Source organism: Sylvia atricapilla, chromosome 7 (assembly GCF_009819655.1).
Source record: "Sylvia atricapilla isolate bSylAtr1 chromosome 7, bSylAtr1.pri, whole genome shotgun sequence".
NCBI lineage: Eukaryota > Metazoa > Chordata > Aves > Passeriformes > Sylviidae > Sylvia > Sylvia atricapilla.
The window spans coordinates 6,260,814-6,332,902 of record NC_089146.1 but is presented as its reverse complement, the minus strand read 5'-3'; positions in this window follow the sequence as shown (position 1 = coordinate 6,332,902).

The window sequence follows — 72,089 nt, the reverse complement described above, 5'->3', positions numbered from 1 at the left end:
GGGTTTTGACTTGTATGCTATTAGTAGCAGGAATTGACTTTAGCTAAATAAAATTAGCTGTTTTAGCAAAATCAAATTAGCTTTTTTGGGGGGGGGGGGGGGAAACCAAGACTGGCAGTGATGAAAACTGGTAAAGTGAAGAAAAAAGTGTAATTATTCTGGCTTAAAAAAAGAGGATTTGTGGTCAGAGGGAACAATGAAATAACTTTGACTTTTTCCTTTTGAAAAGTGCCTTTTTCGTTACCAGTGCAATTGCTTTACCTTGAGATGTGACCTTTGCGGTGAGCAGTTTTCTGAAACATCTTTCATGTGATGTGCCCAGTGGCACTGGCAATGAAAATGCAGTGTATTTTTAAATACTCTTAAAATAGGAATTGCTAAACTACTTCTCTGAAAGCATCTTACCTTCAGTTCACCAGAAATTACCAATTTGAGCAGCCGCTTGTACTGCATTGCTGTTTCTGCTTAGTGTTTTTAGTTCTCAGAACTGGAACACCGTTTGAAGGGATTGCGTGTTGCTCAGTCATGTCAGTGTTGTTGAAATGTGTTTATCTCTGGGTAGAAAGCAAAAAATGTCTGAACTGTAGATAAGTGGTCTAATGGGCAGCAGAAGATCGACCACCCCAACTCAGTATGCCGCTTTCATGTATTTGGCTTGTTTTTGTTCCTCTTGTGCAGCCGCTGCATTAAGTTGTGTCAGGCTGCTGTGGTCAACTCCTTTTTTTTGTTTAAGGTTCACCTGGTTACCTGACATCAAAGCAATTTCACCCTAGGATGCTGGCTGTTGGATTTTTAGCTATGTGGAATGTCAGGCTCTGCATGAGCTGCAGAAGTGAGCTGCTTTGGAGCAGATGTGTGAGTTGCACTCACAATTTCAGCTCCTTAGGTTCAGAAACGTTGATTCTGTGGAAATTTCTGCCCAGTATTCTGATATTTAGAGTGTCTATGTGGAGAACTCTAAGGAGCCCTGGTCTTGGAATGACTTATTCAGTTTTCATTTAGGTATTGGTGGAGTGCTACTTGCAGAACTGGCAGTGTTAGATATTACAGTCTGTTAGAAAGTAACAGCACAAAAGTGATCCATAACACAAGTAACCCTCTGAGATAATGTGATAAAGGGAAATACTGAATCTGTGTGCTCAAGATCATTCAATTGTAGAGCTTAGTGGAGCTCTCACATCTGCAGTGCTGATTTATAGACATCGTCTGTGGCGAAAGGCAAAGTCATCACGGACGTTAAGTGCAGCATATGGTTCTGTATAATAAAATTCATCTCGTGCTCTCCCCTTTAGCCTCTACCATATGGTTTTGACTTAATTTGTAGCCATTTGTTATGCCTGATAAGTTTAAGAAAAAGTTACACAGTGATCTATTATTTGAAGTGCAAGAAAACTTCCATGTTTCCCATGCTGTCATTGATGAACTTTGATCAATTATTGCTGATGCAGTCTACAGAAAATAGTTGTTTGGGTTTATCTATTAAACAGTTAAATAGCTATTAAGCAGATCTGTTAAAGATGATAATAGTGCAAATAAGCATATAGTTTAGCTAGTCAGAGAGAAATCTGATATAGAAAACTCTGTATATGATTCTTGTGACAGGATGAAAGAGTAACTTGGAGTTTGTTTGGCAGTAAATGTGCTTAATTTTTACGATAGCTATGTGAAGGATGAGTGTGTAAATGCTTATACATGTCTACTGTGAGAAATGAGGGGTCAGACCTGTCTCTCCAGGGCTTTGAACGTGATTCAAGTAATAGTTCTGTGTTTTACCCCATCTTAATTTGAATGCATAAGTCAAAGTGAATCTTTCCATTCTGTAATGTAAATGGCGACATTTGACTGTTTTTCTTAACTATCATGCATGAAAATATAATATGGAAGAAGTAAGAGTTGCCTCATTAAGCAGGTTGAAATATGGAAGTCCATTGGTCTAGCAAAACTTCTGTGCTTATGAAATACAGGAAATGTATTTTTATTTTTCTCCTGCTAGCAAACGATTCTGTTAGTGATCCCTTCATGGATCTTTAGGGGAGTGCATGTAGTCCTGACTTCTCTGCTTTCTGACAAATTAACTTGGTGTGCAAGGTAAAGTGGAAAATAGTCTGGTATACTGGATTTTCCTTGGAGACAACTTGTGACTTAGTAATTTGGAACAAATGCTTTCTATGTGGAAATAGGCTGTAAAGAGCTCCTTCTGTAACTGTGAGTAGGTAGTGAAGGTGTGCTTGTCACCTGATGCTTTGTTCCTTTATGTATTGTGCATTTAGGGTATTTTATGTTATGTGTAAGTATTCACAGAAATGCTTTTAGACCAACAAGTTTGTGTTTATATGAGCCTGAAAGAGAAGTCCTGATCTGGTGTGAATTTGATGTTTGTTGGTGGCTTTAAGGTAACACAGCTAGATGTGGTACAATACAGGACAAACATGCTTTCACAGATGCTGGTTAGATTCTGCTTATTTCATTTAGAATCTTCCTGACTGACAAGACAGGATTTATTCATTATGGCTTTTTATTTATCACTCAATTAATTACGTGTTGACTGGCACTTTTCACTTAAAACAGCAGTGTTAGCTGGCCCCTTGTAACTGGATGAGCATCTCAAATGTGAGGAGTTGAATCCAGTGCTTTGAACAGAGTGCCAGAGATGGTGCTAATGTGGGCAGCGACTTCCTGTGTGCCTGAAGCCAGATTTTATCTTTATCCTTTGCATTGGGATTTATAAAATGTGATTGAGCAGTGTTTTGCTGGATCTGATGCGTTTGGAAGGTAGTTTTTCTTATGAGCACGTCCACGTGTGTTGTTTCTGGAATTTTAAGATGCCTGTCCTGGCAGGAAGACAGTAATAAGCATAATCAGGAAAAAACCCAATCCTGTTCTTCAAATTAATTCACATGCCCACTGGAACTCCTTGAGTTTGATGGAAAAGTGACATTAGTCAACAAAAACGACATTCTAGTCTCACAGCTCATGTATTTTTTGGCACACTGCCATGTGCATCCTGCCTGCTGCACAGCAATATTGGGAACATCTGGAAATAAATTCGTGGGTAAAAGTGAGAATTAATTATGTGCCTAACTCATCTCCACATGCAGTAAATGATGATATGGAAGTATTCTCTGCTAGGCAGGTATTGGATTTGGTGAAGACAAAATTTAAGGAAATGAAATGTTTTGGTTAGTACCAAGGAGCTCGAGCTCAAAGACTTGCCAGTCTTGGGAGAGAATAAACGTCAGCAGTGGGGCTGCTCCAGTCCATAAGGGCTTACCAGGAGTAGAAATACTGAAAACTGTACTTGGAGCCTTGAAAGGGAATAATATCAAACCTGATGCAAGTTCTCTTCTTTGTTTATAGATTAATATGCCTGAGTAGTCCAAGGGGTAATTAAAATTGGATGATTGAAGGATGGAGTTGCATGAGGGAGCCGTTGGAATAACATTCAAATGCTGTGGTTAGCTCTGTCTTGTGTTTAGCTGTATTTTCTTCCTTCACTACCTTGAAATATCAAATATTCCCTGTGGTCTAATGAAATGCTTCTGTCCTAACTTCCCTATGTTTGCTGTAGAGTAATGTTTTCATTCTCATCATTTCAACACAGACAGACGTAGAGGCAGAAAAAGGCCCTCAAAATGAAAACACGAGCTTTCTTTATATTAAGTTCATGTTGAGCACTTAATATTATTCATTCTGTACGCTCCAACTGTGCTTGTAGTATTGTATGATAGTGAAGTATGAGCTTCATACAAATGAACATGAGACTATTGCAGTGTGAGAGCACAAGCTCTCCTGAGACCAGAGCAGGGTGTGGAGTTTCTGGTGGCTTTTTGTTTGGAGTTGTTTTTTTTAATATGTGGAATTTCAGAGAAGTTTTCAGTGACTTTTTTGAGCTCTGGCAGAAGAGGGAATATCTGGCTTTACTTCCCAAGACAAAGCAATAAGCTCAAAATGTGTATGTGTACTTTATTAACAATAGCTGTAGAAATTTCCCAACTGCTTTGATTGAACATCACGTGTAGCAAACCACAGAAACAGAATGATTCATTACTTTTATTGCTTTTGACTAAAAAGGGGAGATAGCAAAGGGTATATTTTATTCAGTAGTCATTGAGAATTATATTGGCATGGGTAGAACAATTTTTAATCTTTTGTCTCTGTTCCTTTATTTGGCAACAGCTGCAGTCATTTGAAGTAAATTGTCCATTAAAGCACTCTTTTGGCTTTTGACAAATTGCATCAAACTGCCTCCTTCGGGGAGACACAGCCCTGAGTAGTTGTGCAAGTTTATTCTTCCTGTCAGAGGCATAAATTGCTGAATTTCAGGACTTGCATGCACAGAGGGCAGCAGAAATAAGCAAAGGGAAGCTGTATTTCTGGTCAAGTGCAAGTAGAGACATAAGAAGCCTGTCATTGTTTGGTTTGATGGCACAGAATTGCATTTTCACCTATATTTGTTTCAAATACTTGTCAATCTGTACTAATTTGAGTAACTGTTAGAACTATAGAAATATTCTTGGATGACTATCAATCCCATGCTTGTTTCATGCCTGGGATAGTCCCCCTTAGCTGGAAAACGAGGGACTCAAAAAGGGGCAGCACTGGGAGGAATGTTGAGATGAGATGGCTGAGAAATTTAGTCAGTTCTTTAAGCTTATAGTTATCAAAAGTCACTGCTGACTTTAAAGTCTGCATCTTGGACACCTACTGTAGAGTACATGTAAGATATTCATGCTGTTCAAGCAATTAATTTACTATAAAATGGATATGTCTTATAAGCTCAGAATGTAACCTTAATTAGCACAGGAAATTTAGTCATAATATTCTGTTCTTATGAAAATTTCATTGCCTGATCTCATTAGTGTGTTTTGTCTCATTTATATGCTCATTTAATGGATTGGAAGCCTGTGTTTGCCCTAAATATGCTTTTAAGAGAAGCAATATCAGTTCAGCTCTTGTCCTTCCTACAGTTTGTGCATGGACAGGGACATTGTCCAGGGCGTCTCCGCTTTGCCAGAATGATTGAGCAGAAATTTTGTGAGTGTTGATAAGGAGTCCATGTACAAGAGGTTAACTGTGATTAGGGCTGTGAGGAAAAGATTCAGAGGGGAGGAAAGACAGCTCGAACATGTGGCATAGGTAGAGTTTGAGTTGAGAGCAGACTGCCAAATGAACGAGGCAGAATGAGTAAAATGGTAGGTTTTGGAGGAGAGCAGATTGATGTCTGCACCCTGTGCAGTTTGCCAGTCATTGCTGGTAGCAGGATCTTGGCTGACATAGAACAATGAGTATATTCTTTCAAGAAAAGTATCTTTCTTTGATACTGAAATTTTTTTTGTGCTTGAGGAAGAAGGTTGCTGCACCTTTTGCAGGTAGTATCTTGTGTGCAGGTGTGTGACCAAAGCAATAAGAACAACCTGAGTAACCCTTTTAGGAGGCAGAGATGCAAACAGAGCTTGACAGAGTTATGTGCCTCAGGCTTTCTTAGCAAAGAAAATCTCCCTCAGGGGGCCCTAGGAACAAGTAACAGGAAAAAAAAAACCCACCCAAACCCAACAAAATTTAAACGAAAAGACCCAGATGTAATTCTTTCTCACGACAAATATTTACAAAATACTTAGCCTCAAAAAGGTCTTCGGACAGTGGAATGCTTTCTTATTTATGTGTACTAAATTACGTGCAGAAGAGAAAAAACATTATTGGCCCATAATAGACTTCCTTAAGAAATATTTGATCATGTTCAGTTTGAAGATCCGCCGTGTGAGACAAGATGTGACAGTCTGGTTTTTGTTAGATTTCTGTGAAAAACCAGAAAAATCCCTGGGTTTTTTTGAGTGGACTGTATTGAAAAAGCGTGCCCTTGTCCACAGTGTGTGTCCAAAAGCTAAAGGCAGCTGCATGGTGGGGGTGGTTGTGATTGGAAGGCACTTCTGGAGGTGGCTGAGTCCAACTGCTCTGCTTGGAGCAAGTTAACTGGAGCAGGTTGCTCAATGCTGTGTCCGGTTGGGTTTTGAATATATACATATTTTGAATACAGCAGCAAGTTTTGGGATTTGACAGTCGTCCTGATGCTTAAAGAAGTTCTTTCTCTGGTACAGCCTGTCTGACCACTTCTCCAGCCTGGAAGGAAGGGTCTCTTTCAAAGTCAGCACCACCAGCTGTTCTATGAACCAGTCTTCCTAGTTTGGTATCTCCAAAGTGGTGAAGGCCTACGTGATCCCATCATCAAGGTGGTTAGTGGAGGACAGCAATATTTACCCCAGTATTTGCCCCTTGGCTCTACAACTGCTGGCCTTTGTGCTGCTGGCAGCAAGCCTTTGAAAGCAGCAGCTCAGCCAGTTTCCAGTCCAACTTACCCAGTCTGAACTTCAGCAATTGGTTTGTCCTCTTTGCCCATTTTACCTTGGCAGCAGGGATTTTTGTTGTGTAACTTCACTGTCAGCATCAAATTATAGAGGTTGAAATGCATCCTCTACTTTTAGCAAGTTTAGGGGTAGGTGCCATTGTATAACAGGATTTCTTCAGCCCCTCTGGAAAGGAATTTTAATTAATGCTTTAGGTGATATTTAAGGAGTGTGAACTTTGGCAACTTCTTGAACATTTTCGAGTGGTTTAAACACATCCATACTGACTTGTGTTTTCAGAGCTCACACTTGAAATGTACTAAAATATAACAGCCTGAGAAGCACAAGTTGAGGATCAATAGTGATGAAATAATTTTAATAGGCAGGAGTATTTATTTAGCAGCAAACCTAGGGGCTCAGCAGTTACACTAATGTGTAGTGAAAAACCTCCGTTCCTAAAATATCAGATGATGTTCAGAAGTTGACTGTCCTGAAATCATTTCTGGAGAGCAGAAGCACAGAGCTGTTGAATATTCTCTTGTTCATGTAGAAGATACAGTCTTTAAAGTTTGCAGTAATTACAAACAGTGTGTTAAATGATTTTTCTTAATACTTTTTAATAAATATTGTCTTAAATGACTTGAAACTGCAGCTGAATTGCAAAAGCCTTGTAGTGGGAAATTAGGCGGCTGGGAAATAGAGGCTCACTTTTTCAAGTGTCTATTTTTTTTGTTTCTTTCAGTCAATTTTTAAGCATTAGTCAATAGCTCCATAACCGTTTTACACAATGAAATGCATAATCTCCCCATTTATTGTAGCAGCAGTAGTTTTTAGGCCAAGGAGCAAGTTAAATAAAGATGAAATTCTCAGCTAGAGGGCTTGAGCTGGGCAGCTGAAAGCTCTTGGAAAGGTTGGTGGTTTGTTCATCTACTGGAACAGAAAACGGATTAAGGAAGGGCTGATGATGCAGTGCGTTGAGTGAAGGAGCAAAGGTAGGGAAGATCTAAAACAGGGACAATTATGCACAGGAAGGAAGGGGATAAATCAAGGTAGTTTAATTGCTGCTTCAGCATTGGTTGCTCTCTGTTAGCAGAAGCAGGGGTGGATTTTCCAGCTGAGTTGCTTTGATTGACTGCGAGCCACTTGCACTGTGGAGAAGTGACTCCACTGATTAAAGGTGGGTCTGCAGTTCCTGAAGGAGTGAGGAGAGTTGCACTTGAGTCAATGTTGTCACTTACCTATAACTCATTTTTAAATGTTATTGCTGGTAGTAAAGAGCAAAAATGGGAAACACAAGACTGGTGAGGTATTTTCACGAAATTCAAGTGCTCAGTCTGACACAGACAGTAATTGATTTGGTCTCTGTCCTTTTACTTTGGGCTGTTGCTTTTGGGTTTTGTTTTACTTCTCCTCTGATCAAGTGAAAAAGAATCCCATCTCTGCTAGTAAACACTTTTCCACATCTCCATTAAACTTCGTGTAAAGTGATTTCCAAACTGCTGTGCTGTATTTCAGTCTCCTCACTTAAAAGTTAAGATTATTATCATAGAAATATTTTATTCCTCATGGGTTCTGGAGTTAAGGTTTTTTTTGCAAAACTCTTCTCTTTAGTAAGTGTTGATAATGACATGATATTTTATGAAATTGATAGCGATAATGATTGGTAATGTAAAACTGGCCAGGTATTGTTTCATGTGGTATATTTTTGTATATCAGTATATTTTTGTAACCCTTAACTGTTATGATTGGCATAAAAGCACCTCCACCTTTCTCTTTCTGCCAAGTGCACTCTGGCAAAGGTTTATTATCAGAGAGACTGCAGTGCTTAAGAACACAAGGAAAAATTTAGGATTTCTGGAAGAAACAGCCTATTAGCAATTCACATTTTTGAACAAAGTGAGGTAAATATGAAGATCAGTTTTTGAAGTCTTTCAAATTATAATGATTAGTCGGATAACATCATCTTTCTTGTGCTCTTGGATATATTCTTACACTGGGTAGAATTCAAATCATATTCTTAATTTGGCAAAGGCAGGCATGGCAGAGACAGCAACTGGCTGCTGGAATAGTAGAGAGAATACATACAGTAGAAGTGCTGTTTCTCTGACTAGAGGGTTGCTTTATTAAACCATTTCTTAAATATCTCCTTTAATTAAAATTGTTCTAGCAGAGTGTTTACTTAGATTTGGTACCTAATTATGCTGTAATTGTTCATTTATATGAAAATTTTGAAAACGTATGTTTAAATCCGACCAAATAAAACACATGTAATTATTCTTACACAAGCATCAGCTAATGATGATCTTAATTTCCAAAGATGGAATCATAAGCCTAATGTGCTGCAGTTTGTTTGCTTCCATCTATGACTCCTTTTGTGTAGAACACTAGGGCCTGGGAAAAAGATTAAAGACATGGAAATAACTCCGTGAAGTTGTACTTTGCTGAATGTAGTGATGTGCTGCTTATTCATAGAGTGGAAAGTCAAGACAGGTGTGTCTATCTCAATTGGTGGTTTGTGCAAATAACTAGAATGGCATTTGTTGAAGTGCCACCATCAAGGTTCAGAGAAATCCTGTACTTGAAATAAGCCATTTATTTGGTCTCTTAATACCTGGCTTGAAAAACCCATAGTAATATTTAGCATAAAATCTTCAAGTTCTATATGTGATAACTTGAAAACCATCTGCCATTTATATACAGCTGGGACAAAAAACTTTAATGTTTCTTTTTCATGGTCATAGTTACAAACCAGGTAGAGAATGCACAGTCACTGCCCTTTTTGGTAAAGAATGTTAATTTCAGGGTCATTGATGTATTCTGTGACAGCTTTGAGAAAATTATCTTTAGAAAGGCAGTTACTGCCAAGTAAATGGTGAATATTCAGTTACCAGTGTGCTCCTTCATTTATACTGCTTTCATTAAGCACTATGGTCAAAATAGTTTCATTTGTTTTCATCCTCAGTTTGAGAAATTGTTCAATTGCCCAAATTTCTGGGGGGCTGAAGTATATATTGCAGTGAGAGGTGCTTTCTGAAAGTTGCAAAATGTATGAGAAGCTGGATATTTTGGGCATGGAGTATGAAACCAAAGACTTGGGGCATCTGCCTTTCCCTTTATTTAGTGTTGGCAAGGCTTTTGAGGGGTATTAGTTTCAGGGCAGGAGGCTGCAGCTGACTGTGAGTAGCACAAACCCAGGCAAAGAGCATCAGAACAGTGTTACAGCTGAGCGTGTTCTATCCATGAAATAACAGAATATTTCTGTCTATCCACAGAAATAACAAAGTGTGCGTGTTTTGTATTAGAGAACCAGGTTCCTGTGAGGACTGATAAATCATACTAGTTTTAATTTTGAGCTTTTGCAAGATTAATTTGTTCATTTATGTCCTCTGTGAGTACCAGTAGCATTGAGCTGGGGTCGTACAGACAGCGCTGATGGCTCTGGTCCTCATTAGTCCTTAGCCTGTGAGGTCAAAGCAATGAAGCTTGGCAGCAGTTTTGCAAGAGAAGTTTGAGATGAAAGAGTTGTTTTCAGCTTTGTGCAGGAAGAGCTGGTCCTGTGCTCTTGCATCCCTCTGATGCTCACTGTGAAAGTAAACATGGTGCAGGGGAAGACAGCTTTTTTTCAGCGTGCTTAGTGCAGTTGGAAATACTTCTGAAAGATGCTTCCTGAGCTAAGAGTTGAAGCAGGGTTTTTGTTATTTGAACACACATTAGTGCTCAGTTAAATCATCACAAAATAGAGAGTGATGATGCCCTGCAGGCCAGAGCTCTTCCCAACTGTGCTGTGTCCATGCTGCAGGTGCCTGGGCTTGGGCTGCTTTGATAGGAGTAGTATTAACAGGAAATGTGTTGTGAATTTCTGAATATGAAAATCTCTTTTGTGTGACATGATTCTGTATTTACAGGTACTAGTGCTGAATCTGAAACAAACACAGTAACCAAACGAACCAAAAAATCAACCAAAGTTCCTAAAACAACCAAACAAACCAACAACAAAAAATCGCCCAAACCAACCAACCAAAACCCAACAACAACAAAAATCCCTCAAACTAACCAAGCAAATAAATAACAGCAACAAAAAATTCCCCCAAATCAACCAAAAAAAAAAAAATCCCTCAAACTAACCAACCAACAAAACAACAAAAAACCAAAGAAACAAAAAAATAATCCCCCAAACCAACCAAATGAAAAAACCACCACAAAAAATCCCCAAATCAACCAAAAAAAAACCCCAACAAAACAATTCCTGCAACCAACCATAAAACCAAGAAACCAAATAAAACCCACCAACCTAAAAAACCCCCAACTAAAATCCTCAAAACAACCAAATGAATAACCCCCCAATAAAAATCCCAAAGCAGCTAAACAAAATCCCAACCATACAAAAAGCCAACCAAACACCCAGAAAACAAAAGAGATGAAAATTTCCAATGAAGAAATTACCTTAAGGTAATTCCGTTAGCTCATCGTCCTTTATGTAATGTTCCTCAAATAGATGATTTGTCATGAAGTAGAAAGGTGGTGCTTGACCCTCCCTTTTTTGATTGAGTTGAGAATATCCAGGCATTTACATTTTTCTTCATTAGAACTATATCAGAAATAAGGCACTTCACTCCTTGATGAGAAATTCATGTTGAGAGTCAACATTAGGTGACACACTAGTGGTGAAACTGAGTGTTATCATGTGTTTATGCTTTCAGCCTGGGTATCTGGAGATAGAATCCTGCTTTTTCTAGTTTGTGAAGGCTGGTACCCTGACAAGGCTTTCAAGAAAGGAGCAGTTTTACTTATAAAATGCCTAATGAATTAAAGCCTCAAGGCCTTATGGCAATTTACACATAGAGAGGAACAAATTTTACTTTGATGGAAATGATAGTGCTAATGAACAGTAAGCCATGAATTCAGCAAAGATTGGTCCCTTTTATGCAACCAGATAAACATTGGGATTGGGCACTCCCAGACTCAGTTTAAAGATGAGTGGCTCTCCTATATCTTGCTGTCATCTTACTTAAAAAGGCATTTTGTAGCTTGCAGGGAAGATGGATTTGAGGATTCGTGTCTATTGTTTATTGCAAACATAATCTGTATGCATGACCCATTGTACTTAATGCTGGTGCATGATGCCCTGTGGTTATTCCCTAGTGGATTCCTCTGCTGAGACTAAGGTTTAAAAAGAATATTCCAGCAATTTTGTGGTCCCCTGCCAGTTTATTCGTTTAAGGAGTGAGCTTACTGAGCTCATTGTAGGAGAGGAGTTGTCTTACTCCTTCCAAAACTAACCAAATAGCTATCTGCCTATTGGTCTATTTGTGTCTTTGGCAGCTCAGTTTTTTAATTGCAGGCATTTCTTCAGCTCTTAAATAAAACGATCTTCTGGAGTGAGGTGATTGTTCAGCTAACTTCATCATACTGTGGATGAAGACTTTGCCACACAGTTGCCTCAGTCTGAGAACAGATAAAACCTTCTCAATAATGAGGAGAAATAACAAGGCACAGTATGCTGGGGTGCCTCACATCAACAGCAGCTGATGTATTATTAAACAATTTACCTTCTGTAATGTCCCTGGAGGGCCATGCTGTGCTGTGACTGACAAGTGGGAAGCCCTCTTGGTAAAGCTTTCAAAGAATGCCCTGGATGGTGTAGCACTTTTGTCTCCTGTGCAGAGAAACCCAGTAAGAGAAATGATTTATTTATTCCAGTGGAAGTATCATCTTCCCTCTGACCTCAGTGCATTTTGCATTGAACAGGATGATTTTTCTAGGGGAGCTGGAGCTGATTGCTTTATATGAGGTTTGGAATGAACATTTGCCAGCACTGTGTAGCTTGTTACAGCTGCATCTGTGACCTTGGAAAGGCTGGGGAAGAAGGGAAAGGGAGAGAAGTGATTTTGAGTATATAAAATGAGTGTTTTATTGTTTTTCTAAGAAAGAATCATGAAGTTGTTAGTGAATCATTGTTAAAGCACTTGTACAGTGTGATTTCCCTGACATGCTGTGTTTTCTGTAGCAGAATAACAGGAGTCCTAAGTATATTCAATGGCAAAATTACATTCATTATCAAGAAAACACTGTAAATTATGTTCTGCAGCCCTAGAGCAAAAAAAACCCAAAACAACAAAAAACAAACAACTAAGCATGAACAAGGATGTTATTCAAAAAGGCTGCTAAATAGAGAGATGAGAGTAATTAAATAGTTAAGTATTAAACATACAGGTATTTAAATAAATACTTCGCTGTTTTACTTAGAGAAGCAAACAAAAAACATGAGGAACTCTAAAAACTGAGGTGGAGGAAACATCCAAGACACAAAGATCCTTGAAAATTTTGAACAGAGTTTGGTAAACAGCACAAGTTGTGTATAAACAGTAAGAGGAAATCAAAAGGTCACGTATAGCCATGGCTTTCAACTTCATTCATGGTTAAACTTGGCTAATTTTATGCAGTTAGTAAAGCAGGAGTGGAATGACAGACTGCAGAAATAGCCTGGGAGATCAGAGTGGGCAACCACCCTAAACTGATACCATGTGGAAAGAAACACCTGGATTTTCTGTTTAGATCAGTCAGAAACAATTCTGTTTCATGTCAACGTTGATGGAGGAGGTGAAGAATCTGGTTCTGGTCCTCTGGACTGACACTAAATGAATTTTTGATTTACTTTTCCTAACTTTCAATGTTAATGTAAGGTTTTTGAATATTTATGAGCTACTTATCAAGTTTGTGTTATGGAAGATGCTCTAAAAACTCTATTATTGTTTTGTCAAACCATTAAACTATTTGCAGGTGATGGTGAGGATTAACTGAATGATTGACTGACTTATCCCTGTTTTACAGACACAGCAGCTAATATTTACTTGATTTTTTTTTTTTCTTAAGTCAAGAACCAAAATACAAGGGGAGATAGGAGAAGAAAAATAATCCCTGCTTGATCCTTTGCAGTCAGTAATTACATGTTCATTTTCCAGCTCTGATTTCTTTCCCCCCACCCCATTATTTAGTTCATTGTTTCAATGTATCCTATTTTCTTATATTTTCTCCTCGATGCAAACTGACAGGCTGAAATAATAACTAGGCAAGTAGATTACATTGAAAAAATATTCTCATTATGAGATCTTGGTTAACTCCCAACCACAGTTCACCTCACGGAAACATCACCAATAACAGAAATTAATTCAGCCTCTGGAACAAGCCATCATGTAAAGTGCCGGGGGCTTTTCTCAGCCCACAAAGTAAAGCAGAAAGAATGCAGAGACAGAAATGATTTGTCTGGAGGGTTTAGAATGATGGAAACAGCTCAAACAGCTATGAGGGTGTGGTTGTTCTCCAATTTGTTGGTCACCTTTTCCTCACACTTACCACATGTAATTTTGGTTCTTGTCCACTAAAGACGGTGCATGGTTTGGTGTTCTGAGTTCTGGGATATGTGCATGGACTGAAACTAAAGGTTTGTGGGGCTTGTCTGCCTTTGCTCTGTCTGGGGGATAGTTTATATGGCTTTTCTAGCCAAATTTCCTGTCTCTGGAATGTTTTATTTTATGTATTTGTTAATAATACTTGACCACAGGTATTTGACCATGTAAGTGGCACTATCAGGGCTGGCAAAAGCAAATTGGATCTAGGGCACAAATAACCTGATTTTCATTTGGGTACTCTCTGTGTAAAAATACTTCTCTTGTCCCCAGCTTCCCTTTCACATGTTATGTTCAAAGCACTTTGTACCTCCTTGGACCAAAAGGGTATTTTACCAGCGCCTCCCATGTCAGTGTTGTTGTGCTTCAAGTCCTGTGCAAGTGTGAATCTGTATTTTCAATATAAATTTAAATATATATATTTAAATATATGTATATTTTAGTAGAGGTGGGGAGAGAGGCAAGGGGAGCAGCAGTTGTAGCAAAAGCTAGTGTCCTCCTGGTATTTTGAGGAGGAAGCTGGGGAATAATGTGATGTAATAGAGCTTGGGCACAAAATATTTGGTAGTTCACATGTGGAGGGTCTTGGGTGTTGCCATGCTTTTCACTTTTCACTGTGGCTCTTTTAAAGTTTGACTTAGCTAAACTGAATTTAGGATTGGGAAAAAAACACCTCCATTCCAAAAAAGACATCTTTTCCCAGCTGAGAACTAAACTGTAAAAGTTCTTCATCTGTGTATCAGAATTGCATTTGTTGTCACACTTAACAGAATTTATAATCATGGCCCTTGCTTTCAAGGGTGCACTGGTGTATGTGCAGGTGGGGAAATTATTAATTGGAAATATCAGAGGGAATCTAGGAAAATTTGAACCTCTAAGCATAAAGAATTTTAAAAGTCTTTTTTTCCCCTTGTAGATATGAAGAAAAATGGTTTTCAGTTCAGTGGAAATATTGAGTTTTGTGGAGTTTGGGACTCAGAGAGATTCTTGGTTCACTTCATTTTCATTACATTTGGTGTTTGTGTTAGCAGCTACACTTGTGATGTTAGGAATAAGACATAATTTTTATTATGCACTGGAAATTTCTTTGAAATATATCTGTAGTGAAAATTGTTGCTGAAATCAAGAATGAATAAGCAACTTATTGCATCTGTCTGAAATTAATTCTTGGCTGTTGTAATTATGCAGATTAATAGATATGTTTGAGAGTATTATGAGAACATAATGAACCTAAGATCCCAGTAGTAATAAAACAGTAGTTCTGTTTAAAGAATAATTTTATAGTTTATAGAGATAGCCTGCTAATTTGAAAGATTGCATTTAGCTGTGTTCATTTCCCTGCTGGCTGAATCCAAACTGTGAGCATTAATTAGTCATCAATGTTTTGAAAGGGAAGAGTAATACTTAGTTTATTACTAAATGCTTTTGAATATAGAATTAAATCTTCAAGCAGAGTGCCAAATTTTCAATCTAATGTGAAGTTATTACTTATAAAATCATGCTTTGAAATAAGCTTGAGGAGCTTTTTGACTGTCACAGACTTCACCAGAGCACCAGGTTTTCCTGACTGAAACTTATTAAAGGGCTGAGGATATCTCTGTAGGAGTCAGAGATCTGATCAATTTTTCCATGTCCATCTTAATGTGTCTGTGAACCATTCCCTCACTGCACTGGTTTGGGAAACTGGAGAATATACATGGTAGTAGAGTGTTGAAGGTGAATGAAATTAAATTTTAATAACTGCACTGAAAATCCTTTCCTTTTAGTAACCAGTGTGTTGACTGGCTTTGCATGGTGAAAAAAGATTTTTCATCTTCTGCTCATAGATATTTTTTCATGTCCCTAAGTACCCTGCCCACAAGCATCTAGACTAATATTCAATTACTGCTGTACTTATCTGGTGCTGCAATATTCAGTGTTCTGTAGCCTACAGGAAAATGTCACAGAGAACCAAAAAACCACAGAATTAACTTAAAAATAACATGATGACTCATTAAATAGATTAGAGCTGTTTATATTCACAATTGTGGAGTTTCAAAATAAAATAGGAATGGTTGAGATAACTAGAGTGTAGACGGGCCAAATTAGGATGAAATCATTTCTTTTATTGATTTAAAAAAAGCAGTTTTGTACCTGACAACTGGAAGCAGGTTAAATACCTGTGGTTTCAGCATGTTAAGTGATAGCCTACAAATATTGGGAAGGTATTTCCAAAGATTTTGAAATACTTCTCATTCCTGCTTTTAAAACATTGAAGAAAACTTGTGTGGCCTCAGGATTGGTCTCCCATGTCAGTGCCAGCAGATGTTTTCATGCTCACACGACCCATCAGAGTCTCAGGTGTCTATAAAACAGGCTTGAAACAACCCTAGTGTGTCAGGTGGCCCTGAGCCCTTCCTGAGACAGGGAGAGCTTTGCTTCAGAAGAAAATGTGGTTGGCTGAAGGGGACACTGGTTCTGTGTTTGCTTATGAGTGCCGAAGTGTGTCGTAATGAAATTAATGGTCATGTGGGTATTAATGTACCTAGTACATGTAATCAGTTTCTCACTTAAAGAATGTGAAATGACAGCCATGGGTTGGAAATTTATTTTCTGATGCATAATGACATTTCCAGCATGTAAGCCTTAGCAGGACAAGATTGAACAAAATTTGATTTTTCTTTTCCATAAGACCAGTGTGTGAGGATTTTCAGGGTCTCTCTTGGTCCTGCTCAGTGTGACATTGGTGTGGTGTGACTTTGATGTGGTGACCAACTGGACAGATGATTTGTGCTGGCCTCTGGCCTCTGCTTTGATGCATTAGGCTGAAGGTGACATAGTTAACTGAGTGCCAGAGGTTTATTTTGCATTTCTGATAAAAAAGTTTTTTGAAATTTAGCGAAATCACCTGGACTTGGATTGTATCAGTAATTTTAGATTTAAGTATAGGTAACTTACAGTTATTGGGACCAAGTGCTGTTTCCTGTCTGCAGCAATTTTCCTTTAATTACACTTTCATACACTGTCTAAATAGAACCATAGAACCTATCTTCCTTCTAATCCCTATTTGATTTAAGGCTTATATGATGAAAGGGTGTTTGACATAAAATACTGATGTATGAAAATACCAAAACACAATTAATGCCTGTCTTCCTATGCCAAGAAACCCCCAAAGTCTAGCACGTGAATGTTAAATTCAAAAGTTCATTGGAGTCTTATCTGATAATACGTTACTAAGTATTGTATTTACATATATTTTGTTAAAGCTAGTGCTGGATATGTGATATGCATGGGCTTTCCCATGGGCCTTTTCTAAATGTTTAGGTTTTGCAATGGCTTTTCAAAGCTTTATTCCTGTTGCAGTATCATTAATTACATACTGTTGGTGGTGAAAAACAGTAAGGATCCAAATGTAGGGGGGAAAATATGGAAGCTGCGGCTACAAAAAGATTTCTGCATCCGACAGTTAACGTGATTACAGTGTTATACCCGGGCTTGTGCTTCACTTGCCACATACAGCTGTCTGCCTTTGAAAGGGAAATGTTCTGTCAGGTTTTCCCTTTATGGTGAGTTAAGCTACTCTGCGATCTTCTCTGCACAAAACAATTTTCCTATGAACCCTACTGAAAAGTCCAGTAAATCAGGCCTGTTACTTGATATCTCTTTTTCCTCTTGTTCTGCTAATTCCCCCTGTGAGCCATTATAGGGTTCTTAATGCCTATGGAACAATTTCTTACTTAATGGTGGCTATCATCTTGTAACTGGCACCCTTTTAACTTGATCTGACTTTGATGTTTTTATTGTTGAAGCATTTTGCTGCAGCTCTGCAGTGCCTGTTGCTTGGAGCCAGTGATGTGGCTTGTGATGGTTGTACAAAGGGGCCAGTGGGAGGGACATAGATGTTTCTCTAAAGGAAGAGGCAGTATTCTGCATATGTTGGAGCAACGGAGATTTTCTAGTTTGTAAGGAACTGTTAATAATGTTTTCCACCATGAAAAAGGCAGTCAAGGTCTTTTTCTTGATAACCCTGATGTCACAAGCCATGTCAGTCATGCCTTAGGTGCAGAGACAGCAGTATGATACCTCTGCTCTAGTTTGGCTAATCTGTCTTCAGCTAGAATCTGCTAGAAATGTCATCTGCATAATGTCACTCAGGTCAAATATTGAAAATTGCAGTAGTGGCACCTGGGCTCTGAATCCAGCTCTGATATTGTACAAAGCACTTGTGAGGAGCTGCTCTGAATGGAACTGTGTCCCTTGGTGCTGCAAATTGCAATTCCTTTAGCTCTTCTGAGAAGTCTTTTCCCCCCCTGTAACAGGAGATTTCTCTGCATTTATAACTGATTTTAAGTAGCTAACTGGAGTGTTGGGATTCTCCTGATGTGAATGTCTACTTCTGTCTTTAACTGTTTTATAAATTACATTGGCTCCCAATTTTATTCAGGCTGAATGATGCCTAAATTGATAAGCCAGCTTAAGAGCCCGGGGGCAGTGGTATGTAACGTGTTAATAAAGTCTCCAATCATTTTTCTCCTGAAGTCCATTAAAAACATGGCAGAAGCATACCCTGTGTCAGTCAAATGTGGTGATAATGGCCTAGAGGATACCCCATGGAAGAGGAAAAGCGTGGCAGTCAGGGTGCTAGGAGAATGGGTGTGGAGGTTTAGGAATGATTAGTGACTTCTGTCCTGACAGGGATCAAGCAGTCCAAGGAGAAATATGGTGATGTTGGTGTGATGCTGCATTTGTCCACCTTGTAGATCCATCTTGCTGGGCATGTTAGCCCAGGGGTCTGCTGGCCTGATTGGGGAGGGTTTGTTCTGTTTTGGGAATTAACCAACTGAAATTATGACCAAAAAGTCACAGTTACAAGGACACGTTAACTGATGGGGAATGCTTGCTTTCTGTGTCATTTAGACTTAAATGCGTTTTAAAAATACTTTGTAAATACGTTTAGAATACCTTTAGTTCTTTGTTTTAGTTACTAAAATGCTGGAAAACTGTTTCTGTAGCGAAGTGTTGGAACTAAAAAAACGTTGACTTGTTTGTAGAATCTAAATGAATTCAGTGCAGGAGGCTCTTGTGAACAGGAGGCTGGAAAAGCCCTCAGTGATAAAACCGTGTCACAATACCACAAGTGCAGTAGCTCATCAGGTCTGCAGTCAGGCAGTAGGCTGGCTTTTCAAGTCAGCTGTGTGAAACCAGGGCTGCTCTGCAAAAACCCTGCATTTTGTAGCCTCACTTAGTGCTTTTTCAACAGCAGTTCCAGTTCTCTGATTGATATGGTCTGTATCTGGCCGCTCATGTTCCTCTAGCTGCCCAAATCAGTGCCATCATGCTGCTGCTGTGTGTGCAGTGTGGTGCTCTGGCTCCGTCTCTGAGGTGTGTGATGCACGCAGCTGGCAGTGCTGACTGCCAGCTGGAGTCAGCAGAGGCATGGGTTAGTTCCTCTCCGTTCCATTGCAAAGGAATTCCTCTGCTGCAGCCAGGTGTCGGAGGCAATAACTGTCCTGTGCTGCTGATGCACTGCCTTCTCCAGGTTATTTAGTGATCTGTCAAAAAAAATTATCATTTCACTGATCTGAAAAGCAACACGCTGAACAGATCGTTCAAGGTAGGAGGCTATTTCGCATTTGGGAGAATAAATGTTCTTTCAATGTTGCGGTTCTGAGGAAACTAAATATAAACATGTTTTCTTCTAGCTAGAAGGAATGTCACTCTCTATTTTCATATAGTTGATAATAGGTTGGAAAATAATTTAGTCTCCTAACGTTCAAGGAATGCCAGAAATGTGGCAGGATTTTCTGTGGCTTTTCATGCCCATTTCTATCGTAACTTGAACGTGTTCTAAAATTACATGTTGGTGGAACATTCGGGCCAACATTATTGATATGACTGGATTGTGTTGGTGGGTCCATGTGTAGGTTTTCCACATATTTACATACACCCTTTTGAAGAAGGGAGTTGTATTTCGCATTTACAAATACCTTCTAAAAGAAGGGAGTTGTATTTTCTGTGTCTCTCTGCAAAAATTCATAAATCTGGAGGCTCTGTAGGGCTTAAAGGACAGTCTGGGGAGCAAAGCTCCCTGAACCCTGTGTCTTAGACTAAATTGGCCGTTAATCCTTCTGGTGTCCATGTCTTAGAGCCATATCCGCTGCTTGCTGCAGGTTTGTCACTGCTCTGTGGGGTCATGGTGGCCTCCATGATCTGAGTGCTGCTGTATTGCTCATGCCCTGCTTACCTCTGCTCAGAGAGGTTCAGTATTTACTAGTTCAACTCTTATGCAGAGATTCACTAAAAATTAGTGTTTTCACCTTCTGATGGGGTTAAATGGAACTATGAGCTTTACATTCCTAATGAAGACTAATATTTGTTATCAATATCTTAAATGTTAGTTTTGTTTCTTTCGTGTTGGCTGTTGGTTTTGTGGGTTTTCTGTTGCTTAAATGGCTTCTGCCTTTCAACATTATCAAGGTACATTAAGGTGTTTTCAAAATTTGTTCTGCTCATTCTTGTTTCTGTATCTTTGATATATGTATGTATATATATACGCACATTATTAAAACACTACGTAGTTCCTTAAAAATGCAGCTGTTAATTTCCCATTTTTCCCTAAGCAACTGTTAAGATTTCCTGAATATATTTGTGAAGTCTACTTTACGTTAATAATTCCAATTTTTCTTTTTCTTGCTGTATTTTCATTTTCATTTGTTTGCTTTGTCCTCTAATTTACAAGAGCGTTCACATTCAATGTCCATAATTTTCATGCCAGTTTTGTGTTTGTTAAATTGCACAGTTAACCTAAGAGAGAGAGAAAAATATTGCATGTATGCCTGGCAGGCTAAATTTTTGTTGTACATTTGTCTCCCCATGTTTGCCATAGGGTGTTTTTTTTTTTTTTTGGGGGGGGGTGTTTTTTTTGGGTTTTTTTTTTTTTTTTTTTTCATTTAAAATTTTCTGTCTGTGCATTTAAACATTCTTTTAATGTGAGTTTAAAGGGATTGAATAGATGGACTAAACTGAGATCACGACACGATTTTGATGCTGAAAATAGTCCTTTTTAGTCTAAATAATATGAGTGTGTAATATAAATTATACTTTCTTAGGAAGTTGTGGAAAAAAGCAGATAAAGAATTCCTTTTAATGATGGAGTTCTTAAAAGCAGAATCAGAAATACTGCTTACTGCGTGCTTTCCTTAAACTCTCTTTACATGAGGTAGCAGGAATAGGCATCAAGACTCCAAGCTTCTGGAATGTAAATTTATTGAGTGTGTTTTGAAATACTTTATGGAGTGGGTTTCCATTGTCTTGCATGTATTTGGGAGCATGTGAGAGTTCATACACCCTTGCTAACAGAAGGTAAAAAATAAAGGGCAGTTTTTTAGTGGCCCATCTCCATGGTGTTGTCATGAGGTGCAGCAGTCTGTACCTTAGCAATGTGCTGAGGAACAAAAATGTTATATTTGAGTGCATACAGTCATTTAAATGCTCTTCTCTCTGAATTATCTCCTCAGCTGGTTAAGGTGATGTTGGATGCTGTTGGGAGGTGTTATTTTCGTTGTTGTACCCAAACAGGAGCTTTGTATAGATCACTTCTGTTACCAAAACCACGTCTAACTGAAGGAATGTGTGCAGCTCTATTCTCCAGCAAGCAGGAAAAATGAGCATTTGCTTTTCTCTTGGAACTGATGAGCAAAAAGAGTACGTGAAAAGGACTGGGGAGGATGGTATTTATTTGGTTCGGGTTTCTTCAGTATGACATTAGGGGACACTTGCCAGCCTTGGGATCTATATTTGTAATTTATTGCACTTCATTAGTTTTGTCCATGAGAAGAGTTGGCATCAGTTGAAGAGTTTTACATCTGAATACCAGTAGCTTTGTAGCTGATCTGATCCTAACATTGACTCTGGGGAGAAGTGCAGTCTAGGAAAAGCATTTCTGTATTTTGGATACTGTGCTTTGAAAGTTTGGGCATGTAATCTAACAAAATAATAGAGAAAGAACGTCAGAAAGTCTGCACTGCACAAGCCATTTAAATGTACTCTTAAATGTCAGTTAGGTGGTGAAATTCTCTGCTCTGTTTGGTATTTGTCCGAGGCTACCTATGTCCTGTGCTACCAAGTTGTACTGAGGGGGCTTCCTCACAAGAATTTTGGGTATTAGTGGTTTATATCCATTGTGGTAATGGCTGATGTGCTTTCCAGCTCAGCCACTGGAAGGTGTGAAAATTGCAGACTGATGAGCACAGAGGGTCTGACAGTTTCTCCTGCAGAAGGCAGTGATACATCTGTCCCCAAGGAAATGCTGCACAATCCATACAGTTCATTAGTGAATCATGCCTGGAGCTGGGGAATTTCACAGGAGCTGAGCTGTCCAGGGGTCTGACATGACCATACAGTGTTTTGAGAGAGTATCTCTGCATCTCAGCAACCCCATCTGTGCTTGCCCAGCCTCCTCCTTCCTCCAAAGCAGGGAAGAGAGCTCTGAACCCGTTGCTGCAGGAATTTCCCCAGTTTGATTGATGATGGAAGCAAGGCTCGGGTCTGTCAGGAGACATACTTTCATCCCTAAAGCGTGGGAGCGAGGGGATTGTGATTAGGAACATTACCTGCCCTCAGGCAAAACTAATTGTGTCTAATGTTTGCTAATAGTTAATGGTGATGTTCAGCAGTCAACCTTGAGTGAGTTGATGATTGCTTAATGTACTTTGTGTAGAAAAGCTGTCAGTGGCCAGCGCAGGAGAGGGGAATTACATGGTCAAGGACTTGTACAGCTGGAATAGAACAGACTTTCCAGTTCTTAAAATCTTCTGAGCAGGAGGTGTGATGGTGCACTTTCACTAAATTGTGGTCAATTCTTTCTCGTAAGAGCTTATGGCATCTTCAGATTCTACTGGCTGTGTTGGGAATATCTTTTCAAGAGTTTAAAAAGGAAAGTTTCTTTTGAGGATCCTCATTTTCCTGTGTGATACTTAGATATCAGTCAACACATAGATGGCAAGCGTACACTACTATGGGAAACTGCTTAGAAAATAAAGTATCAGGCACTGGAGTAATTCTGTCAACAAGGAGGATAAGAGTAACCTTTCCAAGGAGCAAATATTGGTGTCACTTTCAGTTACATGACAGGGAAAATGGTAAAATAAACGTGTGTGACCCAGAATTCCCACAGCCATGAGGATGTGTGAGTACCAGTTTGGCTGAAATGACTGTTGCTTGCCATTCCCCAGTGAGAGTTTTGAGGGGTCATCACAGGCTTTTTTTATGTATGAATATCAGTGCGTACAAATGAGGTGGAGGCATATATATTTTCACAGACTTTTGATTTTTCCATTGGGCAGCAAGTAATCTCAGAGCAGCAGTGGCTGTGCTGAAGCAATATAAATAGTAATCTCTGGGTTTTTTCCAAAAGATGTTTGATTGCCAGGTGATATCCTCAGCAAAGTTAGTCAGACCCTCTCAGTCCTGCTCCTTGTAGCTGCTGAGCCCTGATATTGTGAAGGCCTAACTGAAGCTGACAGAAGTAATTTTCATTGCCTTCAGTGACTTTTAAATCAGGCTGAAAGTACTGGTTGGTCTCAAAAGGGTCTCAAAAATACCTTGTGAGCTTTGATCTAATGAGTGGAGACCAGTGGTAAACCAAAATGGAAGGAAGAGCTCTGTGGGCAAAATGCAATAAAGGTTCATTTGCTTTTTCAAATGCCAACTTATTTGAATTTTACATCAGAAGTTGTGGAGGTTTAAATCCCTACTACCACCTTAAGATACATCTCCCTCATCTTTGCTAAAGACAGTGACTGAATGCACATAGTTTAATTTAAAGTTGATTGCATTTAACAACAGATCTTTTTAAAGCCTTTAGTAATCCAATAATGATAGATAGCACTTAATTTAGTCAAGAATGACCCGATACAGTTATCTGTAATTTACATTAGCAATGTTGAACTGACAGTAAATTCAATTAATTCTTCAATTCTATGCTCTTAACATTTAAAAACCTAAATTCACTTTAAAATCAGTTTGCATTATTTTGAGGATGGGATTCTTAATGTTAAACCCCTATTAAATCCACATTTTCTCTACCATAAGGTTGCTTTAAATGTTTTTGTGATGTTTTTGTGGAATGTTGGTCAATAAGCAGTTTTGGTGGGTTTGTCTGTGACTTAAGGATCTCTCTATTGGAACTGATCTATGCAGTTGAATAGAGCACTGGAAAAATGTAATTTATAACAAGTGTTCTCATAGTGCAGACCAGGAGGTTGGGTTGGTGTTTCCTTTTCCATCAAGGAACACCCATGGCTGTGGGCAATAATTTATAACAACAGTGTTCCATTGACTGGTTTTAGTTACTCTGGGGTTGTTTTTAGGAATGATAAGTATGTATTTATCCCATCTTTGAAGGAATACAAAGCACATGTGATTCTTTGGATTAATTAGCATGGTTTTATATCACAGTTGATGGAAAGCTGAAAGGAAAAGCCAAGAATAAAGGAATAAGGGAGGCAAACCAAATAACTGAGGGTGATGACTGAGGTTAAAATCCCAGCTGAATTCTGAGTACTCTAGCACAGGTTTTCTGTGATTCCCTCTGTGAAGCTGCATTATCATTTTGCTACATATATTCCTATATAAGAAAGTCCTCTCAGACCCTAGAGGGAACACTCCCAGTGAGTAATTTCAGTCTCACTGCCACAACTAGGCTGCTGAGAAAACTAGCCCAGCCTTTTTTTCTTTTGGTGTTTCTGATGGTTTGAGTTGCAAGCTCTTTCAGTCGAGCTGCTCTGTGCTCCAGCTCAGTTTCTTTAGTGATGCTGCAATACCTGCTGCTTGGCAACTCAATTGGAAAACAAAGAAGCTGATGATACAGACAGAAGATCTGTTCCCAAAGCAGGGTGAAATTCTGGTGGAAGGGCTTCTGCTGCTTGAATTTTAAACACTGTGTTGCTAAACCTCTCATGTCATCTGTGGGTTAGTGGTTGTATCAACCAACTGGGATAGTCCAGATAGGCCCTGTGGATGCAAACATGCTTTTCACTGGTTCTGTTCCCTGTAATTTTGGAGGATATGTGAAAACAAGGTGAGAGCAGGTATGGAGAAGTTTAATTTTTTCTCATATTTACCCTGCTTGCCTGCTGTTTTAATTTTAAAGCAGGGTGTCAAATAGAATCTATCTAATCGCAGTGGTGTAAAAAGCACTCCTTCAGTTCTAAACTGAAACCCTTTGCAATCAGCAGATGTCCCACCTCAAGGAAAATGGATTGCAAGCCCAAAGCATTCACTTTTACTGCCTCATTTCCTGTCATCTTACCAAGGAAATAGCAAGGTTTGGATTGTGCTTACTCTGAGCAATGAAGAAGTCGTTAATGCTGCGTTTTCACAGTCTCGTTGCTGTTGTAGTCCAAATGTCTGTTCTGTGGAATGGGCAGGATCAGGCTGTTTAAGACAAGGCCACTCCATGTTTACAGTGCCTGTAAGGTCCATAGTAAGAGCCCTAAGTAGAAGTATCATTTTCAAGATGCCTTATTTTTTAAAAGCAGCCAAACAGAAAATGAAAGCCTGGGTTGAATTGTAGTCCTCCTGAAGGAACTGTCAAACCCTCTCAAGGGAGCTTGACCCAGCTTTGTACCTGTTGTTCAGTGAAATAAACTTCAATTGTTAATAATCCAAATACTATTAATTTATCCAATACTAATACTTTACTGAAAAAAAAAAAGCTATGAATACTGGGCAATCCCCTGATTTTCAGCTGATGTAAGTCAGCTGTTGTCACTTAACAACAGAAGAACCAGGGAAATGGCATAAAAAGGATTTTAGGATTATCATCAGAGGAAACAGAGTAGAGAAAAACATGTAAAGTTGGGCATTGCTTCTGTGAAAAGAAAAGTTATGTTGTACATCCGTGTCCATGGCAGTTGATATAAGGAAAAGCATTAGTATTCAAGCTGAATGATGTCATGAAAAAATTGGTTTGTTTTTTTTTTAAGCTTGCAAAAGTTCTGTCAGTTGAAAGGGGATAAGGATAACATGTTAATGTATTTCCCTCCTTACCTGTTGTTTTGTGAAGTGGTGAAGATTGCTGGCATTTTCCATCTGGAATTTTATGCCAGTGGCAGCCCCTGACTGTGATGGTAGAAGGGCAGGGACCTCATCCAAATGCATCAACTGGAATAGTGTTTCACTGTGAAACTGCCAAGTATTTCAGACAGGTGCCTAATAATGCAAAAGCTTGTTCTGACTATGTGTAAAGTGTAATTTATCTAATATAATTATGAGATGTTTAGAGCCAGTAATTTGAAATAGACTGCACTCTGTTAACTTTTGACATAGGAAGGACTGTAATCATCTTGCAAACTTATCAGCCCTTGGATTAAAAATTTAAACTTACAGTGAGCTTCAAACTGCTTTGCATTTACCCTTAGAAGAGAAGGGAGGTTGAATAATTTTTGTCATGTTGATTTATCTTAGGAAACTGGATTGCAAGGTTCTGAATTACAGTCATTATTGTAAGCATGTAAAGTGTTATAGACTACAAGATTCATCTGGTGTGGTGTGGACAGATTAGTGCACGTGCAAAGACCAATTTGAGAACATTTCAATTTTTGCCACGTTTGCTAGGGCTGGCTACATCCAGTTATAATAGAGATTGGCTCTGAAATGGCAGTGGTTTACAGGTCCTGAGTGTTAAGACTTTGGTTAAAGCAAAAGGAACAAAATAATCCTTTTTATTTTAGCTTGCCATGCAGTTTGTGCTAAGGCTTTCAGTAATACTTTATCGTGACAGCTCATTTTCCTTTTCATTTGATGCCCTCATATACACCTTGTTACTCCATTAAACTAGAAAGATTTAGTTTCTTAAAGAGCCTTCAATGAAGCTGTTATAAAGCCTTTTCACAAAACAACAAGTAAAATATGGAGCCTGAACACATGAGATTACATTGGTTTAGTTTATGTTGCTTTTTTTAGGAAATAAAAATGAGTGAGCAAGAGTTTATTGCTTAATAAGTATCAACTATTATCATAAAAAGGGTTCATAATTTTGAGTTTCGTTTTTATTTTGACCAAAACACTTTTAGATAATAAATGTTGCAATTGAATCTTGTCTTTTATAGAAAGCTGTTAAAACAAGCTAAATGCTTTCCATTTGTGGATAACAAACCGATGCTCCACGTTTAGGAATTACTGTGCCAAAAATTTAGTATTTCTTTGATTTCCTTGTAAGCTGTGAAATGGATTGTTTCTGGTTATTCTGGGACCTTTGAATTAGGGGTGTTACCTCAGGTGGAATGTCAAAAGAATATGTAGATTGTGATGCCGTTTTCTCTCCATGATTAAGAACAGTTTTTGATCTGAGCAAGTTCTGATTTAGACAATGCCACTAGATTTCTACTTGAGAATCTGCCTTTTGTGGCCTGTTTTATGGGTATTTTCACTTTTCTTCATTGCGAGTTTTTAGGACTTTCCAAGTGTGTGTTTATAAAAAAAGCAACACCCAAATTAATTGGATCTTATGAGTACATAAGAACTACTTTATGGCATTTTAAACTGCAAACGCAATGATAACGTGTGTGGAAATGAAATTTAACTCACTTGGTGGACTTGAAATATATCCCTAAGCAGTTATTGCAACATCTTACCAAATTCTCGAGCAGGAAACAAAGCTTTTTTTAAATGGAATTTTTATGAACTGTTTTAAGGACTGTTTACTGGAAAGCTGCCTAATCGCTGCATTCCCTGGGTGATGGCTGGGATATGTGTGCTGCATTAGTAGCAGGAAGATGCTCAACTAATGCTTTTGCTAATGCATGTAAATCACAGAAAAAATTCTGAATATGGAGAAAATTTTTTATGAATAGCCCCATTTAATTGTATCCTTCATTTGAACCGTGCCTTGCTTCAAGTGATTTTCAAGGAAATTATTGAGACTATTTTTTTAAAGCAGCGTAAGTAATAATTAAAGCCCATCCATTAAAAAGGTTTGGGAATGCGTTTAATTTATAGAAAGATTAGGTACATCAGGGAAAAATCCACTTTGCTGGCATTCTTCTGTTTGGGTTTTGGCAAAGGAACTGAGATGGGTTAAGAGGAAATTGCTTGTTCCACAGTGTGCTGTGTGTGGCTTCCTGGGGATTTTACCTTTATGGTGAGTGTTCCTCTGAACACAATGAAGCTGCAGGCGCGTGCTAAATCCAGTTAAGGAGATTTCCAGTCTAGTCTTTTGGCTCTGGAAGAGTCCCTAACTGTTCACCTGGGACGTAAGATTGTCCCAAAGTGTCCCCATTGCACATTGTGAGGAATCTTGGTCTTCGTTCTGCTGGTTTAGTTTGATGTTTCCATATTCTTCTGAAAAAGGATAATTGCTTTCTGTTCACCAGAGCTGTGCAGTACCTGCATTCACAGCTGCCTGCTTCTTACCTTTCCTTCAGCTGCCTCTTCTCCACACTGAAGTGCCCTTGTCTTCTTAACTCTTTCTTTTATGGCGGCTGTTCAATAGCTGGAGTTAAACTTTTTATCCTGCTCTGAATTTCCAATATCCTGTTTGAGGATGAGGCAATCACCGCTGACTTCCCAGAGGGCACTCCTTTGCTTAGTTAGACAGCTCTTAGCAGGTTTGAAAGGGACAGAGAAATGGGAGTGAACAGCTTTGCTTCATAAGTATTTTTGCATTAATAACAATTACAATTTAGATCAATGACTGTAGTGTACAGTAGACAACCGATAATGCTTTATAGCCTCTTTAGAAACTAAGGTTATGTGAAATAATTAAAAATAACCTCCCTAGAGTGGTTGTTCTGTGAGCAGCAGTAGCTCTGTTTTAAGGCTGGCGTGGTGTCAGGAGGTCCCTGGGCATGGCAGGAGTTTCAGGTCACTCACTCTTCTATTATTTTTGCCCATCTTTGAGTGTTTCCATTCTACATTCAGTCTTCCTGAAAATATTTGTCTCTTCCTTCATTTGGACATTGCAAAGTGTCCAAAAAAGCTGTTGTAGGAGGCTTTTCACCCTTTCCCAGTTTTGTACCTTTTGTTTCTTTTGGATGTAAATCCAAACCAGTTGCAAATTTTTTATTTCTTATTGGGACTGAGCAGTGTTCACGAAAAAATGTGTTTTATTGTTATCAAAAGCATTTCCAGGAGTGGGAATGAGGGATGGGAATCCAAGGCACAGGGATGGTGGATCCCAGTTTATCTCTGCAGTATTTTACAGTGTGTTTCAGTGTATCCCTGAACCTCTTTTGCAAATATGTTAAAAAGGCAGCGCTTCCCAAAGCAAGACGTGAACCCAGGAAAAAAAAATCTCAGTCTTATCATAACATGTTTTTTCCTTCTTAACCAACATAAACAAAACAGAAACAAACAAACCCCCCAAAACCAACCAACCACAACAACAACAAAAAACCCAACAAAAAAAACCCCCAAAAACCCCAAGAAACAAAACTAAAAAACCCCAAGCTTCTACCCAATAAATAAGAGTTCTTTTAATTTTAAAGATGTATAAATACAGAAGATGTCTTGATCACAGCTGAAAGAGGTTCGTAGTTATGCATGGCAGGCTTGTGAATTCCTTAGCAAACCTATTCTTGTTTTCTTCTTTTATGAAGTATGTCTGTGAAATGTTTTGGGGTTTTCTAGTGGGAAATATTTTTCTGCAAAAACTCCCACTGTTTAGTGGAAATAAAAAAACCCACTGGCTGGTATAAAGATGGAATCATGTCTTCAGGTATATATACTGGAATAATCTTGAGTCTTGAAGAAAGTTGAATGTGGGAGAAGAGTGGAGGTTTTGAAAATCTGAGAGGGCTTTTGCTCCCACCAGTTGTGTTTTTATGCTGTAATATAGTTCATGCTGTGCTGCAAAACTTTTGAGTGCCTTCTGCATGTTGAATAAGAAGCTGTAGTTTTATAAAATAGCATTTATTTTGTTGTGGACGTGTTATGGACCTACATACAAGGACTTGTAATCACATACATTGTGTCTCCTGTGAAGCAAGAACTTAGGAGAACTCCGTGGAGTTCAGTGAGCCCCTTTCTAGCTGTGTTCACAGCAGATTTCTCCCCACATAAGCATATTCAGCCTTTTTAAAGGCTTTTCCAGACTCCAGCTCTTTTGAAGCAGGCACTTAATGAGCTTCTGTGTATTTAGCAACCGTCATCAGATGCCTTTACACCAACTTGTGCAGGCTGCCTTTGGGGTCGTGTGAAAAACCAGGCACAGGTTATCAAATGTCAGAATACTTTTTTTTTTTTCCTCTGTGGGTGCTTGAGGAATCTTGTGCTCTTTTAACACGGTTTTTAGTTCTTCCAGGTTGAGGAGCTCTGGTGGCAGGGAAAATCGATAGAATGTTGCCATTACCTCCGTGTCTGTCAAATTACAGCCTGATTCATGTGGTCACGTAGGATTGTAAATTTGTGCCAACCTCTCAGTCACAGATGTTCCAGCTGTGCAGACATGTGGCACTGTTTATTCTACTCTTTTTTCATAAAGGCCACAGGGGGGAAAACATTGTCCCTACCCAGAGACTGCAGCCGTTCTTCTGAAAGCACCTTTCCATCTTCCTCTCCACGCTGTGAGGATGGCATTAGGTCTTTTTAGCCCTCACATGTTGGTTTCAAACTCCCACAGCTCACAAAATTAATTTCTGCCGGGAACACAATGCCGTGATGAGGCAGGTTATTCTGGCTGGGCTTTTCCTTTATCTGCTGTACAAAGCAACTGATTCACTTTCTATTAATTACCACCAGCTATGGAGACTGCCTGGTGTTTTTCCTTTGGAGCTTTCAGCCTTTTGAGCTCCTTCTCAGGTTTGCTGTTTGGAGAAGCAGAAGTGACAGGAGGGGGAAGGAAGGATGGAGTAGAAAGAGGCTGACTTACCCCAAAGCTTAAAGCACATCTAAGCTGGGAATGGTTTTTGTGTGTGGAGCACTATATTTTACTTAAATACAACACAATATTACTTGTCTCAACTTTTTTTTTTTCCCTTCCCCCAAACCCTATGAAAGGAAATTCTAAAAAAATTGCTTTTTAACTAATTATAAGAAATCCAATAACACTAGCAGCTTATTTCTTTCTAACTAAATATAATGAGATTGGAGCATTGCTTCATCAGGAGAATGACCTAATATAATAGCTTATTGAACCATGAAAGATTCATTAAAACTACCTTGCAAGGGGGTTTTTTTTGGGCAATTTTTTTTTCATGTGGTGGACTTTTTTTCCTTTTAAAAATAACTCTAAAGTCTAAAGCAGTTAGTGCATGTAGTTGTAATCAATTTTGTAACACTAGGCAACATAACTTGTTTTTAATTACCTATTATGTTATAAAGATGTTACAGAAAAATCCTCACAGCTGAGCTGTACTTGGTTTGTTGGAGGTGCGGGTTTGCAGCCAGGTGACTTTGCAAAATACCCAGGTGTCACACACTGGGGTTTTGCACAAAACTTCAGGAGTTGGTGATAATTTTCAGATTTCCAGAGAATTTCCATTTCCTGCTGACCTAAATGAAAAAATCTGTCCCTTCCCTGAGATGCGAGTGGCAGTGTGTCTGTACAGCTTTTACAGACTCGGTTTCTCACAAAGGACTTAAGGCCACCAGCTTGTGTCACCTTCATCCTATCCACTCTCTTTCAAAGCTCCCAAAACAGAGTTTTTGTGCAGAAAACACAAGAAGTGTTCTGTCCCCTGCAAGCCATAGTGACAAGGCAAATACTGCTCTTTCCAGCAGTTGTGGGTTTTTTGTTCAAGAAGCTTCCTTTTCCTAAACCTGACTGTCATAACAAGAACTCAACAAAGGTAGAGTAAACCAGTGAGTTTCATTCTTTCCTCTTGTATACATCTTGCAGGATGGGGATTGAGAGAATTACCTTGACTTATAGTCAAGTTCTGTCCCTGGAACAACTCTGAGAGTTTAAGTCAGAACTTTTTAAGGCAGTTGAGTTTCCCCCTTGAAGAGCTTTCTTTCCTTAGCAGCCTGATGAGGAATCACTCCTAGAAAGCAGGGGTCAAAGGGGGTGAAGTGGTGCTGCCTCCCATGTAAATTCTGTGTTGTAACGTGCCTCCCACGTACATTCCTTCTGTTTTTCAGGATTTTTTCAGATGTATCTCAGGAGGAAAGAGCATTTACCTCTCACCTGTGGAGGCAGCCTGGGTTTGTGCACACTGCCAGGACTAGTCAAACATGCCCACAGGCTTTGGTGCCTGCTGCTTAAACACATGCTCTGGACATTTTCCTAGCTGGCAGCAGAAAGGATGATGGGGGCACTTACATCAATTGAACTGAATTGCAGAATTTCACATCTAGTTTTTTAGTTTGTATTTTTATGCATTTGCAAACCATTGTTTACCTTGTTGTTCTGTGCTCCTTCTCTTACTGTTATTGGGTAGTGTATTGTTGGGTGTAATGTTAGAAAAAAAAATAAAATTAACAGCTTGAGGTTTCCTTATACCTTAATTATAGAGATTATAAGTCAGTCCTATTTTTTTCTGACAAACAGAGGCCTCATTTTTATACCTCAAGCTTAGTGTATTGAAGTCTCAAACCCCACAGTTATCATGGATACAAAGAACAGATTAAAATGCATCCATTTAGTTGAAGAGTAATGGATACAAAGCTGAGGGGTAAATGGACATCATGTACCCTTTAGGATCATACTTGGCTTTGATAAGTAAACTCATTTAGAATTGTTTACAAGGCAAACAGATAAAGCTCTTGTCTAATAATAAATGTATATCCATGCTCTTTAAATTACTAGAAAATGCCCTATTTTTATTGAGCCAGAAGACCCCTTTTTTATTGCTGCTGATAATACTTGGCCTGAGTGCAGGCATTATTTGACAGGGTATTGACATTGCAGGCATTATTTGACTTGTGCTATACAATGTGTCTGTACTATAGTGCTGCACAGGTGTGATTTTACATGTTTTTATGTTGAGGTATTCAATAACCATTTTAATCAGCTCTCCCAGATATCTAGATTGACAGCAGTAATGGGAAAGCTGACTATGAGAGTCTGGCTGAAGATATTAGATTAAAAAAAAAAAGAAAAGTGAATTTGTCATTTGTTGCCAGTGAGTTATCTCCAGTGGAGATGGAATAATCACCTAGGAACTGCACAAGTGTTTAGCTAAAATTAAAATCTATTCCTGTTTTTTTTGGTTGGTTGGGTTGCTTTTAGTTGGAGCAGTGGCTTTCTCTGTGCTTTATGTCTGAGCCCTGACAAAGGGCCGTGAGTTGGAAGTGGTGCATTTATCTGTTCTTGGACTACATCCCCCCATGCCAATGTCAGTTTGCCTGGATATTCAGTGCTTTTCTCCATTTACTCCCATCCTTTGTGCAGGGTCTACAAATATTAGGAGGAGAATACCTGGTTTGGAGAAGCAATTATTCTGCAGCCATAGATAAGATGCTTTGGTACAGCTCTTTATTTTAACAATCACTTCAGCCACTATTGTGTTTTACAGCTCAGTTCTGCCAGCTGATTTTCTTGGTTTGCAAATACTCTTTAAGCCAGAGGTTTAATTTAAAATGCTTTCAGCTGAAAAAGTCATAATAAACAGTCCCCCTTTTGGTTTTTTTTTTATGTGCTTTTACTGTTTACATATTCAAAATTATGAGAAACTGACCTAAAAAGGTAAAGTTTGAATGAATGGGATTTCAAAATGAGGTTGAACACAGCTTTATGTGTTGTGGCTGGCACTTGGATGTCATCTCAGTTTTCTGAACTGACTTCATTAAAAAAAACCATTTAGAGAAACTCCAAAGAAACACCCTGACCCCTAACAAACATACCCACCTGTAAAATCTCTCTTTAGATCTGCTGATGTTCCATTGGCTTTGTTCTTACTTTGCTCCAAAGCCTGAACATGTTTCAGAATAATTAAGTTTTCAAGCTTCAAGAAATACTTCATCTGTTTTTTTAGCTTTTTTTTTTCAATTGAAATCAAGCTTAAACCCCCCTCTTTTTTACTTAATTTGAACAAAAATTGCTAACTAGTTACTTGTTTATGCCACCAAAGATGGAAATACCTGCTTTAAATTGTAAATTAATTCTGTTCTTATAGTCTTTATGTGCTTCATATTCCACTGCTGATTACTTTGCCTGACAAATATAATTTTAAATCTGCTTTTTTGTTACTCGAGGCACCGAGACATTATTTAATTCTCCTTCAATTTTATGGCACTCTGAGTTGTGATACGTAGGAATTCTTTGTGAAATGTCCTGGCTAGCCTAGTGTAAAATTGATATTTTTGTATGTTTTGTTTTGTTCCAAATTGTATTATAGCACTTATTGTCATAACTGTCGCATAATGATGTTATGCCTGTCCAAAATTTTAACACTTGGGTAAGAAAAGCTTTGGAACTTTGCCAAAAGGCCTGTGGAATGGTTGGATTTCTTTTTTTTTCTTAAGATCTCCTTGAGTTGTCGTTCTGGATAGACTTCTGAAGAGCATAAATTTCAAATACTGAACTAGGTCAGGTTACTCTAATAACAACTCTACTTTGCAAGGAATCCCGGTGAAAGGACAGCTGGACTCAAAATACGCCAAGCCCAGTCTGATCTAGGGAAATAGGAAATTTGTGATATAATTTTAACACGTTTAGGAACAGGAATTGTTAATTTTTCTGCTATATTTTTGTTTCTCCTCTTTTGCTTCACCTGTATTCAGAACTGTGCTTACATCTTACATGGAAATAAGACAAACTTCCAAACAGCGGCTTCTGTGTCTAGCTGAAATTACTAGATTCTGACCATGGCTATTTAGGACTGAGCGAAAATAGGGGATGTTTTATCACCATTGAAGTATAATTTTACAAAATCCAGAGTCACGGTGTCCCTCAAGTACAAAGCTGTCATGTATATCTACCTATAGATATAGTATAAAGAAGTATATCTGTCTCTAAAATATGGTAATAAATGATAAAGATAAAATGTTCTCTATATTTTATGTATGTGTATGGTGACAAGTGTTAGAGAAAACCTTGACAGCTAGAAAACTTGAAATGCTTTTTATTGATTTGGAAGTGACATTGAATTGTGTGCTCTTGCTGTCTTCTGATACTGCTGGCAATTTGTTTCCTTCCGAGCCAAAAATCAGACCATGTCCATGACATCGTCTTAAAAAGAAATTTCATCATCTTTTTAAAAAAATCCTGGTGAATGCAAGTGCACACACTTACAGGGTGTCTTGCAGGGTTTTCCAGGGGCCTGCTGTGCAGTGGTCCAGATTTGATATTTTTTGTTTGCTTCCTGAGCAGGCAGATGCACAAAGTCATGATTGTGATAATCACAGCTCGGTTGTTGCCAAATATACTTCCTGCAACTAGCCTACTAACCCTTGGTGGATTAAATGCATGAAAGAAATCCATCAAGAGGAAATCTAAGAGCTGTCCTCAGTGTGAGCCTGACTTAGGGAAAAAAGTGTTTTTCCTGCTTAGGCAAGAAAAATGGTATTTACTTCTAAGAGTTCTGGAAATAATTCCCAATATAAATGGGACGGGGTAGAATTAAATATAAACAAGTGTGAGGATTTGCCTCTCATGGTAACTTCAGTTATCAGAAATGTCTTCCTTGTGAAAGAGAAGGTAACTGAAATCTTTCCTTCCACGCTGACTTTTCTGGTTGTAGGAGGCTCTAGACCTATTAGCTTCTGACATTTACTTTTTAGTCTTCTCTACTGAGCTCTCATTAGGGAGTCATTCTCTCTTCCAGTTATTTCCACAAATTTAATGTTGATTGTAGAGATTTATTATAAGTTTATTGCGAATTAATATAAACAAATCAGAAGAGTGGTGTTGTTTTACAGCTGGAATCTCTATGTATTCTCCCCTGGCCTCTCATTGTGAATTCTTCAGTGGTTAGATTCAGTAGCATCGTTACGTCCTTAAGTTAATAAAAGAGACTGCAAAGTTAAATTGCTGTTAAATAATAAATTATATTACAGCAGTTGAAAGTCTAATCCCGCAGTATAAGAGAATGGCTTGAATTGCCTGAATTTTCACAGGGCACATGAGTTAGAACTGCTTGATTCTTAGCTGTGAAGAATCCTACAACTATTTCGTGTAGGAATCACGGCTCCTTGACAGGAACCTGCCTGGCATCTCAGCTTCAGGCCACCTCTAGGTCTTTGACATTCTTTCTGCATAACCATCCTTATGACATCCCCTGACCCATTGATTCATATAATTGACACTCCCAGCCAGAATCCCATCATTTCTTAACTCCAGAGTTGTGCCTTTGGCAAATTCCTGCTTTCCTGCTCGTCCCTGGTGGGATTGCTGCTGCGAGGGTGACTTTCCAAACCAGTCATTTTATCTACATCAGCTGCAATTCAGCTTCCTGGTTTTCAACTTTCAAACTTTGCTGCTCTCTATTTTATAAGCCCGCAGCTGCTGTGCGATGCTTTGCATACCTGAGAGGCCACTGCTCCTGTTAACTGTGCCAGTGATAACTCCCTTTCTTGGAAGGTGCAGGAGCTTTGCAAAATATCTGAAAACCTACTCTCTTACTTCTTTTAAAAATTACTTTTAACTTACCAGGAAGATGTCCAGATTCCTGTGTTGATACTCTCTTCTAGGCCAAGAGATCATAATTTTTGTTTTGCTTTGTTATTCTTTGGTTGTTATTTTTTGTTGTTGCTTGTTTGGGGTGTTTTTTTGTTTTGATTTGTTTTGTTTTTGGTTTTTGGTTTTTTTGGGGGGAGGGTTGGGGTTTTTTTGGGTTTTTATTTTCCTCTATTCTGGTTATAATGTCTGAAGTCTTCTGTCTTCTACAACAAAATTATATGATCATGTGTAAGGACTTGCATGTATGGCAATTCTCTGTTTGCTCTGCTTTTGGCCTGCTTTTCTGCAGTTTGCCCTTACTGGGGTCATTGTCTGGGAACTCTTCTGCAGTGACCAAGGTTCAACACCTGTGCATTTGCTAAAAGCATCTTGAGGGGCTTATGGGTGAAGGACAGTCCTGATCTTGATTGATTTCTGGCTGAAGCACTGGGTATTGTTCACAGGGTTGCGTGAAAGCAAAAATTCTTTTTATTTTTATTTTCTAAGTGTTGCTTAGGATTTCCCATGAGCAGGCTGAACTCTCTATACTATGAAATATTGCTGTTATGTCTTTAGGATCCAGCCAGTTTTCCTGGGTTTCCTTGGCCGGCTATTTTCTGATTGATTCTCAAGCTCAGACTTCTAAGGAGGTCTCTGTAGCCCAGTACAGATCCTTGTTTTGGTCATGTGCAGTCTTGAGCAGCAGTGAATGAGCAGTGATGATTTAAAGGGCTTTATTCAGAGTACACCAAACATAACCTTTTGATCCCAGTGAAATAAAGCAGGGAAGCTGGTTTGCATTGCCCTAAGTCTGACTGCTAAATGCCTCATGTTTTGTTCATCACTTCAGATAAGAGCCGAGTAACTGTAGCACTAATTGTTGTAGCTATGCAAATCTCTTTGCCTAAGATTTGCACATAAGAAGTCTGATTGTTCTTAATGAGGTGACTTATGTGACTGAGGAGGAAAAAAAGTTTGAGTAAATCCAGTGGGTTTTTTTTTTTAATTTGTGCTTTCAGATCAAGAAAAACACTAGAGAATTTTACGTGTTTCTTTTTACTAGCTTTGCAAAGAATCAGCCTTTTTTTGATGTTAATATCACACTATTTTGACAGGAAAAAAGACAGATGATCCAAGAGTTTTTCCTCTTAGTTTTTCCTCTTATATCCTAGCATGACATGCAGTTGAGATGGGGAAACTTCACGCTATGTTAGATGGCTTGAATGTAAATGTAGAGTGTATTGGGACTGATGTTACACACTCCTGCAAACAGGCACAAAATGAAACTGGAGCTTGCCTAGGCCTACTGCAACTTGTGATTTAACTCTTTCAAAGTAAGTGGGTTTTTTTCAGAAAAAAAACACAGAAAATTATTTTTTTTTTGAAGAGTGCTCTGTTCTGGTTTAGTTTAGCTTTTTCCAAAGTGGGAAGTTGCTGCAGTGATTAGGAATAAGTCAGTGTAAATCATGTGTGTCCACTCTTTAGATTATTGGAAAAGCAGTTTGCTCAATTTTTGGGGTTTTTTTTTGCCATTCTTCTTTAATCTAAATTAAATTTTTAAAGCCACGTGGTATTTTTTTATAGGTATTGTAAAAATAGAAAACTCCATTCTTGCTTTTATAAAGTGAAAAGACTGGCACTTTGAGGAAAGTGAGCAGACTTGAACTGATTCGATTCTCTCCTATTAGCAGAAGGTTTTTAACATCCTGTCAAGCCGAAGTGTTATCAGCTCCCAATGTATTTATCACTAGGCCAAGGCTGGTGTGGATGTTGACAAGTCCCTGGGGACTGAACCTTTTGTGTGAGCAGTGCAGCCCCAGTGAAACTGCTGGGGTGAGAGACCTTGGCAGTAATGGATTTGCTCTGCATCTCCAGGGCACGTGAAACTGCCAAAACAGAGTGCAGGCATGTCACAGCCCACTGAACATCAGCCAGCCTTTTTGCTGCTTCCACAGCCCCACTCATCCAGGTGACTCTGTCTCACTGTGGTTTAACTGCTCTCTGTGTGTTTGGCTTTTAAGGACCCCCAAAAGACCTTAAAATGGTGATGTGGGAAGTCCCTTTCAAGCCAGGTATCCTAATCTTTATCATCACTCCTTTTTTTTTTTGCTAGTGCCCATATTCTGACTGCTTTTAAGGAAATAGGACCATGCCTTTAACTGATACAAAATCTTTAAAATTTCTGCGCTGCTCTTAAGAAATACCTGGTGACAGCTGAAACTTTTCACTTATTCAAGATTAGAAGCTGAACTGTGTTTTAAGGTCAAACACGACGAAAGGGTGGCTTTGTAGGTCCATAGGTGGTGCTCTTGTCACTAGAGAGAGAATTCAGCCTTGGGGAGCTGCTGCTGTTAAAGCTGGGTTTTTTTATTGCTAATATTTTTCAACCAATCAGTCTCGTCGTCAAGATTAGATTGTTACTTCTCATCTGGTTTTTTTTTTTTTTTCCGTGTGAGGAAAATGAGACAATATACACCATAGTTCTAAAATACATGGTTTGGCTGCAGCATCTTCTCCAATTACTTTAGCAAGCCAGATTTTGGGACAGGTATTAGGCATGCAGAGATTTTAAGTAATATACCTTGCACATCATGGGAAGATTTCTGCAACATAAACATCCAGGCTGGTGCTTTTGTAGGGCTTAAAGGATTGCCACGGCAATTTTTAGACAAGCAGCCTCCTTTTAGACAGGCAGTGCTCCAGTACTGTGTGGTTGCAGATCAGTAGGAAGGACTGGCACTCACATAGGTGCAGACACATCCATTTCACACATTTCTATTTATTTTTGCTGTTTTGCCAACTTGATACTTCACTGGAGTGTAGTGGATTTTACAGTGATCATGGAAATGGGTTGGAAACTTTTGTGTATGTGCACAAGCAATATGTACAATACATAACCAAAAGTGCACGAGAAATGCATTTTTCAAAGGAAACCTTGTGGGTATTATTCCTTCCACCAGCTCTTACCCTGGGCTTTTGCAGGAGATGGCATGAAAATGAGAAAGATGTGGTGAATATGTAAATACAGGCTATTTTGGTATATTATGGATCTTATGTTACTAAATAGGCAGATTTTCTTTTTTTGTGCTTTTTTTCTTTTTTTTTTGAGCATGCATCTGGGGTTTTTCTGGGGGTTATTGTGCTATTTCCTTGTATAATAAATTGTTTTTCCTTTATATAAATTGTTTTTCATTTATATTTCCTGTTCCCTTTATATTGCTATTTCCTTGATGTAAATTGTTTTGGCTTTGATGACTATAGCAAAAAAAACCCACTAGAAACATCTGTTTCTAGACAAGTGTAGGACAGTTTTACTGACTAAGAAGTTAATGTTGTGCTTGGATTGTGGCAATCCCTGGACTGTAAGAATGTCTGCAAGTCTGCAGTTAGTGAACAGTTCTGGAAAACTGGTGCTGACCTAAAGGTGTGCTGACTGTTGGCTAAAAATGTTCTGTGTTTTCTCTAATTAATGCACAAATGTTCGTTTGGTACCAAATCCCAGAGCATCCCTGTGTGACATGACCTGTTGCAGTATTCTGATATCAGTGCCCTGATTCTGGGTGTTATTTTAGCTGTGAAACTTAGACAAGAGGAAAACATTATACTTTTTCTGAAGGGAGGGTAAAAGCAAACTCTTGTATTCCTAAGCCGTTTGTGAATCCAGTATTTCTTCAGTTATTAGGTCTGTGAGGAGCAAATAGAAACTATTTGTTCACCATTTAGAAACTGCAGTAAATAATATGACTTTCATGAGACTTCTCAAGATCATTGCTAGGTTGAAGTGTGAGATGCTCCATCCTTAAACAATATAAAAGCAGGTTGTCTTTAAGAAAGGCTAAGTAATTATACCCATTAACTATTGCTTTATGGAGTAAGGGAAAAACCAATATTCACAGTGATATCAATCTTTTTGGATGGTTGTATGATTTAGGTGTTGACTATTATACATACAAATATATATATATAGTTTAACTTCTACCAACACAAGTAGGAGAAAACTAAACTTTGGATTTTAATCACTGGTAATCTGAGTAGAATCTATTTTTGTTAATTGCTAATCTAGGAACTGTTAAAAAAAAAACCAAACAAAAAGCCCAACCATCCCCTGAAAAAAATGAGCCAAACCAAAATCCCTTGAAACAAAACAAAAAAAAGGCAACCAAAAAATCCCCCCAAAATCCCAAACAAACTAAAAAATGGAAATAAAAATAAAACAAAAAAACCTTCAAACCCCCAAGGAAATAAAAACTAATCAAAATTTCCCCAGAATCCCCCCCCAAAACCCTCTGAAAGCGAAAACCCCAACAAAACAAAAAAATCCCAAAAGAAACAAAACCAAAACAAAATTTGAAACAAAATTTAAAAATAAAAGAAGAAAAACAAAGCAAAAAATTGGAAACAAAACAAAAACACCAAGCAAAACTTAAAAATTCTAAAAATAAAACAGAAAAGCAGAACAAAAAATCCCAGAAGAAACAAAACAAAGAAAAAAACCCCAAACCAATAAAAACAAACAAAAAAGCCCAACAAAGAACCCCCCCCAAAAAGACAAAAAACTCCCAGTAAAATGAACTAAAAACATTAAAAAAAAAAAACCACCCACAAAACCGCACAATCAACAAAACAGAAAAACTCAAAAACAATACAAGAGTTTAAGTCCAGCTGAGGATTAGTTGGAAAAAACAATCTAAAATTCCATTTAAGCATAGTTATATAATTATAAAAGAATCGTGGTAGCCCTTTCAGCTTGATCTGCTCCGTTGGTACTCTCTTGGACACATTCTGCAATTTCCCACTGGTATCTGAGGAATGTTAGTGGGCCTGTGCACTGAGAGGTGATACAGTTTTAAAAGGGTTTTGGAAAGAAATCAATACCCATGAAAACAGCAGTGACTGCTCTTAGTCCATCAGTGGAGCAAGTCCTTGGCCTCTGTTAAGGGACCTGAAGGTTGGCTTTTGTCCCTTCACTGTTCCAATGACAAAAGAAAAAGAGGGAACCCAAAGATGAAAATCTAAACTATTGAAGATTTTTCTGTATTAGACTGACTGATGCTTAGTAAAATGCTGATGTTGAGCAGGAATTGGTAAAGCAAAGAGAAGCATGATACAAATACGCTTATTTTTGTTTATTTCTTTTGCGGTTAGGTTTTTTCTGTTCTAGTAGACCCTTGTTGTTGGGCTGCACAGTGGCCACTGGTTTCTCCTTGGTGTTTGGTGCAGCCAGTTGGAAATGGCCCTTGGTGGAGCATCTGTGGAGTTCAGATGTGGGGTTTTAGGGCAGAAATGTTCCTGTACAGCAGCAACGTCCAGTTCATAGTGAATTTTCAGTGAGACGGTTTTACCCTAACTTTTCCATGGGAATTTTGCAGTTTCCACTGTGTAGGACTTGAGAAACATGTGAATTACAATCTTAAAAAACCCCCAACCAAACAAACAACCAAGAGAGGGAAGGGCAGAGGGAGAGCGTACAGCTATTCTGCCAGTCTCAGAAACTACCTCGACAGATTTCCCAGGTTAGAGTGAGTAGTCGCCCCCAGGATTGAAAGAGAGCTCTCTAAGCTGAGCTTTCTAACTGAAGTAAACCTCCAGTCTTGTGGGCTTCAAAATTCGTGGTTCTAAAAGGTTTGAGCCAATCAGGCTCCTCTGGAGCAATTTCAAACCGCACGATGCTCTCACTTTAATAGTGCATTGCCTTGAGGTCAAAGGGCTTTGGTTCAGATACGTGGATAGGCAGGAACAGGACAGAAGAAAACATCCCTGCAGAGAAAACTTAGTTTACTTTGGTTTTTGTTTTTGTCTGTGACTTAGGAGGTTTTTTCTGGATGAATAACATCCATTATCTGTTTAACCCTTTTGGCAGCCAGCCCTCTGGGGCTCTGTGCAACCCAGCAGGCCAACCTTCCACACACCAAAGGATGGGAAATTTACACAACACCTGGTGACTTCAGGGATGACTTCTGATGTGTTTTAAAGTTGCTTTGTGGCTTCTGTATGCCAGTGTAAAAAAATGGGGTAGGAGTGAGAGGGGGGTCTTAATTTATAGATTTTGCTTTTATTGGTGAATTTTAACTTGCACTGAAGCATGAACTTCATGTCATGTTATTGGCATTTTAGCTAGTACTTAATTCCAGTTTCCATAATTGAAATAACCAAAGTTTTCTAACTTACCTTGGCTAGAATTCTGAAGCAGAATTCCAGAAAAATAGCGTAGTAAATCCTTTAAGGACTAACTTAGTTTTTATGCTTCAAATTAATCCATAAGTAATTCAACAATTTCATTTCTAAACTACCTTGATAAAGCATAAATTGTAACATTTCAACTGGCTGTCCTGCAGTAGCTGTTGTGTATTTTTTTAGTTTTAAACTGATTGCTCAAGTCTAATTTGAAAGGGAAATGCAGCATTGTACTTCCCTCCGTGATATTTATACAGAGTGGCAAAGAGTCAGCTCAGACATGCACATGTTTTATACTTTGAAATTATCAAAAGACCTGACCCAGAAAGTGATTGAGCACAAAGGCAGTAAAATGTCCAGAGAAGCAAAGCATCCTACTTAGATATTTTCTGTTGGGAATGTGGAGGTAGAAGAGACAAAACAAGCTCTTGCTACTTAAGCTTTTGTGTGTTGCCTGGAAGAAGTCACCAAGTATCAGGCTCAGTAAGCAGAAGCCTGCAGTTGTGGAGGAACTTGGAACCAGGAGCGTATTACATAAATCATCATTAGGTAATAGAAAAAAATTAAGAAATTTCTTCTTTTTTTTTTTTTTTTAGAAAATGAAGGTCACAAAGAGGTGTCTGATTCAATGATTTAAAATGCTTTCTAAGTGATAAGCTTGATAAATGTGACATCTTGCTATATCTGTAAAAATGGCCTGAATCAGAGGAGTGGCCTGTCTACAGAATTTGGAAAGAATGCTTTTTCCCCATTCCAACATTTCTTGATTAAGCTCTACCATAGATCATATCTGAAAAATTACACCTCCAGAACCTTTTGCCCTTGGTAACCTACTTTCTAATTAACCTTCAAGTGGAATGAAACATAATAAGTCTTTGTGTAGATGTAGAGGTGCCTCTGATGATGAGGACAAGAAATTGGTTATTCCCTGTTCAATGTTTGAAATTATTCCTTGACATCTCCTTGGGGACTTCTCATTAGCACTCTTATTAGTAGCACTAAGTTATTTAAGCAGTTCTAATACATTTTCAGCAGAAATTTAGAAGCTTAATGTTTTTAACATTGTTGTATGCTTAACATCCATATTGGAAAAAACAGTCCTCTTGCAGGTGAGATGGTTCATTAATTTGGGTCATATAAAATAAAAATTTGAAGATTTTATATGAAGTTGCATTAATTTATTAGGAAAGAAAGCTGCTCAAAGGCATGTCTAATTTCTTTGTATAAGGCAGGTTAAGGAAAGGCCATGCCCCGTGTTCTGGTTTTCTTTTCCTTATTTTGTGGCTTTATGCAATACCAGATGTGAAAAATCTATGATCCTTCTGTATTGGAATCTGTTACATCACTCATGACTGAATAGCATAAGAGCATATGTTAATGAAAGACTGGGCTACACCTCATTTTACAACAACTGCAGAAGCTTCTTTCTAGACTGGGTTTGCATTTGCTGGTAATTCTGAAGGAGTGACAGTATTTTTACAGTTCAAACAGACCCAAGTAATGGGGTATTTATGCAAGTAAGATCCAGAGGCTTGTTTGGCTTAAATGGAACATACAAGCCAATGATTCTTGGGTAATTTTCTTTTTTTCTGCTGTGTTTGGGATAGATCTACACACCTCTTGTGCCATGATACTGTATTAGGAACCCTGGGCACACTGGGGATGGAGAGTTGAGAATTTGTGCTTTGAGTTGAACATACATCTTCATGGAGACCTGAGATGTCAAAGGTGCAGTCACCCCTGTGTCTACAATAAACCTTTCCTCTAGCAGCTTCTTCAGATCTCCCCACCCTGATCCCTATGCATTTATAGCAAATAATTTGTCACCATGGTGCTCCTGAAGGGCTCTTGATAGAAAATGGGAAGAAGTTAATTCATGCATCTTTTACTGAATTCTGACATACCTAATTCCAAACTCCAGCATCACAGGCTTTCATTTCATTAGTGTTAATTGCTCAGAATTAATGAATATTTAGATTCTCATGAGCAAGAGAGAATATTGCTAGTAATTAAGATGCAGTAGGTTATCTCATTTGATTTTATTTCTACATTTACTTGATAACTTGCCTAAAAGTAATTGGCTTGTATATTTTAGCTGTATTTGATGATTTCAATTTGAGGAGTCAACTATTACAGCCAGCTTGGAAACAGATTACATCCAAGCTGCCACTCACTGTTGGTTGGTAAGAATGTAGAAGTTTTAGAAACCATGTTTTGAAAAACAGGTACTCATAAACATCGTTGTATAAAAAGAAATAATTTAAAATCTTGAAAAAATTGAGGGGAAAAAGAAAAAAAACCAATCCCCCAAAAGCCAAGCAAAAAAACACTAAAACAAAACTCCTCCTCCAAAAAACCCCAACAAAAGCAAACCAAACAAACAAACCAAAAAACCAAAACCAAACCAACCAGACAAAAAACCAACCAACCAAAAAAAAAAAAAACCAAAAATCACAAAACCCCCCCACCAAACCCAGAAGCTTTTGCAAAGTGAAAACAAAAATTCTGGCAAAACAAAGCAATCTCTCTGTTAATGAATGACAAAAGAATAGGCATTCCCAGGGCTGTGTCTAAGTGCTGTCATGTATTCTGCAGCTTTCCTTGGTCACAGAGGGTGGTAGGATGCCTGGAATTTTATTCTGCTTGCCAATGGAAATCAATGTGATATGTTTGTGCTGACCTCTCTTCAAAGCTCTTTAATGTCTTATTTCAAATAGCTCACACTTATATCATGCCACCTTCTTCTAGCTAGATCCGCTTGTGTGTTTACAGTGAGATGGATAATGTGGGAATTTAGTGATGTGTTGAGATGCAGATAAAGGTTGAAATTTGTGCTTTAGTAGAAGCCATGTATATCACCCTGAAGACACTGAGCTTCATGACAGGGCTAAGTGTAAAGTAAATAAAATGTGAGCTGTGCCTCACATTAGGAAACTAATCTCTGCTGGCTTTGTGGGTTTTGATGTTTTGGGTTTTTTTTCCATCGTGATGCATTTATTTTAGGAGTTTCCTTACCCCATGGTTTTGGTCTTTGTGTTAGATTTGTAAGTATATTAAGAAGGTGATGGAAAGTGCACTTGAGAGACAGAGAAGCATTACAGTACTTTGGAAACCTTTTTAAAGCTTTCTATCTTAACCAATACGTTGTCATTAATGGAGTGTCATTTCAGAGTGCCAGGTCCAGAATGATTCCTCTGCATTGGGTGCTTTCTGATCCAGCTGGGAAAACACCTTCAAAGTTAGCACAAGAAGCAAATGGAACGAGTGTGGACTCTTTCATCTTCCTTTTACCAAATAAATATGTATATAAAATAACATCATTGATGGATTTTCAAATGGTTATTTTTTTTCTGCTGTACTGTATAATTATTATGGGGAATTAATAGTTGCAGTTGTTTTTGTGGATACCATACCTGGGTAGTGATATGTTTGAGAACAGAGGAAAATGTGGGGTCAGTGTGGGACAACAGCAAAAAAACAAACAAACAAAAAAAAACAACCCAACCTTCATCAGCAAAAAGCAGTGACTTATATCAGCAAGTTTTAATTCTTGGAAAAGTTGTTTTTTTGTTTTCTCAGACAAAAATTCTGTGCTTCAGAGCGAGGTGCAGCATTTGTGCCAGTTGTGAGTGCGTGGAGCTAAGTTTGTTTATCTGAGCATCTGGAAACATCTTGCCCATACCAGACACGTATAGACATTTAATATGGCTCATTTCACCCTCCAAGCATCAGATTAGAAATTACTGAAGAGAATCAATTCGGAGCAAGAATGTGAAGGCGCATTTTCTAACGTAATGATTTTCTTGATATTACATAATATTAGAACAGACTCGAAAATGTAAAATGGAGCATCAGGAATTCTGCTTGTTGAAGCCAAACTTTTCTATATTTCTAAACAAATAGTAATATGTTTTATAGAATAGAGTACACCAGATCCCAATTTGATAGGGGTGGTGGCATTACTGCTGTGGACATCCCCACCCCCTCACTCCATTTCCCCCAGTGTTATTTTTGGCCCTCACAGAGAGCTTTACCTTGCTGTGACCCAGAACAGCAGCCAAAGGGACCCATGTCTTGGTTTGGAAAGACAGGTGTCTGCTCAGGAAGGCAGGAGCCTCCCTTGGAATGGAGAATGTAAGCCCCCTCTGTCCAAATTATTATGATTTTGCAATTAAGAGACTCTCAGGCAAAGATATGGGAATAGGAATCTTAGTTCTTTACTAGGAAATTTAAAATAAAAATGCAGTAGTACCAAAAAAACCCTACAACCAAACAAGAAAAACCCAAAAAAACCACATACAGAGTCAGAGTACAACCTTGACACCCTGTTGATCAGTCCAATTAAATCATGGCTGCAGTCCTCCTGCAGTGACAGATGTGGTTCTGTTGGAGCAATGATCCTCTAGAAGGGTGTAGTTTTCCTCTGAAGGTCCACTGATGGTGAGATGAGTCTGGTCTCCCTCAGGCTGTGCTGGTGTTCTGAATCCCAGGTTTTATCCAGATAGGAATGTTTGGCTCCTCCCCCAGGGTGGAGCATCTCCCAGTGGGATGATGTAACTGTCTCAGTCGTGCTGTGAGCCTCAATGGCCTGTTAACAGCAGATATCCCCTGGAGGGAGATGGGTCCTGGAAGAGATAAGGAAATGCTGCCCCAGCTGGTTTGAACAGCTGGCAATAGAATAAATACTGCTGGTTACATCTTGCATTGCAACCCAAGACAACCCAGAAGTCTCCCTACATCTGAGCAGCCCCAGAAAAGGGAATATGACTCCAGGGGGGCTAATGGGAGAGAGCAATATCTTTACATAGCTGCTTCCCTGTCACTATTGCTCAACAGCTTCTCAAACTCTACTCCTCTTCCTTTTTCCATGAGTCTGGGTTAATTGAATGGTGTGATTCTAACGAAGCTGTAGACCTTGCAATGAGATATATCAGGAAATGTATAGGTTTGGATTTGCTTCCTGTTGTAGCACGTAGAAAAGGAACTCAGATTTGTCATAGGAGAGTAGCATATGTGGTAAATCTGGACTGCTCAAGTTTATTTTTAAAATGTTTCATGAGAATCACTGTTGAAGCGTGAAAAATGGGTTGAATTTGAGGAATGCAAAAGTAAAGATTGGAGTTGTATTGTGAAATGTAAATAGATGGGGTGTGTCTCCTTTTCATTCCTAGGCAGTGATTGTCTGTATTATTATTCATTAATACACATAATTAATTATACATAAAATTAAAATTGTTCAACTGCAGACATTTCCTCAGTCAAGAAAAACCTGTTCCTACCACATTTATTGTGTGTTTTCAGTAGCTGTCATGTGCATAGCATTTTATGGAAACTTGGAGAGCATCCATCAACATAAAAGTTATACACCAAACAATTGTATTAGAGCTACCTTTTTTATATTGTCACATGCCAAATGTTTGGGGTTTTAAAATGTAGATACTTGCGGAACTCAAGTGAAATAGTCAAGTTATGTGGCCAGTTAGCTTGCTGGCAACTCCCATCAACCATATCCTAAACCACATTTTGGGAGAGGTTAGGGATTAATGTTTTCAATTGAGTAAAATATTCAATATGATTTTAAAAAGTAATCAAATGCTACGCATCAAAAACACAACAAGAGTATGCAAACCTTTATCTTCCATTGCTAAGCAGTGTTTCTGTATCCCTTCAAGTCAAATTCTCTGAAATACCAGTTTTCCCTGCACCTTTTTTTCTTCTGCCTTGTATGGTTTGCTATGCCTTGGTCAGATTTTCCTTTCCTTGCTTCGTTTTCCACAGGTCTCTTAGCAGTCAGTATTTCTTCTGACTGCTGATGGTTGATTACTTCTGATGATGATTCCTTCAGACTGATTTCTGGTGTTCAGCACGTGCTCCCACGTGACTCCTTTAATTCTCTCTGCTGCTTTGGGCATCTTTGCTTTGAGTTCCTAAAAAAAAAAACCACCAGGGAGTGCAAGTCCTTCACCTGAGGAGAGAAGATCTCTGAGAAATCACCTGCTCTTGCCATTTGAGTCAGGAGCTGGTGTGAGTACTCAAGAGGGAGCCGTGTTGACAAATGAGAAATTTTCCCTCTTGTTTGGAAAACTCAGCAAGTCTGTGCTAATATGCAGCAATTTATCCTGAAGGAGAGCCAGCCAAGACCTAAAAGGGCCTGGTAAAGTGCTGACTATTAATTTGTTGGAGGAGTAAGTAAATATGCATTATGTCTGTGTAAGTGTGTATTCAGCAGGTGCTTTTCCAATAAAAGGAAACATACAAATCACACTAATGTTTCCTTAGATACATGGGCCAAACAATCGGCTGTGTCTGTGGCTTTTTTCCTTCCTTAGAGGGTCAATCAGTAATGGTAACAAATGACTGTGCTAATTGTAGAAAAGTAAGATGCAGGACAAATGCATCGTGTATTATCTCTGCTCTAATGATTTGGATCTCTTAAGTGCTGCAAGACAGATAACAGCAGACAGCTTTGAAGGGTCCAAAATTGCCATAAGCAATTTATATTTCCTACCTGTTTCGCTTTTCCCAAACTGTTGTTGTGATAATTGTTTTGAAAGATTAATCAATAGTAAGTCACTGTTGACTGCTGCACTGGGTCCCAAAGGGAACCAAGTGGCTGAAGCTGATGTTTCCTCTTGGGTGGGTTTATTTATTTCCAAGCAGGATAGGACTGGATGCACATAGCTATTGATCCTCTAATTTTAATTGTTACTCATTAAATGGCTGTCTGGTTTTGTCCTACATCAGGCACATTGAATCAGTAGCTTTTGTGGCAAAACAGTGAAAAAAGGTGAGGCAACATCACAAACTTGGGAACCTGTAGTAAATGATTAGCTGGAATTTCCCTCTGTACCAGAGGTGTGGTGAATTTCTGAGGTGGGTCACAATCCGGACTGACTCCTGGCTGGTTTATCTCCGTCTCTCCTGGATTTTTAGGTATCCTAATTAAAAACATTCTGAACGTACCTTTGTTTATAGGGTTGTTTAACCAGCTGGCAACAGAGGGAATTTCCCTCAGTACCTCTTGCTGCAGGTCTGTTTGATTCTATCGTGCTCAGTCACTTTAAATGTGAATGCTTGGAAATCTGAGGACACTTTGTCAGGGTGAAATTCCTTCCATATGGGGGTGTAAATTCTGTTGTTAGTGCCTATTTTTAAAATGGCTTAAGACTGGCTTAAACCTAGATTTTTTTAAGTGACTGAAACTTATCCTTTTTTTAGCTAATTTGGGGTTTGTCTGTGGAGGATTTTGTGGGTATTTTATTGAAAGTGATCTTATTAGAAAACTATAAATTAATCTCAAAAATTCAGAAAATACTATGGATTTGACCATAACATGAGTGTACCATATATCCATTAAATGTTCTATTTTCCCTGGTATTCCACTTTTCTTCCTAATGAGTTCTTTATTTTTAGTTTTAATATAAAATTGTCAAGTCTGGTTTATACTCCACAATACTGTTTGCTCTTATCCGAATGGTTTTGCTGCTGGTAAGGCACCAGCATACTAAAAAGCACAGGATGCTCGCAGCAAATTGGCATTGCTGACACCACCTCCTTCTTTCCTCTTAAAATGATTTCTTAAAACGTGGTATATACTTTTATTAAGTCACCTATATTTGCTAGTGCATCACTTCCAGAGATGACACCTTTTGTTTCCCAAGTTGTCAAACCTACTTTCTCCTCTCACAATATCATCACTTTGATCCTTTTCATCCATCAAGTTTAATTTTAGAGACCATTTCTGTGTGTTTCTTGGAAAAGATTTGATTTTTGAGAGAGAATAAAACAAAGGCAAAAATAAACAGTTGAGAACAAAGTAAGGCTGTATGGAACCAAGATAGATCAGTAATGGAACATATGTACATCAATGAGGATTTTGTTTGGGTTATTTTTTACTAATATTGTACTCCTACCTGTTACCTTCATTGCTTGTTTTTGGGGTTTTTTTTTTACTCTTGCCTGTTCTGTTTTCCAGCTCTGTGCCTGATTTCAAGGTTGCTTTGAGCATGAGGGTTGTTTGATACACAATTACCTGAAGACTCTATAAAAGAAAAATGCTCAAAAATGTGGGGTTTGAGATGTGATTTCTATGTGTATAATATTAGATACTTCGTTAGCACAGACGGGTTTTTTAGTCAGTATTTATATGGTTTAGAGGAGGAGCTTATGTGTATCTTTGTGGTTTTTTTACAATACTCTTGGATTTTTAGTGTCTAAAGTATGTAGGAAACTATTAAAAAATATCTGGAGTTATTGTCAATCTAAATCATGTTGGCAGATAGAGCTTTCACCAGACACTTCTCATTTACTGAGAGCTAAGTTATGTAGCCCCTTAGCTTGCTGGCAACTCCCATCAACCATATCCTAAACCACGTTTTGGGGAGAGGTTGGGGATTAAAGCTTTCACTTGAGTAAAATATTCAGTACATTTTTAAAAGTAATCCAATATTACACATCAAACACAGCAAGCACTTCTTAGCTTTTCACCAGACACTCCTCATTTACTTGGCGGGGTGCTCTCTGCAAAGACAGGGGGGTTTGTTCTTCTTTATAACTTTTTTCACCTATGTTATTCTCTGAATTTACCTTGTTTTATGTGGTTCTGAGAGGCTTAGCCTTGCCCAGCGCCGTGTAGCAGAACTAAGTTCAGAGACGGCTCACTGCCTTGTTTTGATTTCTTCTGGGGTTTCACTGTGCTCACGTCTACTGCCTGTGCCAAGGGTTTTCTGTTGGGCTGCAGAAAGCTGGAGTGAATTAGAAGGAGAAAAATAATCTACCAGCAGTCTTGCAGTTTTTCCACTGACCTGAATTCATGAAGAAAGAAATTATTTTTTTTTTTTCCCGGCTAAGCTCTGTACTTGTGTGCAGAGATAACTGGCAATCTGACTTGGACTTTCACTCCCAGTCTGTTGATGTAAACAGAAAGAGCTCCCTTGACTTATGTGGGATTTGGACCAGGTGCTTAAAACTGGTGGTATGAGAGAAAAGACAATCACCAGACACTTTGTGAACTTGGAGCAACAGCTGTAGTGAGTTTATTTTGTACAGAATTTAGTTACCTGAAGCTGTGGAGCCAGAGTTGAGATTGTGTTCTCCTCTTTGTTGTGCATCCGAATTATTGCGATGACTCTGCTTCAGAGGAGTTGAGGAGGGAATCAAACCTTGTGTGATTTCACAGATATTGATCTTCACAATACTATTAATGATCTGGGTAAGTACCTGGAATATAAAACAGCCTCTGCTTGCTCTTGGGGTTGCTTTTAAATTGTACAAGATGGAGTCTGAAAATACATCCTTCCTAGTTGCTGAGGTGCACTTGCCAATTAAATTCAGGTTTTAAAAGGTTCATTACGTTTTATTATTTCTAAACCTAATAATATCTTTATTTTAGCACTGTTTCTTTGACAGTGTTGGTACGGTCCTTCTTCTGCTGAAGGTGAGAAAAATGGAATACTCTGTAGGTGCCTACCACAGAATTGAATACAAAGAGTTGGCATCTTTGTGAAAGGATTGAGTTCCTCAAACTCTCACAAAAAAATTAAGAGATGAGTTGAAAAAAAAAACCAAACAAACCAACCAAGTAAAGTCCAAAAAAGAGAGACTAAGAAAAACAGTTTTATAATATACTATCTACCATTTTGCTAAAATACTTCCTATTTATATCTAAGAGCTTTTTAGATAGGGATTTCTCTTTTGATACACTGTTAAGGCTCCTTTTTGTGTAATTGAAGGAATACACTTGTACATTTCAGTTATTGAGCTTCTTGGCTGGAAAACTGACCAAAGGGTTTGAATTTTGTGTTACTCTTTTGTGCTATACATCGTGGTTATCTAATATTATTTGTGCTATTGATGTGGAAAGGTGCTTCTTTGCTGTGTCAGGTCCCAGATTACTCTTGGGGCAGGGGATGTCCCCACTCCATTCAGTTGCTAGATACAAGCTGTATCTTAGGTTTTCAAGGAGAAGGAAGAAACAAATTCTCTTGCCAGACACGTAAGTTGATATTACCTGTTCCAATCTTGAGAAACTGGAGTTTGTCTCATGGCTACAGCAGATTCCAACAGACCTCTGTAGGTGCTGTGCTTCTGCCTGCAGACTCCTTCTGCACCTGCTGCCAGCCATTATTTTGTTCTGAGGTGAGAAATTGGTACCTGGGGTGGGATGACCAGGACCTCTGGCAGTGTGGAGTGGTGAGATGCTCATTGGGTACAATTCTGCCTTGCTACAGGGATGATAGAATGGTGGTAATGGTGAAACTGGCTTTTGAAAATGACCTGTTAATTCAATAGAAGGTTCAAGGAAGAGAGGGTTTTTCCCCCTCAATAATTGTTCTAAATTTTTTTGGTGTTTTGGGAAACCTGACAAATCCATAAATGTAAAAAACCCAAATAAACTAACCAAAAAAAACACCACAAAAATCCCAAAACCAACCAACCAACCAAACAAAAAAAAAACCCCAAATAACCCACAAACAGCAACCAACAAAACCCAACCAAAAAAAACCACCAAAAAACACAATCCCCCCCCCCCCAAAAAACCCCAACAAAAGCCTCCCCACAAGCCCACAAAAAAGTCAACCAAACAAAAACAAAGAAACAAACCCCCCACACAAAACCACCGCTCCCCTCCCCAAAATTGCTAGTTTTAGAGAACCCATTTGCATCCATGTAGTTTGGAGTCTGTGCTTTTGTTTAGTACCTAGATGGGAAGGTGTTGAAAGCTCTGTGCAAAGCAATGAAGCTCCAGCTGCTGCCCAAGGTTTTTTTTTCCTGGTCAGGTTGTTGCTGATCATGTTCAGGGAGGCTCATGAAGCAGCTCTAGAACCAAGCAATATCTCTGTTGTGGCCATACTTACTCACGCCAGGAGCTTTCCAAGTTTGTGTGTTATGAGCAGAAAGAATTTCACTTCTTTTTATTTTTTTCACAAATAATAACAAATTAGAGCTGGAGCATATAAAAAAAAAAGTCGAATTCGACTAAAACAAGGATATTTATTTTAAAAGTTAGAATAATGTTTTCAACTCTACTGCAGGAGGCAGTGTGAAGTATTGGGGAGCTGGAGAATGGGAGAAGCTGTTTCTTTTCCTGGCGGGCTGGGAGCCTTGAGTTTTGGGTCCATTTAGCAGGATGCTGTGGATACCAGGAGAGCACTCACTGGCTGCTTTGGGACTCCACATTCTTGGCTTAAACCCCAATTTTCCCTCCTGAGATGAGCTTTCCCCAGACGTGTTCCCGTGCAGGAGGGAGGCACAGCAGGATGCTGAGCAGGGACAGAGGCACAGCAATAATGAAGACTTTAATTTTGCTTTGGATTCATTTGCTCATCGGCCAAGAAAGAGCGAGCGCGCACAATCAAAATCCAGCCCATAAACATGTTTGAATTCATTAATAAGCACTCAATTTTTTAGAAGATAAAATTTTAATTAAAAATATTAATTTGCTTGGCAGCATGCTTGGGTGATTTCTTCTCTCTTTGCCTGATAAAATGGTTGCAGAGAGGAGACTAAGCTCAAGGTTTTCACAATTAAATGTTGTTAGTTTTAAAAATATAAATTCAAGTTTTTCCTATCAAAATGTATCCTTTTTCTAGGCTTGGATAGAATTTGTATGAGTAAGTTTTTGTAGAATTGAGTAGAAAGAGGAGTGGGTTTTAAATAAAATATGCATGTGGGAGATTTAATGAGGAGCCTGTTTTTATGAGAATGTTTGTTTGCCAAGAAGCTTAATATTTAAAGCCAGGCAAAAGTTAACGAAACAACCCCGAGATGTTTGCAAGCCCTGTCCTCTCTGTGGCATTGTTTATTCTATGCATTCAGTCCGGATAATTTTCAAATTCCAAACTGTCTCCATAGGAAATGGTCACAACAGAAGTGGGATGAAGATAGTTTGGTTTTGCCTAGGATTTGTTGATGCTGTTTCTAGGCATTTCTGGGGTGGCTGAAGGCATCAGTCTGAACCTGTCTTTGGTGCTGCTTCAAAGGCCTCCATTGAGCAGAGCACTTATAACTGCTAACTAAGTGTAGTAACTGCTTACATCTCTCATGTTCTTTTGTTGTGATGAGTGTTGGAGTTTGACAAGCTCCCAGGTGTATCCCTTCTCCCTTCTTGGCACATGGATTGCCCTGGAATGCCTGGATGTTGGTTAGTTTGGGGATCTGGTGTTGTGGGTGTTTTGTTTAGGTCTGGGTTTGGTTTGGTTTTCATGGGGGTTTTTGTTTGCTTTGTTTAGGGTTTTTTTTCTGGTTGTTCTTGTTTGGCCTTTTTGTTGTCTTTGCTTTTTGACAGTCTGTTAGAGAGCAAAATAAAAAACAAAACAAAAAACCCTGGAAAGAACAGCAATTTTCTGCAGCAGGAAGAAAAGCAAATAGGTGCATGACTCTGCTTAGACAAAATAGGAAATTTGGATTTCCCTGTCTCTACCTCATTCCAGCCTTGATAGTCCTCTTTAAATCACCCAGGTTTTGTAGAGGCATTGTAGAGCTGCTTAATTGCCAAAACTTGATTCTGCTTCAAGACAAACCTTTGAGCCACTGCTGAGATACATATCAGGACTAGAACCTTAATGTTTTAGGGCCTGCATACCAAAATATTTCTGAATAATGCATTTATGCACATATCTGTGTGCCTGCTCCAGCTTTTCCCTTCAGTCTAGAGAGAGCTGTGTCTGAGCATCAACAGGCAGAATGCCTGTGTTGATGTATTTCTTTAAGTGACTACACAATATAGGAAACTTTAATCATTCCTTTATTTATAAGCATTGTGGCTTACAAGTGTGAGTTTCATAGCTGGACACAGCGCCTTTTCATCACATTTATTAGCAACTCAGAGCATTATATCTTTATTTAATGCCATCACTGATTTCTTCCGGCACCTTGGCACTCTGGTGATGGAGAAACCTGGCACGTGAACTGTGCTCTCTTGTCTCAGGTTCACCGTGCTGTTATTTTGGGTTTATGCAATTGGGAAACATACTGTGTGCTCACTTTACAAATGTGCTGTCTGCAAATGCATTTTGCTCTTCTTGAGGGGAAGCCAAATCTGGGCATCTGTGCCTGTGCTGATTCACGCCCTCACAGACAGTTTAAATTCGTTAGCCAGCCCAGGAGATGGAAGCTGAGATTCCTTTTTTTTCCTGGCCTCTGGAGAGTAATCTTTTAGTGGATTTTTGGCCTCCTGTTAAGTAATTGACTCCCAGTCTTATGTGGCCATAAATTGGGATGAATTTCATTGCAAAAAGGTGAATCAGTGTTGTGTTGGTTTAATGGTTGTTATTCCCAAAGTTGCTTTGTAATCTCTTCCTTTTGGCTGGCTTCGATGTGAGGTCTGCATTAGAAGTTAGACTGTTGCATGTAATTTTCTGCCACTTTTTAATGAGAGAAGATCTGCATGTCTTCAGAGGGTGATGAAAAAGCTGGAGTGAAGAGAGTAAGGAGCACAGAGAGTGCCTCTAGATGAATTCATGGTGTCTCACTGCATCTACCTTGAGGGAAGATGCTCTTGTCTTCATATATAAATTAATTCTGAAACTTCTAAGTTGCTAGTTTCATCAAAGTACAGTTCATAGTCCAGCAAAGAAAAGCTGAGTGCAAATCTATATTTGACCAACATTATCAGTTTATTGATATTAGTATTGTTATTTTTAGTCAGTGCCCCTCTGGAGACTGAAGCTGTGTCCTAAGGAGTAAAACCTTCCATTGGTTTTGAGAGATAAGAGACCATATTTAGTTACAATACTATGAGACAATAAAAGAATCCCTAAAACATCTTTATTAATTGTATATTTATGTTTCAAAGTTTTCACTTTTTCTCCTTTTAAAAAATGGATGTTCTTCCATCCATAGCAAAGCTTAATGCTGTAAGAGGAAATTTTAACCTTATTTGCTGATGTGTCATCCCCAGTAGTGGTGTTATAGGCCAACAAATACCAACAGCTTAATCTTATTTTTTTCTGGAGAGGTGGAAGCTGTCCATGCACATCTTTCCCCTCTCTAATAATTCAGTTTTATACTGTTTTGTGTATGTTGGTTACAAGCCTTTTGATAAAATGATTTTTATAGCTATGTTCAAGATGTATTTTTAAAAAACAGATCTAAGAAAATTTTATAGACTAGAATTTGGGCTGAAGTTCCACCCTGGCACTGTTAGACTAGGAAACCATCAGTATTCCTGCTGTTCACCTCATTATCCAACAGTGACCCATTACTGCTTTAACAAATTCAGCCTCTGGATGTGAGTGTTTAATTCTCACTACTGGTGCCTGGTTTTGAAACCCATGTTTGCTGGAAGCACGTGCACCCTCTCTGTAAGAACCTGCCAGTGAAAACCCCTGCAGCTGTGTGAACCTGAGGTTTCAAATGTGCAAAAAAAATCCTGCCATCAGGGATGCATCTGTCTCATGAAGTCGTGGGTACACACAGAAGTGCAATGTGCTGCTGCTCTCTGCAGAAGCTTCCCTGTCCTCTTGGTGACCACAAACTAACAATGAGGAAACCTCCAGGTGTGAACCTGAGAAAGCAAATTATTGCAGTAGCTTTTGCAATTGGGTTTTTCCAAGGGGCATGCTGCTTTTGTCAGGAAACCATGAGTCTGTGGGCAGCTACAGAGATGGGCCTTTTCTAGGCAACAGCTTAAAACCAAGTAAGGTGCATATTACTCCACTGACATTTCAGCCTTGCTCCATCACTGCAAATGTTAACTGCTCTTTTGTGTGCACCATTTCCAAACCACAACGTGTGTCCCTCTGCAGCTGAACTCTTTTCAAAAGGCTTTGTTCCTCTGGCTTTCCGTGTGTCGAAGTTCTTGTGCTCCAAACAACCGATATTTTATTTCTCTATTGGCTGGATTAATTGCTTTCAGAATGGACTGTGCTCCTCTGATTGCCACAACATCAGCGAGTCCTTGCCAAATTAATTTTCTGTTTGTAGATGGTCCATTAACTACAGTAGAAAGCCTCAGTCCCCCAGGCAGAAATGCAAGCAGCACATCAGCTCCTGTTTTGCTGTGTTGGAACAAGCAAACAGAGAATAAATACATCTGCCATCAGGTTGAATCCAGGCAGTTTTCCAGTTTGTCTCAAAATGATCAACAGACTGAAAACACTTCACTTGCTTCTGTTGGCCTTTTGGATTCACCTATTTAAAGCAGATAGTGGCAAATGCATTTTGCATAGCATCGAATGGAGCAACATTGCTGCTATCCTCGCCCCAAATAAAAAATGCTTTATTCCTAAGAATAAAGGAAGGCCACGTGAAGGGATATAATTATTTACTAAAGCACCTTCTGTGAAAAAACTGCCACTCCCTGGAGCTGAGCTCTCATTGTCATCCAGCAGAGATGGTGGTGTTCCTTGAAATCATGTAAAATGTTTTTAAGACCTAAATAATTTTCACTTTCAATGGCAGGTAATTTATAAGACTCCCTCATCTTCTGCCTGTGTATGGGCCAACACAATAGCTGGTGGTCTATGCTAATCTATTTCAATACTGGAATAAATTCATGAGTGGAAAAAGTAATGTAACCTCTTCGTATTTCTAAACCTGCTTTACCATCTACTTTGCTTTCTTTTACAATCTTTAATCTCTGCCAAGGTTAGACATGGCAGCAGCTAATGCTGGAGCAGCTCAGCAGCTGCTGCACGTTTTAAGCCTTGCAAGAGATCTTTCTCAGAGGCTGCTGCTGCTTTTTTACATCTATTAGTGCAATTTATTCGATTTGATCCTGTGAAGAAAGGTGGTTCCAAACGGCATGGAACAGCGTTTTCTTACAGCCCAGGAGGTGCAAACAGTTTCCTAGAAATGTTTTTGTGTCGTGACCTAGCTCTAGCTGGAGAGGTTAAACCAGAGGAAGCCTGTGGCTGGCAACACCTTCATGAAAACTTGGAATAGATCCAGCTTTTTACCTCCCCAAGACTAAAATCTTGCTCACCTCTTAAACAAAAATACCTCTAATACGGTGTAACAGGACCTCAGTAACTGTGTGAGACAAGCAAGAGGGGGAACAGAACAGAGCCTGAGCTGCTGCACAGGTTTGCAGGAAGTTGCCCCACTGCTGAGAAGCAGAGATTTGCTGGGCTTTATTTTCCTGACCATGCATGCACAAAGTCCTGGGAAAGGGACGATGCAATTGAAAATGAAATTTTCCAGTTTCCACACCTGCGAGACGTAAAAGAAATAAAGCAGGAATCAAAATCCCCCTGGCATTTCCCGAGCTATGTGATTTCCTCCCGGCACGTCAAGTGGTGAGATCAGTGAGTGGAACACACAACCCAGCTGGGTTGGCTTCTGACATCCCCATCCCTGCCTGGCTACAGCCATTTCCTTGGCCATCCATAGGGGCTATTCCTCCTGTCAGAGCCCAGCTGAAAAGATCACTTGGAAGCAAGGTTGCAGTATTATCAATTACTGTCCTTATATTTAAATGCTAGATGAATTAGAATTACTTTGACTGTGGAGAGGAGAAAGAGAAAACAATTGAGGTCTCAGTTAGGTAGGGAGGCAAAGCCTTTCAAATACTGTGGGTCGTTTTTGAGTGGTTTTCGTGCTGGCTCCAAGCATGTCCAAAATGGGGGATAAATGGAGCAGTCAGGGTGAATTATCAAACTGTAATTTGCTGTTTGCCTGGTCTGAAGTGCCTGAGCTGGGCAGGGCTGGGCAGGTGTGCTGGTACAATTGTTCTCTAGTGCTTCAGAGTACACACACCTGGCACAGCCACTGTGTGCATGTAGCACATCTGGCCAGCTGTTCCAGGTGTGCAAATTGTACCTCCTATTGCAGCTGGGGTTCTGGATGGAAACTCTTTACAAGCTTCCAGAGCAGTCATTTAATGAGGACAAAGTTGGCAAGTGGAAAAGGACAATATAAAGGTAAATCTTGGTGTAGTTCTTTTGTACCCACTGTTTTTGGTGTGGATTTTGGTTGGTTTTGCAGTTACTGGAAAGGACATCCTTCCTTCCACTATCCTGGCCTTCTTTATGGTTGAGACTGTGATGCATTAATTTTTTTTAATGTTTACTGGGATTGGAGCACCCGTCAAATCTGGGGCTGGAAGTGATTGTGCCTGGCAAGTCCACTGGGAACAATGTTCTCTTAGCAGGATGAATATTAATGCTAAAAATTTGCAAGCAGGACATGATGATAATTTGTTATTTTGCCTCTTTAAACATCTACAATTGCAGGAAAATATTGCTGGGGAAAAAAAAAAAAGCAGACAGTGATATAACTTGGTATAAGATTTTAATTCATAAGCTTTATGTTAATGAAAGTCTATTTGAACTTCTGTTGAATTGTCCCATGAGGAAATAGTGGTCCTTATTATTTTTGTGTATGACAGCGGCTCAAGACAGCGAACTCTCTGATTTATCAGAATCATTGAAAAAATACCATTTTGAACAGAAATTCAGCCTTTTAGTTGGCTGCCTGTGGCCTTGAGGAGAACACTGGGTCATTGTTCTGGAGGAAGGGGCAGTACACAAGGGCTGTACTACAGAAGACTTGTTTAACATGAAATAGTGAAGTGGATGAAGAACATGGTAGAATTCTAAAATAGTGCCAGAAAGGAATATGAGAGAGAGTGAGATTGTTACAGCTGGATTACCTCAGTGAGATCTTTTACAGCCTGTTTTATCTGGTTTTCATTACTGACCTTAAACCATTAAACTCGTTTATGCTAATCAAAATGTCCATTTAAAGTCCAGAGAGAATAATCACTATAGAACAGGATTCAAATACTTTTTTATTTTTTTAAGAGAAATCTGAATGATCTGGATGGGGAGAAACATGACGATAAACTCCTCAGGGGTATGGAGTGGGAGATCATAAACCCACGTAGGGGTAACATGGAGGATCTCTAATTTTCTCATCAGCTGGAGCTGGCTGAGGAGGGCAGAGTAAAGGTAACTTGTGTAGGAGCTGTGACAAGCCATAGCTGGAATGGGATGTAGAATCCCTGTGTTTTCCAAGAAGGAGATCAGACTGGAATGAGTACAGAGTAAACCACATCGTTGCCCTGTGACTGTTAGTGGTCGATGAGAATTAATTTTTAAAACACAGGAATATTCTGTTTAACTTTGTTTACCAGTAACAAAGTTGATGCATCCAATACATTTATATAGTGCTTAAGCTGTTTGTCTTCATTATTCATTTAAAGAATTTCGGTTTTCTGAGTACGTTTCTTCCTGCAGGTGCAATGTTACTATAATAAATTAGCATTTGAATGAATATTTATAATACAACTGTGCCCTCAGTGCTGCAACATATTATATTAGTCATGCTGATTCTCAGAGCTTCTATGTGTATTTTACTAATATCCAATGGTGTTATACTTTGTCTTACATTAACGGTTCAAGGTAAATGAAGCTGTTTATTCTTTGATGGGAAAACAGACCTCCTCTCTTGTGATTCAGAGGTATTAAGGGTATAGTCTTCTAGACTATTAAATGGAAACAAGCCTTTTTTTTCCTGCTGTTCGGAATTGATAGTCAGTATTTCAGTATTTCACTTTCTATTGCACGTGCTGCTTGCAGCAGGATCCAGAGCACAGTAGGTTAAGTGGTGCTTCCAGGATTGCCCCCAGCTGCCTTCCAGCCTGTTGCACAGGCTGGGAATCTTCAGGGAGATTTCTGCCCCATTTTTAGTAGGCTGAAGGGCTTCATTGTCTGAGGAACTGTAGAGGCACAGCTTTTCTCTGTGTGGCACAGCTAATGCCTGTATTTGTAACTGTGTGCACAGAAATTAGGACGCGATGGAGAAGAGGCACTGTGACCAAAACACCTGAGAGGATGAGGGGCACTGGTTTTATTTCGTTTAAAGGGCTCTTTTCAGGTGACACTGGTGGCCTGTGGCACACTGTGCTGTCAGAACCAGCCTGTGGCTGAGCTTTCTAACCAAATCCTTGACTATCTCACTGTGAGAGCACAGTGTATGTCTAAGGAGTCAGGCAGGAAGGTTTCTTTTTAACGTGTGTTTGTCGTATTTTATCTCTACTTGCTTTATTTCCTCTTGTGCTTTGTTTTACCTGTGTTCAAGACTGAGTTGTGTGATTCCAAAATTCTGCATTCTCTTCTGTAGGGGGGGGGCCTGTGAAATACTGATGCCCTGAGTTAATTAAGAGTTCAATAATTAAGAAGATTTTATTTAATAATTAATATTAGCCTTAATTCTGCAAACAACTTTCTTAGATTAAAATAATAAAATAGTAATAAAAAAGAGAAACAAAATAATAAAAAATAATTATAATAATGAGCTAAAAGCTAATCAGTGTTCAGTTTACCTGTGTCATCTATAACATTCAGTGTATTTGAAACACTTCACTGTCATAGATAGAACCACAGATAAACCATTTCAGATGCTGGAAGAATAATTTCCCAGATGCCTTCTGTGCTCCTTAAAAAAAAAGAAAGTATCACAATTGCCATCACAATCTAGGTAATGTGATGCCTCTAGAAATAAAACCTCACATTAAATACTTTCCTGTATTGGAGTTTGAAACTAAAGGTGAAAACAGAATAAATGCACTCCGTGTGACTACCTGCCTGTGTTCAAAGGTAAATTATTGGAAAAGATAGAATAAAGCAGTTAAATTTTATAAAAGCAGATGGCTCGAGATTAGGGCACAAATGACAATCACGAGTCAAGGAAGATGTCGTATTTAGCAGTATTTAGAAAGATCATGTTTATATTTGGATTCTCAGCATTTAAAGGTACCACATACTTCTGGATTCAAACCATACTCACATCAGTAGGCTGACTTTAAAGTGTTTATTTTTTTGTTCTGTCCTTGTCAGCCGTGAGTATGAGGATGAGAAGCACGAAGGTATCAGTGTGGGTGCCCAAGTGCCTGTCTGCATGTTACCTCATTACTCGGTGATCCCGTGTAGCTGCACTGAATGATGGCTCTAAATGCTCACAATTAGCATCACAGGTGGAGGGAAATCTGCCATAAATAATCTCCTAACAATATCAGAGCCTGCAATTTTCCAGCTATAAACAGAATTGCTCCCATTTGGTGTGTGCTGTGATGAAGAGGAGCAGGAGAACAAGCGTTCAGTAGTTCAGATGTTGCCTCCCACTCACGGAGCACAGTGGGGATGATGGATCACCTCCGATGCCATTAGCTCTGCCTGAAGTAACAAGCTAATGCAAGGTAAATAAGAGGGCCTGGGTTTGATCCAGAAACGGACCAAAAGGCATAAGGTAGCACTTAGGAATCTGTGCTGAAGGCTGCACTCCACAGAAGGCGGGGACGGAGCACCACATCCCCAAACATACCTGTCAGGCGTTCTGGTCTCTTCCCTTAATAACCCAGAAATGTCCTTGTGTAATTAACAAAGCACTCAAATGGAGCTGTAGCTTCCCAGCGAAGTGAAATCTTTATTTCTTCTTCACTTTGTCGTTGCTCCCCGGTGCTCCTGGCATTTCAGAAGTGTGGGGTCAGTAATCAGCGTGTATTATGTCTAAATGGGATCTTGAAGGCCAGCAGCTATTAAGTCTGTAATGCTTTCTTATTTTCTCTGTCTTTTGCATGAGCTTGGCACTACAGACCTCGGATTCTTCCAAGACATCCTGTAAAATGCCTGTCTGCAATTGCCCCCCTGAAGCTGGGGGCACTGATTGGCCAGTAAGGGTAATTCTTTTCCAGTGCTCAGAAGCCTTTACGATTAAATGTGTGACATGTAATAAAAAGTGTGGACATTGGCCTACCTTCAGATTCATTTCTGGTAGAAGTTCAAGTATCCAGCTCAGAAGCATGCCCTGGTCTAGATGCTTTTAAAACATAAAAGAAACTCAGTTCCTCATGAGACACATTTTTGCATTATGTCACTTTTTGACACATCTGTGTCAAAACCACGCCTTTTGAAATGTCTGTGTTTTATTTCAGACTGTTTTCATGTTGTTCCTTGTGTTGTCTCTTAGCTGCATTGATTCATTGTGTTTGGTTTCCATTACATTTAAGCTGGAATATTTTTTACAACTTCCCCATGTCATTTTTGACCAAATTATTGTTAGATTGATTCCTTCTTTCATTATTTTTTCTTGACTGGTATTTTTTTTTCCTCTGCTTTTTTTTTCTTGTTCTTTGATGCTGATCTTTTTATCTTGCCTTCTCCTCCTCCTTTCCCCCACATTGATTTCTGTCTTCCTTCTCCTACTGCCCTTTGTGCAATGTATCAGACACACACGTACGCATGTGCTCCTGTTGCTTATTCCATTTTATCTGCTAGATCATCAGAGAGTAATTAACAAGAGGCCAAAGCGCCTGGCAATCCAAAGAACAAAAGCATGAACAGATTAAGCAAAACCTTTTGCAATAATTTGTAAGATAAGTAAGGTATCTTCGTTTGAGTCTAAAATTTAAAAAGTATGTTTGTTGTGGTTGTAAAATGTTTCTGAAATGAAACTTTCTTCTACAATAGATACCTCCCAAGGAAAACTAGCAATTCTATTGATTAGGCACTGCCGTCTAATTAATTTTGCTCTTTCTCTGTGCTCAGTTTTGTCCTCTTCAGAGTGGCACTTCATCCTCCATAATGCTGCTCTAAGCATTTCTGAAAGATGGAGAAGACTTATAAATAACAATCCATAAACCTTTCACCAGGGAGTCTAAGCATACATCATAAACAGCGTGGTAATTCAGCTTTCAGGGAAGATACTAAATTGTGTAATCACTATTAAAGACTGTGCACTCAATAAGTAAATGGCTTCGAGTTTATGGGAGGAAATATCTCATGAAGATGTGGGTAGAGCTTTCCTCTCAGCAGGGAACTCCAGCATATGCACAAAGCACATGCTTTTATTTTTTATCTCTATATCTTTCATAACTAAATGTCAAATCACAGAGGTACTGCTTCCTTTTAAGATTAGGACTAAAATAGGCTACAGTGTGTACTTTTATGCTATTATAACAAGGAGATTCAAAATCAGTTGTAAAGTTAATTTTAATGCCGCAGTATTCAAACACAGCTGGTGTTCCTGTACTCAGCCATTTCGATGAATGGATTTCACTCTTCTTCAGTAATAAGCCTTTTAATGTGCTGGGATTTTAGAGTTGGGAAGCATATAGAAAGAAAATCAATTTACATTAGCATCCCAGGCTTTTCTGAGGTCTCTTTTGGCACACCAAACAACTCCTGATCCTGCAGTAACAGCCATCCTGTGCAATGGGATTTCCCGAGTGGCTGCTGGGGCGGTGCCTGCACGGATTTACACACAGTGAGGGGCTGCTGCTCCACACTGCTCCTTCCACTTGTGCAACGGCAGTCTCCTCCTTTCTCTCCCTCTGTTTTCCAGCTCTCAGGCATGTCGCCTTTGGTTTTCATGCTGCTGCTTTCAATTCTTTGTTTTGGCCCGTGTGGAATGTGTGGGGGCAACCTTCTGAAGTCCATCTGAGCTGGTGTCAAGTTCACTTAAATAAATTTAAATATCCCACTGGAGTTTATACCACCACATGCAGCCCTTTCTTTGCATGCTGCTTCATTCAGACTATCAAACTGCCTTTGTGGAGTGGGAGGAAGGGGAGGGTTAAGTCCTGAGGAAAAACAAAAGAGAATTAATGAGCAAATTAATAAGCAAAATTAATTATTAATGGGAATTAGTCATCAAACGTGACTATGATATTTCTCAAATAGTAAGAAGGAGGTGACGAAAATTAAACATGTGATCCAAACTTTTACATCAGTATATTATGTTTACATCCCAGACAGATTGTGCCTTCTGTCATAATGCTTTTTGTTCATCAGTCAACGTGCTTGAACGTGCCTGACCACCTCAGTAAACAACACCACAACACGTTTCTGGACATTGTTAAATTTTAGTGCTGCCAGACTGAAACAACTGCCAGAGATAAGCAGAAATGAGCAGGAGTGGGTTTGGGTTGATAAGGACTGAGATACCTTGAAAAAGTTGAGATGAAGTCAAAAACACTGACTGCAAAAGTCATGGAAATGGAATGGAATGGAAATCAAAACCAGAACTGGAAATGTGGCTGTAGTCAAGGCCAAAGCAATCTTCTCTTGAAGATTGTGGTTGTGTTCATTACCAAATGTAGATAAAGACTTGGTTGCTTTTCTGATAAGATAACGTAAAATTATTTCAGTGTGTTCAACATACTTGAAATGTCTCAGACATTTTACTGTCTTTCTTTTAGAGTACAAGAGAATAATTTGCTGTCAACAATATTAATTTTGCTCAGTTCATCTGTCTTCAGGTAGCTGCTTTACATGCTCAGTCTGCCACCTTGTGCAGTGTTTCAACAGACAGGTGTGTTTGTCAGGTGTTGGTGCCAAAGCAAACCTGTGCTTTAGATCCTCACATACCATTGTCAGACTGGCTGTGGGTAGCTTTGTGTTAACACTGTGCTTTCCACCTGCTGTCCTTTACCAGCTCTGCTGTGTCTCTGTGTCTGCAGCCTCACAGGAACAGGACAGGTGCAGTGCTGCCTGTCCTGGTGGTTCTGTGCTTGGGGCAGCACTTCTGGCCTGCTGTTGATCTGTGTATCTCCATTTTTATGATGTCAATAGCCACACTCGACAGAAAGGAGAGGGAATGCTGATTCTTGCTGTCTCCCCAGCTTGTCTTTTCCCACTGCAGTGCAGTATTTGAAGTGATTGATCCAGGCAGAGCACTGCTGATACGCTGCAGCCAGCTCACTTGATGTTTCCTCATGGGTTTGATTGGCAAGGCAGGGAAGTCCTGGCTGCCCAGGGGCCAACAGAAAGAGGAAGCAACTCCCTATGCAGGTGAATAAATTCAAATGTCCCTTTTCCTATGTTCTGTTACATTTGCCCTCCCACCTTTGGAATTTCACTCGGTGCATGAAAAAACCAAACAAAATAAAAACTGAGCGCCTGAAAGGCATTAGGTTTGTGTGTGATAGAGCACATGCATGGATATTTTCTTCAGTAATGACTTTAGGAAGTTGTGAGTGCCTTGGGCTGTGTTTATCTTTCCCACCACCTGTTTCCTGGCAGAGCGGTGTGTGTGTGGATGTGAGGCACATGAGCTGTGCACTGCTCCCACAGGGCATCCTGGGCTCCTGCAGCCACATGGAGGAGAACATAACCCTTCCCATGAATAACCCAGCACTGAGTAACACAAGTCTCTATCCCTGCTGGCATTCAGAAGCCAAGCAACCAGTAGGACTCAAGGAATAAGGAAATCCATTCGCTGCAATCCTATATATTTTGGGAAATGCAGTCCATAAGCCTAATTTTTCATTATTTTATATAAACAGTGATGGGTAAACTAATTACTCTCCACAAAGATGATTGAGGGACTCCTGAGATATCTCTATATTCTTGCCACATGTGTTGCCTGGAGATAATGTTCAGGGTCTGTCTTGCTGGACAGATACAGATGGGTATTTTGGGGCATCAGCTCATGTCTGGCTTTGGTTTTTTGGGAATTATTTATCATTGAAAGTAGAATACTGGTGCAAGAGATATAGGCCTGACTTTTTTTGGTTCTACTTTGTTTCCAAACCAAATAACTTGAGGGAAATATCATAAATATGTCCTTTTCCAAAATTTTACATTGAAAGATAAATTCTACATTTTCTGAAGCTGCAATCAATATGTTGGTGTATCTTTTTAAAATGAAATCAAATTGACTCCTAGCTGTCTATGGATTAATGAACTAAATGGGTAAAACAATATTGACTGTATTGATTATTTATCTTAACTATTTAGTTCTATGGTATTTAATAAAATCTGCAACATAGTGGCCAGTGATGAAATGAGCTGTAAATCTTTTCACTTCTCTTTTGACCACTGAGAGTCTAAACCTTTTCATTACTGTGTGATGGGATGTGTGTTCACATCAAAGATTGCAAATAATCGTCATAGCTATAATTATCCTTTTTGGGTTTTTTCTGGATTTTTTTTTCTTGGGAGTTTTTGCATAAATTTAAAGAGGAAATATTTCCACTGTGCTAGATATACAGATTTGCAGCTGAATATTGGTGAGAAAAATGAAAAAAAAAAAATAATCAAGAAGAACTTAGTGTTGTTTGCCATCTGTTTTTGCATTTTGGTAACAGTAAGTGTCAGGTTCAGAACTTCACCCAGGGCACAGAGGAGGGAAAGGAGGTGAGGGGGCTTGATCTAAAAGCTGCAGAAACAACAAATATTGAATCAAACACATCATGATAATCTTAGCAAGTTTCTCTCATCTAAGGTAATAATCTTTGCTGGTCTGGGTCATGTTTAACAAGTGTCCGGGGAAGATAAAACCTGGAGCAGTCCTGGGTGGGTGGGAAGGAAGCTCCCAGAGATTGAACATCAGGACACTCATGCTGGAGACAGAGGGAAAAGTTTACAGCTAAAAAAACCCAAAAAAACCCTAAAATTAATTGTAGTCAGTATGAGAGTTGCTGCTTGCATTTTGGACTTGAAAGAATGGCTCTGTACCCATCAATCTGTTGTTTTTAACCACTCTGTTGAGCCTAATGGATTTTTAATGCTCCTTTTAAACCTTGCGTCCTTAAACCTCTGAAGTTAAGCAACTGTAATGCTTTGCTATTAAAGGCAATTTTACATAAAACATTTTGTGCTTCTGTAACACAGAATTAAGGAACGCCTCACAACCAAAAGGATTTGAAGATATGTGGGAAAGTATTTTGAAATCTTATAATTGCCTGTAATTTCTTGCACTTGCAGTTTTTCTACACAGCTGTAAGAAGTAGAAGTCAGAGGTCATGAGTTTCTTGTCACTTAAAGCTGGTGACCTCTTCTTGGGGAAGGAAATGCAGACTAATAATAATAATTAGTTTGTCACCTAGTAAGCTGTATTTGAATTGTTAAAGATGGTAAGATGAGTCCTGTACTCATTAAAAGACATTCTAAAAGTAGGTGAAAGGGCAAATGATTTCTGTAAATGGGAGTTAACAGACAGAAAAAAGACTGATGTAGAGGAGAATTTAACTGTCTCTTATTCCTTGGAAATTTACTCTATAACTTGTGATAGTTCTTTTAAAACACTGAACTTTGAAAAGAGTAGTAAAATATGATATTTCAATCTATTTTTGCTTATTTTACTATTTATTGATATATCACCGTTTGTCTTTGGGTATTAAAACCTTGAGTAACTTTCAGGTGGGGCTGCTAAGGAGCCATAAATACCTTTATATGCCTTTCCTCTAAAGGTTGGCATTTATATTAGTAAGAACATAACCTGCAATTCCATAGGCATTAATAGCTGTGATGTTGGAAGACACATCCAGCACTGTCCTGCCTAGCAGGATTTTCTCTGCTCTGAATCTGCATAATTAGATACATGAGATCTGCTCAATAAGGCTAAATGTGATGAGTTATCAGTCTTGTTAGCACCTCTCACTGTTATTGTTAAAGGGTATTTTTAGTGTTTTGTGCAATGGATAGAAGTGGGTTTAGTTTCCTGGAAAAGTTATTAAGACTTACAAAAAGAAAAAATCATCCAAGATCAGTGACTGCACCATTTTCTTTCTCCAGGTACTCCACTGGAGTACTTCAGGTACTTCACCTGAGTTTCCAGCGTTTGTAGTTTGGCTCTGAGTCTCTGAAATTAGGTCTTTGTATTATTTTTGTGCATTGCAAATCTGGCATGACCCACACACCCTTCTTCACAGATCTGTCCAGATGTTGCTTTTCAGTGCTTGGGAGAAACCACTGAACAACTATGCACTCTCTTTTTGTCCAAATTGTCCTGCCTTACTTCATGGGGGTGCTCTGGAAGCTTATTTATGTGTGGTGGAGCAGCAGGAGCACGAGCCCCGTGGTAAATGAAGGCAGGCTGACTGGGCAGGAGTGAGTGTGTGAGGAAGGATCTGCTGCAGGTCAGTTATCTCTGTGTGACCAGGTGATATGGAGGCTGACAGTTCACTGCTGTGAAATCTGTTGGGAAACATAGGATGGGCCAAGAGGAACAGAGCCTGAAGGGGGGAAAAAAGAAAAAGTCTTTAATGGGAAGGTTTGAAGCCTAAAGGTCCTCAAACCGAGTCACCCTGTCAATACACAGAATGGCATTTTGTGAGGTGGGAGAGGAGTGTTCCTTCTGCGCTGAGAAAAGGCACGTGGCAAAATGGGTTCTCAGTTTAAGATAGGAGGAGTGGAAGGAAAGCACTAGTGCACCACTTGATTACAGAAAGCAAGGCTTGTGGGAAGAGTTCAAAGAAGGGCACTGAAAGAGAACCACTGTGCATGCTCTCAAAAAATATAAACACCCCTAGAGGGTATTTATTTCCAGTTTTACTTCCTGTGGGAGAATGGCTTTATTGGAGAATATCAGTATTATTGGAGAAGATTATGTGGAGGCTGTTGATCAGATGATTCAGAAGTGAGTAGACAAATGAGCTATTGTCCCAGACCTTGAGGACAGCAACCATGTTTCTCTTTGGAATATAACACAAGGTGATTTTTACTTTTTGGTGATGGACAGATTTTAGTTTCTGTGTTGCTGGAAAATAATAGAAAAAGATAGAGTCGTTTATACTGATGAAGCTTCCAAGACACAAACAAAAAAAAACACCCTAAATAAGATCTGCTAAATGTTAAAACTGTAGCAATTTCTAGAACTGCAGTATGGAAAATTCACATCAGGTCAGGTGAAACGGATGTGTGACTTTACACCCCAAACCAGCCCAGAAAGTCTTCTGCTGTGCCCACAGATACAGCACAATCTGCTGTGGTCCATTGAGAGAAAGAGAAAGATCTATTACATGCCGTAGCAGTCATTTCAGAAAAAGCATCCAGTAAAGAGGAAACGTGGCAATTATGCAATCTCTTGAGAAACTGCTGTCTTGTTTGTAAGGCAAGCCTTCTATTATAGATGCACTTCTAAAATAAGAAGGTACCGCGAAGAAAAGGAATTCAAAATGTATGAGGTTAGATTTGTTCTTGTCAAACATATGGTGTGTAAGTAGAAACACGACAAACAAGAGTACTGATGGTTCTGGCTGTCCAGGAACTTCCCCTTAGGGCACAAACACGGCGCCGTGTCGTGTCTGGAGGGAATCCCTGCCGGGTTCCTGTGGGGAGCAGTGATGTGTGCCAGGCTGCAGAGCCTGACCATGTGTTTGCTGTCAGCCCTGTGTGTGCTGTGGTAGCACCATGTCCCAGGAGAAGGGGGAGGACTGCTCCTCTGCCATGGTGCCGTGGCTGGGCTTCACGGAGCCTTGGGCTGGGAGAGGGGCAGGATGTTAACTTGGACAGCTGGGCAGAGAGTGCAGATCAAGGCAGGAGGGCAGGAGGCTTCAGAGAGGATCAGAGGATGATGTTGTGATAGCCAGCCTCAGAAGTGAAGACATTATGTCCTGTACACCCACAGAAATAATTTCTCTGTCTGCCAAGCTCAGGCAGTCTGAAAGTTACTGAAGCACAAAGGAAAACCTGAGGAAAAAGACCTACCCTTCATAGGCACAGTGGGTGTAAGATCTTTGGGTTTGAACCGTGCTCTGTTTTGCCCTGAGAGAAACAATTGTTCTCTGTGTGCAGTTGCACGCTGCAGTTGGCTGTTTCTGTGCTCAATAAAAACCTTCCTGTAGCAACTGCAAGCAGGAGCTGCCTCAAAGAAAGAGCTGGCAGGGAGTCACCCCCTTCCTCAGCAAATGCATGGGTAAGGGTCAGCTGCTGTCTTTCCCTCTGCTGCTGGACTTGGAGTTTGCTAGCTTGGAAACCAGCAGGGTTTATTACTTTGGTTATTGCTGCAGAGTTCAAGTTTCACCTTACGCCTTTGTTTTGGGAAGCCAAAACTTTACAGAATGGTGGCTTGAGGGTTATGTGCAGGTCATTGCAGAAAATGGAACGGTTTAATAAACAAAAAACTTCCAGCTAGGATCTCAGCAAAAAGTCAAAACCTGACAGGAGAAATGAAGACCTTGAATTCACTGATAACCTTTCTAATATTTGATGTCTAATTTACTTTGTGAACCAAAATCATCAGAACCCTCAAAGTTGTCCAAGATGCGCTTCTCCTCAGACAAATGATCCTGTTGCTCCTAATCATTAGCAGGCAGATGGCAGGTGATCAAGATTTCATTATCAAAACACCAGTTTTCTTTTGAGGTGAATAGATGACCATCTGTTCCTAATATTGTACCTAAGGGAGCCTACAACTCTGGATTGGTTGATTACAAAATATAATAAGAACTTTATCCTAATTAATATACATATTGCATTCAAGAAATGTTAATAAAATGTTGCTAGGATTTTCAAAGAGTTGAGGGAAAACTAAATATCAAGTAGATCTTATCTTTAAAGTGTTAATTTTCGGATGTCTAAAGAAAACACTCTTGTTTCTGCGTTTTTCATGTTAGAGGATTCTTCTTTTTTACAACAGGAGTAGGATACAAAACATGAAAAGGCTGCTGAATTTTTAATTTCTAAGAGGACTGGATGTTTCAGTTCTGAATTTTGAAGCCCTTCCTTACTTTTGAAGAAACTTTAATTTCCTTGTCACCAAGTTCTGTCTGATAGTGAAACGAGTGATTCTAATTTCAATACTCGAAGTACAAGTTTCTGCAGCTCCTGCAGGTGTGTGGTAGAGTTTGGTCTTTGCAAGTTTGGGGAAAGGAAATGCCTTTCTTATTTGATTTATTTTTAAAGAACTGAAGAAGAAGTAATTAAACCCACCTGTGCTAATTATGCCTTTTAAACAAACTGTCAGCAAATCTAACTATAGGGA